We start from the raw sequence: 71,687 nt of genomic DNA, 5'->3' as shown, positions 1-71,687 counted from the left end.
TCTGTGGGAGTGTTGCTGTGTTGGCTGTCTGCGTACGTGTGGCCGTTTGTGTCTGTGTGTCTGTGTGCGCGTGTAGGTGGAGTCTGCTGAAAGAAATGTGGCTCACACACCGGAGTGCTTTTTCTTTTGAATCAGACGACCTTTTGTTGTGCCTCTCTGTGTCGCTCTGCTTGGGCTGCGGGGCTGCATGTCCTTTAACTTCCCTGTGGTTTCTGGATTTGCGGTGAAGTGGGGAGCTGGCTGAGACATGCAGGGGTCCAAATCGCCTCCACCTGCAAAGAAGCCCCTTCTCTAGAAGGAAGAGAAGCATGCCACACCCATGAACAGACACCTCCTAGGTCCTCATCCTGCGGGCAACCCAGGGCCAGACCCTAGCAGTCCTGTTTGCAGGGTCCCTTGAATTCACTCCGAATTTGGTTCTCAACAGACCAGGTGCCTCACATCGGGAGGCGGGCACTTCTCCGTCAGCTTGGGATTTCATTCCGGGACGGAGAGTGTGAGCAGCAATAAGATCAGAGCGGGTGAGGATATAATCTGGTGAGTTGTGGATGGAGTCCCGCAACTTCACCTGCTGGAGAGGTGCAGACAAATGACACAGAAGGTGCTTTCAACTTTATCCCTGCATTTCTATCATTGCACAAGCTTTCCACACCATGGCCCACTGCTGAGAAAAAGGGACTTTAACGTATGGGAAACCATTGGGGCCCAAACTGTGGCCATTCTGGCCAGCTCCCTCTTTGTGCTTTTATTCCCAGAGTCACATGGGAGTGGGATAGATTGATGCTAGGTGGGCTATGGCCTTCACTCTGGCTTTTTTTTTTTTTTTCCTGACTTCCAAGTTTCTCATGGCCTAGGGTTTCCTAGGTCTGGCTCACAGTCTTCCACAGTAAACGTTCCCCAGTTCACAGAGGATGACCCTCAGGGCGATCCATTGCATGAGTCTTTCTTTCTAAACAGTGTCATGTTTTAATGACTGGGCAGCTGTGATACTTTTGGAACCATAGATTCCTGTTATATCAGCCAAGAAGGAAATTCTTGTTTTCCCTCTTCTATCTGAGGGCTGCATGATTCCTGTAGGGTGAGAAGCAGACAGACGTGTCTGGCTTTGCCTTGTAATCTGTTTCATTTTATCTGCACATTTCTTCTTATTGTGGAGGGTTTGTTTCATTGGGTGGTTTCTGGGTGGGACTGCCTCTTACCACGGATTTTCTAGGCTGCCAGGGATTTCAGGGAGTAAAAGGGACTTCAGGTAGGCTGGCTGCAGGCTAGGTTCTGGGCAGTGGTCTCATTGTGGGGGCTGGGGAGCTTTGCACTTTTCAGGAGGCTCTTGTGTATTCTGGCAGGAATCCCTGAATATGGCTTGGACTCCAGTACAGGCCCTGTCCTGCTCCCGGGTGAGCTTTGACTTCCTGTTGCTTTCATTGGGGGGTACACAGTACCCCTCCACAGCACTCCTGGACACCCTTTTCAGGCTTTCAATAGCCCCATATGGTCTCTGAGACACTCAACCTCATCTGCCCCAGTGAGATTTCAGTTCCAGGTGTGAGACCCCTGCTCCACCTTGGACTTGCCTTTGTCATTGTTTCTCTCTTTCCCAGACAGCCATGCTGAGAAGCAGGAGCCCCTGGGAGACAAAGGATGAAGGGAGGTAGTGAGATCAATGGCCCAACAATCTTGGGCTGACACACACCTCTGGGGTCTCAGGTATGATTCCAAATCTCAGAGACCCCACCAGACTGTATCCCCATCCGCATGGGATACGATTCCTGCACACAGCCTCCTTCAGGAATGGAATCAAAAGAGCAGTTTCCAGTGCCCACCTCACAGTCTCCAAGCAACTATTCCTCTGGCGGGACCTGGTCAAGGAGTTAGCCCGAGGAGGCCCTATGGTCAAGACATTTAGGGTCCCACATTGGTTGTTGCAGGCAGCCTTTTTCTCAAGACCAGGCCAGTCTGCCTCCACTATTTTCCTCTGCTTAGGCAGCCTGACAGCCCTGAAAGACAAGAGCCCAAGCCTGTCTCACAAATGCACATGTGCCACTCTCTGGGCACCAGGGATGAGTGGTAAGCCAGGGCTCACCTCACAGTGAACACCACTGTTGCCTGGCAATGGGTCCCTGTGGCTTGGTGGAGCAGGAAACCTCTGTGGACATGCGACGGCATTGGACTCTCTCCTGTCTTCTCTAGGGAATCCACAGAATAGTCCCAGGATTCTAGGAGTGGGCAGGGCCGAGCCAGTCTGAAGACACATCAAAAGGAGCCACAGGGATGCACAGCAAAATCACTAAGGATCCAAAAGCATCCTCAGGATACATCAGGCCTGCCTAGACAGTGTGGGGGTATGTCTCATTAAAAGGTACCCCCCTGTGATTTATAAGTCCTGTCTGCAGGGCCCCTTGAAAATACTTAAAATACTTCAAATTTGGTTTGCAGCAGAGCAGGTACCTCACGTCAGGAGGCAGGCAGTGCTCCATCATCTTGGGATTTCATTCCAGGATTGAGAGTGTGAGCAGGAATAATGTCAGAGAGGGGTGAGGATACAAATAAAATCTGGTAAGGAGTGGATGAAGTTTCATCACTTCACCTGCAGGAGATGTGCAGACAGATGACGAGAAGTTTGTTCCAATGTTATCCCCGCATTTTCTTCATTGCACAAGTTTTCCACACCATGGCCTGCTGCCGAGGAAAAAGGACTACAATATGAGGGGTACCACTGGAGTGCAAACTGTGGCCATTCTGGCCAGCTCCTACTTTGGGCTTTTATTCCTGGAGCCACACAGGAGTGAGATGGTTTGATGCTCGGTGGGCTGTGGCCTCCACTGTGGGCTTTTCTTTTCCTGACTGCCATGTTCCTCTTGGGCCTAAGATTTCCTCAGTTTGGCTCAAAGTCTTCCGTAGTAAATCTTTCCCAGTTCACAGAGGACAATCCTTAGGGGGATCCATTGCATGAGTGTTTCTTTGTAAACACTGTCATGTGTTAATAACTGGGCAGCTGTGATACTTTTGGAACCATGAATTTCCATTATATCCACTAAGAAGGGAACTCTTGTTCTCCCTCTTCTATCGGAGAGCTGCATGATTCCTGTAGGATGAGAAGCAGTCAGATGTGTCTGGCTTTTGCCTGGTGATCTAGGATCTGTTTCCTTTCATCTGCACATCCATTATCATTGTGGAGGGGGCCTTTCATTGGGCTGTTGATAGCTGGGACTGCCTCTCCCCACAGATCTTCTTGGCTGCCAGGGATTTCAGAGAGCAAAAGGGACTTCGGGTAGGCTGGCTGCAGGCAAGGTTGTGGGTAGTTGTTTTGTTGTGGGGGCTAGGGTGCTTTGTACTTTGCAGGAGGCTCTTGTATTCTCTGGCAGGAATCCCTGAATATGGCTTGGACTCCAGCACAGGCCCTCTTGTGCTCCCAGGTGAGGCTTGATTTCCCTTTGCTTTCATAGAAGGTCCTTAGTGCCCCTCCACAGCACTCCTACACAACCTTTTCAGGCTTGCAATCACCCCAGACCCTCTAAGATACTCTCTCAACCTCATCTGCCCCAGTGAGAATCCAGTTCCAAGTGTGAGACCTCTGCTCCACCTTGGACTTGCCTTTGTCGTGGTTTCCACCTTTTCAAGACAGCCGTGCTGAGAAGCAGGAGCTTCTGGGAGGCCCAGAATGAAGGGAGGCAGTGAGCTCAAGGACCCAGCAATCTTCTGTTGCTACACTCCTCTGGGGGTCAGGTATGATTGCAACTCCCAGAGACCCCTCAACAACTCACCAGACTGCATCCCCATCCCCATGGGACACGATTCCTGCACACAGCCTCTTTCGGGAATGGAATCAGAACAGCAGTTTCCAGTGCTCATCTCATAGTCTTGAGGAGGCTCCTCCTCCCGCGGGACCCAACCGCAGAGTTGGCCCAAGGAGGACCTATAGCCTAGACATTTAGGGCCCTGAATTGGTTGTCACAGGCAGCCTTTTTCCCGAGACCAGGCCGGCTCTGCCTCCACCATTTTTATCTGCTTAGGAAGGCTGACAGCCCTGACAGCCAGGCGCCAGAGCCTGCCTCTCAAATGCCTACGTACCAGTCTCTGGGCACCAGGCACGAGCAGTGAGCCATGGCTTGCATCACAGTGAACGCCACCTTTGCCTGGTGATGGGTCCCTGTGGCTTGGCGGAACAGGAGACCTCTGTGGACATGTATCAGCATTGGACTCTCGCCTGTTCTCCCCAGTGGATTCACGGGATAGTCCCAGGATCCTAAGAGTGGGCAGGACCAAGCCAGCCTGAAGAAAAGTCAATTGGAGCCCCAGGGATGAACTGCGAAATCCGTAAAGATCCAAAGGGATCTGTAGGATGCATCAGTCCTCCCTAGACGGTGTGGGGGTGAGTCTCCTTGAAAGGTGCCCCCCTGTGATTTCTAGGTCCAGCCTGCTTGTGTTTCCCATGGCTGCTTTCTCTCCGGAAAGGCTTCCTGGCAGGGCAAAGCCATGCAGCCTCAGAAGCTGCTGGGCTGTGTGTTTCTGTGGGAGTGTTGCGAGTGTTAGATATCTGGGTTTGTGTGTGTGGCTGTGTGTGTGTGTTTGTTGTGTCTGTGTGTCTGTGTTTGCGTGCAAGTGGAGTCTGCTGAAAGGAATGTGGCTCATGCACAGGAGGGCTTTTTCCTTCTAGTCAGCTGACCTTTTTTGCACCTATGTGTGGCTCCACTTGGGCTGCAGGGCTGCGTGTCCTTTTGTTTTCTCCGTGGTTCCTGAATCTGCAGTGAAGTAGGGTGGCTGACTGAGACAGGCAGCAGTCCAAATCACCTCCCCCTGCAAAGAAGCAACTTTTCTGGAAAGATGAGGAGCACACCACACCCAGGAAGAGAAATCTCCCATTGCCTCATTGTCCTGTGGCAACTCAGGGCTGGACCATAACAGTCCTGTCCGTAGGGCCTTTTGAATCCACTTGAATTTGATTCCCAGCAGAGCAGATGCCTCACAGCGTGAGGCGGGCATGCTTCCATCGTCTTGGCATTTCATTTTGGGGCAGAGAGTGTGAGCAGCAACAAGATCAGAGAGGGCTGAGGATACAGTCTTGTGAGGTGTGGATGCAGTCCTGCAACTTCACCTTCAGGAGAAGTGCATACAGATCATGCAGAAGGTACCTCCAAGTTTATCTCCACTTTTCTTTCATTGCACAAGCTTTCCACACCATATCCCGCTGCCAAGGAAAAAGAACTCCAATGTGCAAGGAACCGCTGGGGCACAAACTGTGGCCATTCTGGCCAGCTCCCGGTTTGGGCTTTCTTCCCCAGAACCACATGGGTGTGGGATGGATTGTTGTTGGGTAGGCTGTGGCCTCCACTCTGGCCTTTTATTTTCCTGACTTCCATGTTCCTTGTTGGTTTTGGGTTTCCTGGGCCTGGTTCAAAGACTTACACAGTAAACATCTCCTACATCATGGAAGATGACCGTCATGGGGATTCACTGCATGAGTGTTTCTTTCTAAACACTGTCATGTTTTAATGACTGGGCAACTGTGATACTTTTGGAACCATGGATTCCTGTTATATCCGCCAAGAAGCAAACTCTTGTTCTCCCTCTTCTGTCAGAAGGCTGCATGATTCCTGGAGAATGAGGAGCAGCCAGACATGTCTGGTTTTTGCCTGGTAATCTAGGCTCTGTTTCCTTTCATGTGCATGTCCTTTCTCATTGAGAAGGGAGTCTTATTTGGGCTGTTGCTGGGTCGGACTGCCTCTTGCCACGGGCCTTCTTGGCTGCCAGGGATTTTAGGGAGCAAAAGAGACTTTGGGTAGGCTGGCTACAGGCCAGGTTGTGGGTAGTGATCTCATTGTGGGGGCTGCGCTGGTTTGCATTTTTCAGGAGGCTCTTGTGTCCTCTGGCAAGAATCCCTGAACATGGCTTGGACTCCAGTGTGGGCCCTCTAGTGCTCCCAGGTGAGGCTTGATTTCCCTTTGCTTTCATGTGAAGTTCTTAGTGCGCCTCCACAACACTCCTGGACACCTTTTTAGGCTTGCAATCCCCCCAGATGGACACTGAGACACTCTCAACCTCACATGCCCCTGTGAGAATCCAGATCCAGGTGTGAGTCCTCTGCTGTGCCTTGGACTTGCCTTTGGGGTGTTTCCTGCTTTTCCCAGACAGCCATACTGAGAAGGAGCAGCAGGAATATACTGATAAATACTCAACATATAAAGTTGGTGAGTTGCAATTATGTCTGTGATATTTCCAATAACCATGGTGAAAGGAAGACACTGTATTTTAAATGTAGACAAACTGATTTCTCTGGAGTCGGAAAAACTGAAAGACTTCTTGGATAACATCATTTTTGCTCACAACATAATGACATATAGTAAACAAACTTCCATGAATAGCCCTACATTAATTGTGGCATATTGCCTTAAAATGTTTCTCAGTCAGAGTAGAGGAGTTCAGGACCTGGTTTAAATAGTCAATTATCTGATGGCATCAACCTTTGTTTTGATCCAGTCAGTTGGAAACACTATTTCTGTAGGATCTATGATGGGACACTTCAGATCCCATTGAGGACTGTAGTGAAAAAACTAATATCCCATGATAAAAACTAGAAACAAGCTACCTGTGAAAGTGCTTTGCAATGTGTGGATTCATCTGACAGAGTTAAAACTTTGTTTTGATTGAGCTAGTTAGAAATACTCTTTTTGTAGAATCTATGAAGGGATATTTCAAAGACCATTGAGGCCTATAGTGAAAAAGCAACTATCCCACGATAAAAACTAGAAACAAGCTATCTGTAAAAACACCTTGCGATGTGTGGATTCAGTTCACAGAGCTAAACCTTTTTTTTGGTTCAGCCAGTTGGAAACACATTTTTGTAGAATCTATGAAGGATTATTTCAGAATCCATTGAACTCTATAGTGAAAAACCAAATATCCTGGGATAAAAACTAGAAAGAAGATCTTTGTGATGCATGGATTCATTTCTCAGAGTTAAACCTTTGTTTTTATTCAGCCTGTTGGAAACATCCTTTTTATTGAATCTAAGAAAGAACATTTCAAAGCCCATTGATGCCAGTAGTGAAAAATTGAATATCCCACAATAAAAAATTGAAACAAGATATCTGTAAAAATGCATTGAAATGTGTATTTGTCTCACAGAATTAAATCTTCCTTTGATTCAGCTGGTTCGAAACACTCTATTTGTAGAATCCATGAAAAGACATTTCAGAGCTCATTGAGGCCTATAGAGAAAAACTGAATATTCCATGATAAAAGTAGAAACAAGCTATCAGTGAAAATGTTTTGTGATGTGTGAATTCATCTCAAAGAGTTAAACCTTCCTTTTAATTCAGCAGGTTGGGAACACTTCTTTCATAAAAACTATGAAGTGACATTTCAAAGTCCTTTGAGGCCTGTAGTGAAAAACAGAATATCCCACAATAGAAACTAGAAAAAAAGCTATCTGTGATAGGGTTTTGTGATGTGCAAATTCATCTCACAGAGGTAAACATTTCTTTTGATTCAACAGGTTGGAAGAACTCTATTTGTATAATCTACGAAGGGACATTTCAGAGCCCTTTGAGGCTTATAGTGAAAAACCGAATATCCCACAATATAAACTAGAAAAAAACTATCTGTGAAAATGCATTGCAATGTGAGGATTCATCTCACAGAGTTACATGTTTCATTTGATTCTGCTGGTTGGAAACACTTTTTCTTGTAATCTCTATGAAGGAACATTTCTGAGCTTATTGAGACCTATAGTCAATTGTGAAAAACCATATATATAGTGAAAAACCATATATCCTGCCATAAAAACTAGAAACAAGCTATCTGGGAAAAGGCTTTGCAATGTGTGGATTCATCTCAAAGAGTTAAACTTTTGTGTATATTTAGACAGTTGGAACCACTCTTTTTGTACAATCTTCAAAGGGATCGAAGGGACATTTTGGACCCATTGAGGCCTATAGAAATAAACCAAATATCATGCAATAAAAACTAGAAAGAAGATATCTGTGAAAACACTTTGCAATGTGTGGATTCATGTGACACACATAAACCTTTGTTTTGATCCTGCCAGTTGGAAACACTCTTTTTGTAGAATCCACAAAGGGACTTTTCAGAGTCCATTGAGGAGTACAGTGAAAAACTGAATATCCTATGATAAAATCCTGAAAAAAGCTCTCTGTGAAAATGCTATGCTACGTGTAAATTTATCTCAGAGAGTTAAACCTTTCTTTTGATCCAGCTAGTTGGAAATACTCTTTTTGTAGAATCTATGAAGGACTTTTTGGAGCTTATTGAGGCCTATAGAGAAAAACCAAATACCCTGCGATAAAAGCAGAAACAAGCTATCTGTGAAAACGTGTTGTGATGTGTGAATTCATCTCAAAGAATTAAACCTTCCTTTTAATTCAGCAGGTTGGAAACACTTCTTTTGTAGAATGTATGAAGGGACATTTCAGAGTTCTTTTAGTCCTATAGTGAAAAACTGAATATCCTGTGAAAAAACTAGAAAAGAGCTTCCTGTGAAAATGCTTTGTGATGTACGAATTCATCTCACAGAGGTAAATTTTTCTTTTAATTTACCAGGTTGGAAACACTCTTTTTGTAGAATCTACAAAGGGACATTGAGTCCTATGATGAAAAAATGAATATCCCATGATAAAAACTAGAAACAAGCTATCTGTGAAAATGCGTTGCAATGTGTGGATTTGTCTCACACAGTTAAACCTTTCTTTTGATTCAGCAGTTTGAAAACACTATTTTTGTAGAATCTATGAAGAAACATTTCAGAGGCATTTGATGACTATAGTGAAAAACCGAATATGCCATAATAAAAACTAGAAAAAAGCTATCTGTGAAAATGCGCTGTGAAGTGTGGTTTTATCTCAGAGAGTTATAATTTTGTTTTGATTCAGCCAGTTGGGAACACAATTTCTTAGGAATCTATGAAAAGACATTACAATGCCAATTGAGGCCTATAGTAAAATACCAAATATCACATGATGAAAACCAGAAACAAGCTATGTGTGAAAACACTGAGTGATGTGTGCCAACATATCACAGAGTTAAACTTTTCTTTTGATCCAGCAGGTTAGAAACACTCTATGGTAGAATCTACAACAGGACATTTCAGAGAGATTGAGGCCTATAGTAAAAATACAAATATCCTGTGATAAAAGCTAGAAAAGAGCCATTTGTGAAAACACTTTGCAATGTGTGGATTCAACTCATAGAGTTACACCTTTCTTTAGATTCAGCTGGTTGGAAACACTCTTTTTGTAAAATCTATGAAGTGACCTTTTGATGGTCGTTGAAGCCTACAGTGAAAAATAGAATATCCCACCATAAAAACTAGAAACAATATATCTGGTGAATCTGCTTTGCAATGTGTGGATTCATCTGAAAGTCTTAAATCTTTCTTTCAATTCAGCCAGTTGGAAACACTTTATTTGTAGAATCTACGAAGGGAAATTTCAGAACTTATTGAGACCTATAGTGAAAAACTGAATATCCCATGATAAAAACTGGAAACAAGCTATCTGTTAAAATGCTTTGTGATATGTAAATGTATCTCACAGAGTTAAACATTTATTTTCATTCAGCAGTTTTGAAACACTGAAGATTTTTGTAAAATCTACAAAGGGACATTTCAAAGTCCATTGAGGCCTATAGTAAAAAACTGAATATCTCGTCATTAAAAACTAGAAAAATGCTACCTGTGAAAACACTTTGTGATGTGTGGATTAATCTCACAGAGGAAAACCTTTCTTTTGATTGAGCTGGATAAAATCACTGTTTTTGTAGAGTCTGTGAAGGGACATTTCAAAGCCCATTGACGCCTATAGTAAAAACTTGAATATCCCTCAATAAAAACTAGAAAGAAGCTATTGGTGAAACCACTTTGTGATGTGTGGATTCATCTCACAGAGATAAAACTTTCAATTCAGCAGTTTGGAAACACTTCTTTTTTAGGGTCTACAAAGAGACATTTCAGAGCCCATTGAGACCTATAGTAAAAAAACAAATATTTTGCAATAAAAACTAGAAGCAAGCTATCTGTGAAAATGCTTTGTGATGTATGGATTTATATCACAGAATTATACCATTTTCTTGATTCAGCTGGTTGGTAACACTCTTCTTGTAGAATCTATGAAGGGACATTTTGGAGCCCATTGAGGCCTATATTGAAAAGCTGAATATTCCATGATTAAAACTAGAGAGAGATTCATCTCACAAAATGAAACCTCCCATTTGATTCAGCCTGTTGGAATCACTCTTTTTGTTGAACCTATGAAGGGACATTTGAAAGCAGATTGAGGCCTATAGCAAAAAACCGAATAAACTGTAATAAAAACTGGAAACAAGCTATCTGTAAAAACACTTTCTTTTGTGTGGATTCATCTCACAGAGGTAAACCTTTGTTTTACTTCACCATGTTAGAAACACTTTTTTTTGTAGAGTCTATGAAGGGACATTTTGGAGCCCACTGAGGCTTATGGTATATATATATATATATATTTCACAATAAAAACTAGAAACAGGCTATCTGTGAAAACGCTTTGGGATGTATGATTCATCTCACAGAGCTATACCCTTTTCTTGATTCAGCCGATTGGAAACACTCTTTTTGTAGAACCTACGAAGGGATATTTTGGAGCCCATTGAGGCCTATAGTGAAAAATCGAATATCCCACAATAAAAACTAGAAAGAAAGATTTTTTTAAACTGTTTTGTGATGTGTGGATTCATCTCACAGAGTTAAAACTTTCTTTTATTCAGCCAGTAGGAACAACTTTTTTTGTAAAACCTAGGAAAGAACAATTCAGAGCTCATTGAAGTCTATAGTAGAAAATGGAATATCTTGTCATGATCACTAGAAACAAGCTATCTGTGAAAATATTTTGCTATGTATGGATTCATCTCACAGAGCTATACATTTCTTTTGATTCAGTCCATCAGAACTACTATTTTGTAGAATTATGACGGGACATTTCAGAGCTTACTGAGGCCTATAAAGAAAAAGAGAACCTCCCACAATAAAAAGTAGAAATAAGCTATTTGTGAAAACGTTTTGCCATGTGAAAATTTATCTCGAAGAGTTAAACCATTCTTTTGTTTCAGCAGGTTATAAAGACTTCATTTGTGGAATCTACAAGGAAACATTTTGGAGTCCATTGAGGCCTATAGTGAAAAAATAAATATCCCATAATAAAAATTAGAAGAAAAATGTCTGTTAAAATGCTTTGCAATTTGTAGATTCATCTCACACAGTTAAACTTTTGTTTTAATTCAGCTGGTTGGATACACTCTTTCTGTAGAATCTACGATGGGACATTTTAAAGCCCATTGAGGCCTATAGTAAAAAAATGAACATCTTGCAATGAAAACTAGAAACAATTTGTCTGTGAAAGTGCTTTGCAATGTGTGGATTCATCTCACAGAATTAAACATTTGTTTTATTTCAGCTGGTTGGAAACACTCTCTTTGTAGAATGTGTGAAGGGACATTTCAAAGGCCATTGAGGCCTATAGAGAAAAACCAAATATCCCGCAAGAAAAGCTGGAAGCAAGCTATCTGTGAAAATGCTTTATGATGCATGCTTTCATCTCAGAGAGTTATACTGTTCTTTCATTTCAGCCAGTGAGAAGCACTCTTTTTGTAGAATCTATAAGGGGACAGTGCGGAGCCCATTGAAGTCCATAGTGAAAGACTGAATATCCCATGATAAAAATTAGAAACAAGCTGTCTGTGAAAACATGTTGCAATGTGTGGATTCATCTCAAAGAATGAAACTTTCTTTTGATTAAACAAGTTGGAAACACTCTTTTTTTAGAATCCACAATGGGACATTTTGGAGTCCATTGGGGCCTATTTTGAAAATCCAAATATACCGCAATAAAAACTAGAAAGAAACTATCTGTAAAAATGCTTTGTGATGTGTGAATTCATTTAACATAAATAAAACTTTTTGTTATTCAGCCAGTTGGGACCTCTCTTTTTGTAGAATCTATGAAGGGATATTTCAAAGGCCATTGAGGCCTGTAGGGAAAACTGAATATCCTGCAATAAAAACTAGAAACAAGTCAGGAAACAACAGGTGCTGGAGAGGAGGTGCAGAAATAGGAATATTGTTACACTGTTGGTGGGACTGTAAACTAGTTCAACCATTGTGGAAGACAGTGTGGCAATTCATCAAGGCTCTAGAACTAGAAATACCATTTGACCCTGTGATCTCATTACTGGGTATATACCCAGAGGATTATAAATCATGCTGCTATAAAGGCACATGCACATGTATGTTTATTGCGGCACTATTCACAATAGCAAGGACTTGGAACTAACCCAAATGTCCAACAATGATAGACTGGATTAAGAAAGTGTGGCACATATACACCATGGAATACTATGCAGCCATAAAAAAGGATGAGTTCATGTCTTTTGTAGGGACATGGATGAAGCTGGAGACCATCATTCTCAGCAAACTATCGCAAGAACAAAAAACCAAACACCACATGTTCTCACTCATAGGTGGGAATTCAACAATGAGAACACATGGACACAGGAAGGGGAACATCACACACTGGGGCCTGTCGTGAGGTGGGGGGAGGGGGGAGAGAAAGCATTAGGAGATATACCTAATGTAAATGATGAGTTAATGGGTGCAGCACACCAACATGGTACATGTATACATATGTAACAAACCTGCACGTTGTGCACATGTACCCTAGAACTTAAAGTATAATAAAAAAAAGAAAAAAAGAAATGCTAAAAAAAAAACTAGAAACAAGCAGTTTGTTAGCATGCTTTGTGATGTGTAGATTCATCTTACAGAGTTAAAAATTTGTTTTTATTCAGCCATTTGGAAACACTTTTTTTGTAGAATATATGAAGGAAAGTTTCTGAGCCCTTTGAGGCCTATAGTGAAAAACAGAATATTCCATGATAAAAACAAGAAACAAGCAGTCTGTGAAAATGCTTTGTGATGTGTGGATTCATCTCACAAAGTTAAACCTTTTTTTTCTTTTTTTGTTCAGCCAGTTGTAAATACACTTTTAAAAGTATCTACCAAGGGAAATTTCAGAGCCCTTTGAGGCCTATATTGAATTACCAAATATGCCACAATAAGTACTAGAAACAAGCTATCTGTGAAACTGCTGTGTGATGTCTGGATCCATCTCACAGAGTTAAACCTTTGTTCTGATTAAACTGGTTGGAAATACTTTTTTTTTTTTTGTAGAATCTATGAAGGGAAACTTTGGAGCCAATTGAGGCCTATAGCAAAATACAGACTATCCTGTAATAAGAGTAGAAGAAAGTGATCTGTAAAAATGCTTTGTAATGTGTGGTTTTATCTCACAGAGTTAAAATTTTCTTTTTATTCAACCAATTGGGAACACTATTTTTGTAGAAACTACAAAGGGACATTTTGGAGCCGATTAAGAGCTATAGTGAAAAAAAAGAATATTTCATGATAAAACTAAAAACAAGCCATCTGTGAAGATGCTTTAGGTTATATGAATTCATCCCACAAAGTTAAACTTTTCTTTTGATGCAGCCATTTGGAAATATGCTTTTTGAAGAATCTACCAAGGAACATTTGAGAGCCCCTTGAGGCCTATATTGAATTACAGAATATGCCACAATAAGAACTAGAAACAAGCTATCTGTGAAAATGCCTTGCAATGGGAGAATTCATCTCAAAGAATTAAACGTTTCTTTTGAGTGTGCAAGTTGGAAACACTGTTTTTGTAGAATCTACAAAGTGACATTTCAAAGCCCATTGAGGCCTATAGGGAAAAACGGAATACCCTGTGATAAAAACTGGAAACAGGCTATCTGTGAAACCACTTTGTGATGTGTGGATTCATATCAAAGGGTTAAATCCTTGCTTTGATTCAACTGATTAGAAATGCTTTTTTTTTAGAAACTACGAAGAGATATTTCAGAGGCCAATGAAGCCTATAGTCAAAAAACAAATATCCCATGATCAAAACTGGAAACAAGCTATATGTGAAACAGCTTTTCAATGTGTGGATTCATCTCACAGAATTAAACCTTTCTTTTGATTCAGCCGGTTGGAAACACTCTTTGTGGAATATACAAAAAGACATTTTAGAGCACAATAAGGCCTATAGTGAAAAACAAAAAATCCCATGATAAAAATTAGAAACAAGCTATATATAAAAACACTTTGGGATGTGTGGATTCATCTCACAGAGGTAAACCTTTGTTTTGATTCAGCAGGATTGAAAGACTCTTTTTGTAGAATCTACGAAGGAATATTTCACAAACCATTGAGGCCTATAGTGGAAAACAGAATATACCATGATAAAAACTAGAAACAAGCAATCTATGAAAATGCTATGTGATGTGTGGATTCATCTCACAGAGTTAAACCTTTCTTATGAACAGGCACTGGAAATCACTCTTTTTGTAGAATCTATGAGGGAACATTTTGAAACCCATTGAGGCCTACAGTGAAAAACCAAAAATCCCACAATATAAAGTAGATACAAGCGGTCTTTACAAACGCTTTGAGATGTGTGGATTCATCTGACAGAGTCAAAATTTTGTTTTGATATAGCCAGTTAGAAGATCTCTTTTTGTATAATCTATAAAATGACATTTTGAAGCCCTTAGAAGCCTATAGTGAAAAACCGAATATCCCCAGATAAAAACTAGAAAGAAGCTATCTGTGAAAACACTTTGCAATACGTGGATTTATCTCAGAAAGTTAAACCTTTTCTTGGTCCAGCCAATTTTAAACACTCTTTTTGTAGAATCTATAAAGAAACATTTTGGAGCACTTTGAGGCCTATAGTGAAAAACTGAATATTTCACAATTAAAACTAGAAACAAGCTATTTGTGAAAATGCTTCACTGTGTGTGGATTTAGCTCACAAATTTAAACCTTTATTTTGATCTAGCTGGTTAGAAACACTGTTTTTGTAGAATCCAGGAAGAAACATTTAGAAGCCCTTTGAAGCCTATTGTTAAAAACAGAGGCTGGGTGTCGTGGCTCACACTGGTAATTCCAGAACTTAGGGAGGCTGAGGTGGGTGGATCATGAGGTTGACAAATCGAGATCATCCTAGCCAACATGATGAAACCTCATCTCTACTAAAAGTACAAAAATTAACTGGGTGTGTTTGCATGCACCTGTAGTCCCAGCTTCTTGGGAGGCTGAGGAAGGAGAATCACTTGAACCTGGGAGGCTGAGGTTGCAGTGAGCTGAGGTCATGCCACTGCACTCCAGCATGTGTGACAGAGTGATACTACATCAAAACAAAACAAAACAAAACAAAACAAAACAAAAAAAAAAACAGAATATTCCATGATAAAAACTAGAAACAAACCTTCTATGAAAATGCTTTGTGATGTGTGGATTCATCTCAAATAGCTAAAACTTTGTTTTGATTCAGCAGGTTAGAATATACGTTTCTAGGTTTTATCACGGAATACTCAGTTTTCCTGTAGAATATCTGGACAGACATTTCCGAACCCATTGTGGCCTAAAGTGAAAAACTGAATATTCCATGATAAAATCTAGAAAAAAGTTATCTGTGAAAATGCTCTGCAATGTGTGGATTAATCTAATAGAGTTAAAACTTTATTTTGATTCAGTAGGTTGAAAACATCCTTTTCATAGAATCTAAGAAATAACAATTCAGAGCCCATTGATGCTTATAGTGAAAAACTGAATATCCCATGATAAAAACCTGAAACAAGGCATCTGTAAAAATGTTATATTACGATTGGATTTATCTCAGAGAGTTAAAACTTTCTTTTGATTCAGCTTATTGGAAATACTCTTTTTATAGAATCCATATGAAGGGACATTTTGGAGATTATTCAGGCCTATAGAGAAAAATTAAATATCCTGCAATAAAAGGAGAAACAAGCTATCTGTGAAAACGTGTTGTAATGTCTGAATTCATCTCAAAGAGTTAAACCTTTCCTTTAATTCAGCAAGTTGGAAACACTTCTTTTGTAGAATGTAGGAAGGGACATCTCAGAACCTTTTGAGGCTGATGAGGAAAACACTGGAAAAGAGCTCTCTGTGAAAGTGCTTTGTAATGTGCAAATTCTTCTCACAGAGGTACATTTTTCTTTTGATTTTTCAGGTTGGAAATGCTCTTTCATAGAATCTACAAAGTGATATTTTAGAACTCACTGAGTCCTATAGTGAATAAGCAAATATCCCATTATAAAACTAGAAACAAGTTGTCTGTGAAAATGCTTTTTAATATGTGGATTTATCTCACAGAGTTAAAACTTTATTTTGATTCAGCAGTTTGGAAACAGTATTTTTCTAGAATCTGTGAAGGGACATTCGAAGTCCATTGAGGCCTATAGTAAAAAAACAAATGTTTTGTGTTAGAAACTAGAAAAATGCTATCTCTGAAAATACTTTGCATTGTGTGGATTCTTCTCACAGTTACACTTTCTTTTAAATCAGCCATTTGGAAACACTCTTCTTGTAGAATCTACTAAGAAACATTTCAAAGCCATTTGATGTGTATAGTGAAAAATCCAACTCTGCTGTGATAAAAACTAAAAACTATCTTTGAAAACCTTGGTTCTGATTCAGCAGGGTGGAAACACCCTTTTTGTATAATCTATGAAAATCATTTCAGAGCATTTTGAGGGCAAAACTGAAAAACAGAATGTTCTGCAATAAAAACAGGAAACAAGCTATCTGTGAAAATGCTTTGCAATGTGTGGATTCATCTTACAGACTTCAACATTTGTTTATATTCAGCAGATTGAAAAGACTCTTTTTGCACAATCTACAAAGGGGAACTTCAGAGTCCATTGAGGCTTATAGTGAAAAATAGAATATCCCGCAATAAAAACTAGAAACAAGCAATCTCTGAAAATGCTTTGTAATGCATAGATTTATCTCACAAAGTAAAAAAATCTCTCTTGAGTCAGCAGGTTTTAAACAATCCTTTTTTAGAATCTATTCAGGGACATTTCGGAGCCAGTTGAGGCTGATAAAGAACAACCAAATATCCCACAATAAAAAATAGAAATCCTTCATGATGTGTCAATCAATCTCAAAGAGTTGAACATTTCTTTTCATTCAGCAGGTTGGAAGCACTCTTTTTGTTAAATCTACAAAGTGACATTTCAGAGCCCATTGATGCCTGTAGAGAAAAATGGAATATCCCATGATAAATTCTAGAAACAAGTTATCTGTGAAAATTGTGAAAATGCTTTGTGATGTGCGGATTCATCTCACAGAGTTAAACCTTTGCTTTCATTCAGCAGTTTCAAAACACTCTTATTGTAGAACATACAAAAAGACATTTTGGAACCCTTTGAGACCTAAAATGAAAAATCAAATATCCCACAATAAGTATTGGAAACAACCTGTTTGTCAAAATATTTTGCAATGTGTGGATAAAATTCAAAGAGCTAAACCTTTTTTTTGATTCATCAAGTTGAAAACGTTCTTTTTGTAGAATCTATGGAGAAACATTTTGAAGCCCCTTGAAGCCAATACTGAAAAACTGAATATCCCATGATAAAAACTAAAAACAAGCTGTCTCTGAAAATATTTTGTGATATGTGGATTCATCTCACAGAGGTAAACCTTTGCTTCAGTTCAGCAGGTTGGAAAACACCTTTTGTAGCATCTATGAAGGGAAATTTCAAAGCCCATTCAGGCCAATGGTGAAAAAATAAATATCCTATGATAAAAACTAGAAAAAATATCTGTGAAAATGCTGCGTGATATGTGGATTCATCTCACTGAGTTAAACCTTAGTTTTCATTCAGCAGGTTGGAAACACTCTTCTTGTAGAATCTACAAAGTCACATTTTTAAGCCTATTGAGGCCTGTAATATAAAACAAATTATCCTGTCTTAACAATGAGAAACAAACTCTCTGTGAAAATGCTTTGCAAAGTGTGGATTCATCTGACAGAGTTAAAGTACCATTTTGATTCAGCAGGTTGTAATCACTCTTTTTGTAGAATGTATGAAAAGATATTTTGGAGCCCATTGAGTCCTATAGTGAAAAGCCAAATGTTTCTTGATAAAAACTAGAAACAAATTGCCTTTGAAAATGCTTTGTGCAGTGTGGATTTATCTCACTGAGTTAAACTTTAGTTTGGAGTCAGACGGTTGAAAATATTCTTTTTGTAGAATCTACAAGGGACATTTCAAAGCCCTTTGAGGCCTATAGGGAAGAACCCCATATCCTGCCATAAAAAGTATAAACAAGATATCTGTGGAAACGCTTGCAATATGTGGATTCACCTCACACAGATAACCCTTTGTTTTAATTCAGCAGGATACAAATACTCTTTTTGTAAAATCTATGAAGGGACATTTAGGATTTCATTGGTGCCTATAGATCAAAACTGAATATCCTGTGATGAAAACTGGAAACAAGCTATATTAGTAAATGCTTTGTGATGTATTGATTCATCACAAAGAGTTAAAACTTTATTTTTATTCAGCATATTGAAGATTGTCTTGTTGCAGTGTATACCAAAAGACATTTCAGATCCTATTGAGTCCTATAGTGAAAAACCACATATCCTGAGATAAAAACTAGCAACAAGCTGTTTTTCAAAATGCCTTGTGATGTGTGGATTCAATTCACAGAGCTAAACCTTTGTTTTCATATAGCAGATTGGAAACGCTTTTTTTGTAGAATCTACAAAGAGATATTTTGGAGCCCATTGAAGCTGATATTAAAAAATGGAATATCTCATGATAAAAACTACAAACAAGCAATCTAAAAATATTCTGGATGTATGGATTCTCTCACAGAGTTAAAACTTTGTTTTGGTTCAGCAGGTTAGCAACACTCTTTTAGTAGAATATATGATATGACATTTCAGAACCCATTGAGGCCGAATATCCCACAATAAAAACTAGAAACAAGCTATCTCTCAAAATGTTTTGCATTGTGTGGATTCATCTCACAGTGTTAAACCTTGGCTTTCATTCAGCAAGTTTGGAGCCCTCTTTGTGTGTAGTCTAAAAAGAGACATTTCGTAGCCCTTTCGGATTTATAGTGCAAAATAGAATATCCCATGTTAAAAACTAGAAACAAGCTACCTGTGAAAATGTTTTGTGATGTGTGAATTCTTCTCATAAAGTCAAACCTTTGTTTTTATTCAACAGTGAGTAAACCGTCTTTTTGTAGTATCCACAAAGGGACATCTCGGAGCCCTTTAAGGCCTCTAATGAAAAACTGAACATCCTGCATTAAAAAGAAAAAAACAAGCTATCTGTGAAAATGCTTTGTGATGTGTGGATTCAATTAGAAGAGCTAAACCTTTGTTTTGATTCAGCAGGTTGAAAACACTCTTTTTGTAGAGTCTACAAAAAGACATTTCAGAGCCCATTGAGACAAATAGTGAAAAACTAAATATCCCATGATAAAATCTAGAAAAAGCTATCTGTGAAAATGCTTTGTGATGTGTGGGTTCATCTCATAAAGTCAAACCATTGTTATTATTCAGCAGGGTGGTACCCCTCTTCTTGTGGAATCTACTAAAAAACATTTCAGAGCCCATTGATGCCTATCATGAAAACCGAATATTCACAATAAAAACAAGAAACAGGCTATCTGTGAAAATGCTTTGTGATGTGTGTATTCATCTCACGGAGTAAAACCTTAGTTTTGATTCAACAGGTTTGAAATCCTCTTTCTGGAGAATCTAGGAGGAATATTTCAGAGCTCATTGAGGCATATAGTGAAAAACCGAATATCCAGCCATAAAAACCAGGAACAAGCTATCTGTAAAAATGCTTTGCAATGTATAGATTCATCTCAAAGAGTTAAACATTTATTTTCATTCAGCAGGTTGGAAGCTCTCCTTTTGTGGAATCTATGAAGGTATTGAATATCCTGCAAAAAACTAGAAACAAGTTATCTGTGAAGATGCTTTGTGATGTGTGTATTCACCTCACAGAGTTAAATCTTTATTTTGATTCAGCAGGATGGAAACACTCTTTCTGTAAAATCTATGAAGGGACATTTCAAAACTCATTAATGCTGATAGAGAAAAACAATATATTGTGATAAAAACTAGAAACAAGCTATCTGTGAAAATTCTATGTGATGTGTGGATTCATCTCACAGAGTTAAGACTATGCTTTGGTTCAGCAGGTTGGAAAAATCTTTTTTGTAGAATCTATGAAAGGACATTTTGGAGCCAATTGAGGCCGATAGTGAAAAATTGAACAGCCCATGATAAAAACAAAAAACAGACTATCTGTGAAAATGCTTTGCAATGTGTGGATTCAATTCACAGAGCTAAACCTTTGTTTCGATTTGGCAGATTGAAAACCCTCTTTTTGTAGAATCTACAAAGGGACATTTCAGAGCCCATTGAGGCCAATAGTAAAAAACTGATAAAAACTGGAAACACACTATCTATGAAAATGCTTTGCAATGTGTGGATTCATCTCACAGAGTTAAACTTTTTTCTTTGATTCAGCAGGTTGGAAACACTCTCTTGGTAGGATCTATGAAGGAACATTTCAAAGCCCACTGATGCCCATAATTAAAAACCAAATACTCCACAATAAAAATAATAAACAAGGTATCTGTGAAAATTCTTTGCAAAGCGTGGATTCATCTCACAGAATTAAACCTTTGTTTTGATTCAGCTGATAGGCAACACTCTTCTTTTAGAATCTACAAAGGGACATTATGGAGCCTATTGAGGCCTACAGTGAAAAATCTAATATCCTGCAATAAAAACTAAAAAAAAAAAATCTGTGAAAATGCTTTGCAAGGTGTGGCTTTATCTCACTGAGTTAAACCTTTCTTTTGATTCAGCCAGTTCAAAACACTTTTTTTGTAGAATTTACAAAGGGACTTAGTTAAACCTTACTTTTGATTGAGCAGATCAAAAATACTCTTTTTGTAGAATCTATGAAGGGATATTTCAAAGCTTGTTGAGGCCTATAGTGAAAAATGGAATATCCCATGATAAAAATTAGATACAAGCTATCTGTGAAAATATTTTGTGGTGTGTCGACTCATCTCACAAAGTTAAACATTTATTTTTATTCAGCAGGTTTGAAGCACTCTTTTTTTGGAATCTACAAAGGTACATTTCAGAACCCAATGCATGTTGTATTGTAAAACCGCATATCCCGTGATAAAAACTAGAAACACACCATCTGTGAAAATGCTTTGAAATCTGTGGATTCATCTCACAGAATTAAACCTTTGTTTTGTTTCAGCAGGATGAAAACACTCTTTTTGTAAAATCTACAAAAGAACATTTTGGGGCACTTAGCCCTATAGTGAAAAAGCAAATACACCATGATAAAAACTAGAAACAAGCCATATGTGAAAATGCTTTGCCATGTGTGGATTCCTCTCACAGAATTAATACTTTGTTTTTGTCCATCCAGTGGGGAATACAGTTTTTATAGCATCTATGAAGGAACATTTCAAAGCCCATTCAGGCAGATAGTGAAAAAATTAATATCCCATGATAAAAACTAGAAAAATGCTATCTGTGAAAATGCTTAACAATCTGTGGAGTCATCTCACAGAGTTAACCCTTTCTTTTGATTCAAGAGGATGAAAAGACTCTTTCTGTGAAAATCTACGAAGGGATATTTCAGAGCATACTGACAACTATAAAAAAAAACATATCCCATAAAAAAAAAAAAACAGAAACAAGCTATCTGGGAAAAAATTCTTTGCAATGTGTGGATTCATCTCACAGAGCTAAACATTTGCTTTGGTTCAGCACATTGTAAACACAGTTTTTGTCACACTTGCCAAGGGACACTTTGGAGCCCTATCAGGCTGATAGTGAACAAATGAATATTTTGGGACAAATGCTTTGCAATGTGATGGATTCGTCTCACTGAGTTAAACCTTAGTTTTGATTGAGCAGGTTAGAAACTCTTTTCTGGTAGAATCTATGAAGGGATATTTTGAAGCCTAGTGAGGCTTATAGGGAAAAAGTGAATATGCTGCAATTAAAACTAGAAACAAGCTATCTGTCAAAACGCTTTGTCATGTGTGGATTCATCTCACAGAGTCAAATATTTATTTTGATTCAGCAGGTTGGAAAGCCTCTTTTTGGAGAACCTACAAAGTTATACTTTGAAGACCATTGAGGCCTATAGTGAAAACAATGTACCCCATGCTCAAAAGTAGAAAAAAGCTGTTGGACAAAATGCTTCGCAATGTGTGGATACAATTCACAGACCTAAACCCTTGTTTTGACTCAGCAGGTTGTAAATACCTTTTTGTAGGATCTATGAAGGGGCATTCTGAAGCCCACTGTAGCCAATAGTGAAAAACTGAATATCACATGATTGAAAACTAGAAAAAAGCTATCTGTAAAAATCTTTTCTGATGTGTGGATTCATCTCAAAACTATAAACTTTATTTAGATCCAACAGGTTGTAAACCCTCTGCATGTAGAATCTACAAAGAGACATTAGGAAGCCTATTGAGGCTTATAGTGAAAAACTGAATATCCTGCAATAAAAACTAGAAGCAAGCTGTACGAGAAAATGCTTTGCAATCTGTGGATTCATCTTACAAAGTTAAACGTTTATTTTGATTCACCAGACTGGAAATACTCTTTTTGTAGAATCTATGAAGGGACATTTTGGAGCCCATTGAGGCCTATAGTTAAAAACTGAATGTCCTGCAAAATAACTAGAAACTAGCTGTGAAAATGCTTTGCAATGTGTTGATTCATTTGAGAGAGTTCAACCTTTTTTGGGGGGACAACTCTTTGTGTAGAATCTATGAAAAAACATTTCAAAGCCCATTGAGGTGAATAGTGAAAAACCAAATATCATGCAATCAAAATGAGAAAAAGATTATCTGTGAAAATGCTATGTGATGAGTGGATTCATCTCAAAAGTTAAGTCTTGGTTTTGATTCATCAGAATGGTAACCCTCTTATTGTAGAATCTATGAAGGGACATTTCGGAGCCCATTGAGCTTATAGCAGAAATCTAAATATCTCAGGATAAAAACTAGAAACTAGCTATCTGTGAAAATGCTTTATGATGTGTGGATTCATCTAATAAAGTCATACCTTGGTTTTGATTCAGCAGGTTGGGAACACTCTATTTGTAGAATCTATGAATGGACATTCAAAAGCCCATTGAGGCCAATAGTAAAATAAAACAAATATCACATGATAAAAACAAGAAACAAGCTACCTGTGAAAATGCTTTGCAATGTGTGGACTCATCTCAAATTGTTAAATTTTGATTTTGATTAAGGAGTTTGGAAACACTCTTTTAGTAGAATATATGAAAGGACATTTCAAAGGCCTTTGAGGCTTTAGTAAAAACCTGAATATCCCATGATAAAAAGAAGAAATAACCTATCTATGAAAATGCTTTATGATGCGTGGGTTCATCTCACGGAGTTAAACCTTAGTTTTGATTCAGCAGATTGGAAACCATCTTTCTGTAGAATCTATGAAAGGACATTTCAGAGCCCCTTGAGACCTGTAGTAAAAAAAAACTGAATATCCCACGATAAAAACTATAAACAAACTATGTGGGAAAATACATTACGATGTGTGAATTCATCTCACAGACTAAACCCTTTCTTTAAGCAGGTTAGAAACACTCTTTTTGTAGAACCTATGAAGGGACATTTCAGAGCCCATTGTGGCCTATAGTGAAAAAACAAATATTTCTCGATAAACGCAGTAAAAAAAAACTATCTGTGAAAGTGCATTTTAATGTGTGGACTTATCTCATGGAGTTAAACCTTCATTTCTGATCAGCTGGTTGGAAACACTTTTTTTGTAAACTCTACAAAGTGACATTTTGGAGCCCATTGAGACCAACAGTAAAAAACCAATTATCTGTGATAAAAACTAGAAATAAGCTATCAGTGAAAATGCTATGTGATTTGTTACATTCATCTCACAGAAGTAAACATTTATTTTGATTCACGAGGTTTGAAACATTCTTTTTGTAGAATTTACGAAGGGACATTTTGAAGTCCTTTGAGGCCTATAGTGAAAAAAAGAATATCCCACAATTAAAACTAGAAACAAGCTATCTGTGAAAATGCTTTGCAATGTGTAAATTCATTACACAGAGTTAAACTTTTATTTTGATGCAGCAAGGTGGAAATTCTCTTTTTGAAGTATATATGAAAGGGTATTTTGAAGCCCTTTAAAACCTATAGTGAGAAAATATCCCATGATAAAAACTAGAAACAAGCTATTTCTCAAAATGCTTCATGATGTGTGGATTCAATTTGCATTGCTAAACTTTTTTTTGATTCAGCAGGTTGGAAACACTTTTTTTGTAGAATCTACAATGGGACTTTTTGGATCCCACTGAGGCTTACCGTGAAACTCTGAATATCCCAGGATAAAAACTAGAAAGAAGCTATCTTTGAAACTGCTTTGTGATGTGTGGATTCATCTCACAGAGTTATAGCTTTCTTTTGATTCAGTAGGTTGAAAACACTACTTTTATAGAATCTACAAAGGGACATTTCACGCACATTGAGGCCTATTGTGAAAAAAGAAATATCCCACAAAAAAACTAAACACACCCTCTGTGAAAATGCTTTGCAATCTGTGGATTCATCTCATAGAGTTAAACCTTTCTTTTGATTCTGCAGGATGTAAACACTTTTTGTAAAATCTACAAAGGGACATTTCAGAGCACATTGGCAACAAGAGAAAAATAACAAATGTCCCATGATAAAAACTAGAAACAAGCTATTCAGGAAAACGTTTTAGGATGTGTCTATTCATATCACAGAGTTAAACATTTGCTTTGGTTCAGCAAGTTGGAAACACTTTTTGTATCTTCTGTGAAGGGACATTTTGGAGCCCATTCTGGCCAACAGTGAAAAAATGAATATCCCACAATAAAAACTAGAAACAATCTTTCTGTGAAAATGCTTTGTGATGTGTGGATTCATCTCACTGAGTTAAACCTTAGTTTTGATTGAGCAGATTAGAAACACTTTTCTTGTAGAATTTACAAAGGGACATTTTGAAGCCTGTTGAGGCTTATGGGGAAAAACTGAATATGCTGTGATAAAAACTAGAAACAAGCTATCTGCCAAAATGCTTTGTGATCTCACAGAGTTAAACATTTATTTTTATTCAGCAGGTTGGAAAACCTCTCTTTGTAGAAACTACGAAGTTATATTTTGGAGATCATTAAGGCCTATAGTGAAAAAATGAATATCCTGTGCTAAAAACTGGAAACAAGCTATTTGTCAAAATGCTTTGCAATGTGTGGATTTGATTTGCAGACATAAATCTTTGTTTTGATTCAGCAGGTTGGAAGCACTCCTTTTGTAGAATACATAAAGTAACATTCCAAAGCCTATTGAAGCCATATGTAACAAACCTGTACATTGTGTACATGTACCCTAGAACTTAAAGTGTAATTTTAAAAAAACCGAATAGCCCACAATAAAAACCAGAAACAAGATATCTGTGAAAAAAAAATGTAATCTGTGGATTCACCTCATAAATTTAACCTCTATTTGGATTCAACAAGTTGGAAACCCTCTTCTTGTAGAATCTACAAAAAGACATTTGGGAGCCTATAGAGGACTACAAGGAAAAACTGAATATCTCACAATAAAAACTATAAACAAGCCATCTGTGAAAATGCTTTGCAATCTGTAAATTCATCTCACAGAGTTAAACATTTGTTTTGGTTCAGTAGGTTGTAAACACTAATTTGTAGAATCTATGGAGGGAAATTTTGGAGCCCATTGAGGCCTATAGTTAAAAACGGAATGTCCCGCGATAAAGCTAGGAACAAGCTGTCTGTGAAAATGCTTTGTAATGTGTGGATTCATCTTACAGAGTTCAACCTGTGTTTTGATTTAGCAGGTTTGAACCACTCTTTTGGTAAAATCTATTAAAAAACATTTTCGAGCCCATCAAGGCAGATAGTGAAAAACCAAATATCACATGATAAATACTGGAAAGTGGTTATCAGTGAAAATGCTATATGATGAGTGGATTCTTCTCACAAAGTGAAAACTTGGTTTTGATTCATCAGGTTGGAAAAACTCTTATTGTAGAATCTACAAAGGGACATTTTACAGCCCATTGAGTCCTATAATGAAAAACTGAATATCCCATGACAAAAACTAGAAAAAAGCTATCTGTGAAAATGCTTTGTGATGTGTGGATTCATCTCATAGAGTAAAGCTTTGCCTTGATTCAGCAGGCTGAAAATACTCTTTTTGTAGAATTTACAAAGGGCCATTGTGAAGCCCATTGAGGCCTATAGTGACATTTTGAAGATGTTGAGCATACAGTGAAAATCAGATTATCCCACAATAAAAACTAGAAACTAGCTATCTATGAAAATCCTTTGAAATGTGTGGATTAATCTAATGAAGTCATACCTCTGTTTTCATTCAGCAGGTAGAAAACTCTAAATTTATAAAATCTACAAAAAGACATTGTGTATCCCATTGAGGCCTATAGTAAAAAAACTGAGTATCACATGATAAAAACAAAAGACAAGCTATCTGTGAAAGCACTTTGTGATGTGTGGACTCACCTCAAAGTGTTAAATTTTAGTTTTGGTTCAAGAGGTTGGAAACACATTTTTAAGTGTCTACAAAAGGACATTTCAATGCCCCTTGAGGCTCATAATGAAAAACAGAATATCCCACGATAAAAAGAAGAAACAAGCTAGCTACGAAAATGCTTTGTGATGTGTGGATTCATTTCATGGAATTAAACCTTAGTTTTGATTCAGCAGGTTGCAAACCATCTTTTTGTAGAACCTATGAAGGGACATTTTGGAGCACATTGAGGCCTGTAGGAAAAAAACAAATATCCTGCGATAAAAAACTAGGAACAAGCTATGTGCAAAAATGCATTGTGATTTGTGAATTCATCTCACAGAGTGAAGCCTTTGTTTTGATTCAGCAGGTTAGAAACACTCTTTTTGTAGAATCTACGAAGGGACATTTGGAGCCCATTGTGGCCTATAGTGAAAAAAAAAAAAAAACAAATATTTCCTGATAAACACTATAAACAAGCTATCTTTGAAAATGCTTTGCAATGTGTGGATTCATTTCACTGAGCCAAACCTCTGTTTAGGTTCAGCATGTTGGAAACACTGTTTTTGTATAATCTATGAAGGGACATTTCAGAGCTTATTGAGGCCAACAGTGAAAAACTGAATATTCCGTGATAAAAACTGGAAACAAGCTATCTGTTAAACTGCTTTGTGATTTGTGCATTCATCTCACAGAAGTAAACTTTTGCTTCGATTCAGCAAGTTGGAAACACTCTTTTTGTAGAATTTACAAAGGGCCACTGTGAAGCCCATTGAGGCCTATAGTGAAAAACAGAATATCCCATGATTAAAACTAGAAACAAGCTATCTGTGAAAATGCTTCATGATATGTAAATTCATCACACAGATTTAAACTTTTATTTTGATTCAGCAAGTTGGAAACACTCTTTTTGTAGAATATATGAAGGGACATTTCGAAGCTCTTTGAAACACATAGCGAGAAACAAAATATACTGTGATAAAAACTAGAAACAAGCTATTTCTCAAAATGCTTCACTATGTGTGTATTCAATTTGCAGAACTAAACTTTTGTTTGATTTAGCAGGTTGTAAATACTTTTTTTGTAGAATCTATGAAGGGACATTTCAAAGCTTATTGAGACTGACAGTGAAAAACTGAATATCCCACAATAAAAACTAGAAACAACCTATTTGTGAAAATGCTTTGTGATGTGTGCATTCATCTGACAGAGTTAAACCTTAGTTTATATTCAGAAAATTGGAATCGCTCTTTTTGTAGAATCCACAATGGGACATTTTGGAGTCCATTGAGACCTATAGTGAAAACCCAAATATACCACACTAAAAACTAGAAACGAGCTATCTGTGAAAATGCTTTTTGATCTGTGGATTCATTTCAGAGTTAAACCTTGGCTTTCATTCAGCAGGTTAGAATCCTTCTTGTTTAATAATCTATGAAGAGACATTTCATATCTCTTTGAGGCTTGTAGTGAACAACTGAATAACCAGCCATAAAAACTAGAAACAATCTATCTGTAAAAATGCTTTGCAATCTGTGGATTCATTTTATAAAGTCAAATCATTTTTTTTTTTCCAGATGAAGCCTTACTCTTGTCCTTCAGGCTGGAGTGCAATGGCACAATGTCAGCTTGCTGCAACCTCCACCTCCTGAGTTCAAGCAATTATCCTGCCTCAGCCTCCTGAGTAGCTGGGATTACAGGTGTCTGACACCACGCCCTACTAATTTTTGTATTTTAAGTGGAGATGGTGTTTCACCATGTTGGCCAGACTGGTCTCAAACTCCTGACTTCAGGTGATCTGCCCACCTCAGCCTCCCAAAATGCTGGGATTACAGGCATGAGCCACTGTGCCCAGTCTTTGCTTTTTATTCAGCAGGGTGGAAACCCTCTTTCTGTAGAATATATGAAGGAGCAACTCAGAGCCCATTAAGGGCTATAGTGAAAATTGAATATCCTGCAACAAAAACTAGAAACAAACTGTCTCTCAAAATGGTTTGGATGTGTGCATTCATCTCACAGAGTTAAATATTTGTTTCTATTCAGCAGGTTAAAAACGCTCTTTTTGTAGAATCTACAAAGAAATATTTTGGAGCCCATTGAGTCCAATAGTGAAAAATCGAATAACCCATGACAAAAAATAGAAACAATCTATCTGTGAAAATGCTTTGTGATGTGTGGATTCATCTAATAAAGTCACACCTTGGTTTTTATTCAGCAGGGTGGAAACCCTCTTTTTGTAGAATCTACAAAGGGACACTTTGGAACCCCTTGAGGCCTACAGTGAAAAACCAAATAGCCTGCGATATAAACAACAAACAAGCTGTCTCTGAGAATGCTTTGTCATATGTGTTTTCATCTCATGGAGTAAAATTTTAGTTTTGATTCACCAGGTTGGAAATCCTCTTTTTGTAGAATCTACAAATGTATATTTCAGAGCACATTGAAGCCTATAGTGAACAACTCAATATCCTGTGAAAAAAACTAGAAGCAAGCTATCTATGAAGATGTTTTGCAAAATGTAGATTTATCTAAAAGAGTTAAATGTTTATTTTCATTCATCTGGTTGGAATTACTATTTTTATGAAAACTATGTAGGGACCAAATATTCCATGATAAAACCTAGAAACAAGTTATCTGTGAAAATACTTTGTGATGTGTGGATTCACCTCATAGAGTTAAACCATTGTTTTGATTCAGCAGGATGAAAACACTTTTTATGAAGAATCTACAAAAGGGTCAATTGAGGCCTATAGTGAATAACTGAATAACTGTGTGATAAAAACTAGAAACAAACGATCTTCAAAAATGGTTTATGATGTGTGGATTTATCTCACACTGTTAAAACTTTGTTTTGGTACAGCAGATTAAAAACACTTTTTGTAGAATCTACAAGGTAACATTTCACAGCCAAATGAAGCCTATAGTGAAAAACTGAATATCCAATGATAAAAACTAGAAATAAGATACATGTGAAAACACCTTGTGATGTATAGATTCATCAGAGAGTTAAAGCATTATTGTTATTCAGCAAGTTGGAAACACTCTATTTGTAGGATATACGAAAAGACATTTTGGACCCCTTGAGTCCTGTAGTGAAAAACCAAATATCCCATAATAAAAACTAGAAACAACCTATTAGACAAAATGCTTTGTGATGTGTGGACTCAATTTGCACAGCTAAACCTTTGTTTTGATCCAGCAGGATGAAAACAATCTTGTTGAATCTACGTAAGGACATTTCTGAGCCCATTGATGTCTATAATTAAAAACAAAATATCTCACATAAAAACTAGAAACAAGCTATCTGTGAAAATGCTTTTCGATGTGTGGATTCATCTCACAGAGTTAAGCCTTTGTTTTGTTTCAGCAGACTGGAATCACACTTCTTTTAGAATCTGCGAAGGGACATTTTGGAGCCCAATGAGGCCTGTAGGGAAAAACTGAATATTCCACTATTACAACTAGAAAGAAGCTGTGTGTGAAAATGCTTTGTGATCTGTGAATTCATCTCACAGAGTTAAACCTTTTTTTTTTTTTTTTGATGCAGCAAGAGGGGAAAACTCTGTTTGTAAAATCTATGAGGTGACATTTAAGAGCCTAATGAAGCCAATAGTGAAAAACCAAATGTCTCATGATAAAAACTAGGTAAAAGCTATCTGTGAAAATGCTTCGTGATGTGTGGATTCATCCCACAAAGTTAAAGCTCTCTTTTGATTCAGCAGGATGGAAACACTCTTTTTGAAGAATTTACTAAGGGACTTTTCAGAGCCAATTGAGGCCAATAGTGAAAAACCAAAAAACCCACGATAAAAACTAGAAACAAGCTATCTGTGAAAATGCTTTGCCATGTGTGGATTCATCTCATGAAGTTAAACCTTTATTTTGTTTCAGCAGGGTAAAAACAGTCTTTTTGTAGAATCTACAAAGTGACGTTTCAGAGCCTAATGAAGCCTATAGTGAAAAACTGAATATCCCTGATAAATACTAGAAACAACCTATCTGTGAAAAGCCTTTGTGATGTGTAGATTCATCACATAGAGTTAAACCTTTATTTTGATTCAGCAAGTTGGAAACACTTTTTTTTTAGAATATATGAAAAGAGATTTTGGACCCCATTGAGTCCTATAGTGAAAAACCAAATTTCCCATTTTAAAACTAGAAACAAGCTATTTATAAAATTTCTTTGTGATGTTTGAATTCAATTGGCAGAGCTAAACTTTTTTTAAATTCAGGATGTTGGAAATACTCTTTTTGTAGAATCTACGAAGGAATATTTTAAGCCCATTGTGGCCAGTAGTGAAAAATCGAATATTCTGCAATAAAAATTAGAAGCAAGCTATCTGTGAAAATGCTTTGCAATGTGTCGATTCATCTCCCAGAGTTAAATACTTATTTTCATTTAGCAGATTAGAAGCACTCTTTGTGTGGAATCTATGAAGGGATATTTTTGAAACCATTGCAAGCTATATTGTAAAACCAAATATTCCATGATAAAAACTAGAAACATACTATCTGTGAAAGTGCTTAGCAATATGTAGATTCATATCACAGAGTGAAACCTTTGTTTTGTTTCAGTAGAATGAAAATACTATTTTTGTAAAATCTACAAAGGGACATTTCAGAGCACATTTATACATTTTGAGAAAAAATGAATATCCTGCAATAAAAACTGGAAAGAAGCTATCTGTGAAAATGCTTTGTGATCTGTGAATTCATCTCACAGAGTTAAACATGTTTTTTTATGCAACATAATAAAAATACTGTTTTTGTAAAATCTGCAAAGGGACATTTCAGAGCACATTGACACCTATAGAGAAAAACCAAATATCCCATGATAAAAACTACAAACACGTTATCCATAAAACTGCTTTGTTATGTAAGGATTCATCTCACTGAGTTAAATTTAGCAGGTTTTGATTCAGCAGGTTTGAAACCATCTTTTTATAGAATCTACAAAGGAAGACTTCATAGCCCCTTGAGGCATATAGTGAAAAACAGAATATCTCATGATAAAAACTAGAAAGAAGCTATCTTTGAAAATGCTTTGGGATGCATGCATTTATCACACAGAGCTAAACGTTGGTTTTGATTCACCCTATTGGAAAGACTCTTTATATAAAATCTGCAAAGGGATATTTCAGAGCTGATTGAGGCCAGTAGTGAAAAATCGAATATCACGTGTTGAAAAACTAGAAACAAGCTATCTGTGAAAATGCTTTTCAATGTGTGGATTCATTGCACAGTGTTCAATATTGATTTTCATTCAGCAGGTTGCAAACACTGCTTTTGTAGAATTTACAAAGGGACATTTGGGAGCACATTGAGGCCAATAGTGAAAAATAAAATATCACACCTTAAAAACGAGAAAAAAGCTATGTGTGAAAATACATTGCAATGTGTGGTTTCATCAGCAGAGTTCAAATTTTATTTTGCTTCAGCCAGTTGGAAAAACTCTTCTTGTAAAATCTATGAAAGGACATTTTGGAGCCCATTGAAGCTGATGGTGTAAAACTGAATACACCATGATAATCACTAGAAACAAGATATCTGTGAAAATGCTTTGCGCTGTGTGGATTCATCTCACAGAGTTAAACCTTTCTTTTTATTCAGTAGGTTGGAAACACTCTCTGTGTACAATCTATGAAGGAACATTGTAGAGCCCATTGAGGCCTAGAGTGAAAATCCAAACATCCCACAATAAATACTAGAAACAAGCTATCTGTGAAAATGCTTTGTGATGTATGTATTCATCTCACTGAATTAAACCTTAGTTTTGATTTAGCAGTTTGGAAATACTATTTTTGTAGAATCTACAAAGGGGCATTTCAAAGCCCATTGAGGCTTATAGTGAAAAACTTAATATCCTGCAATAAAAATTAGAAATAAGGTTTCTGTGAAAGTGCTTTGTGATGTCTCGATTCATCTCACAGAGTTAAATGATTATTTTCATTCAGCAGGTTGGAAGTGCTCTTTTTGTGAAATCTATGAAGGGACATTTCAGAGCCCATAGAGGCCTATATTGAAAATCCAATTATCCTGCAATAAAAACTGGAAACAAGCTATCTTTGAAAATGCTTTGTGATGTTTGTATTCATCTCACCGAATTAAACTTTTGCTGTGGTTCAGTGGATTGGAAATACTCTTTTTGTAGAATCTACGTAAAGACATTTCGGAGCCAATGGAGGTCTGTAGTGAAAAAGGGAATATCTTCTGATAAAAACTAAAAACAACCTATCTGTGAAAATGCTTTGTGATGTGTGGATTCATCTTGCAGAGGTAAAACTTTGTTTTCATCAAGCAGTTTGGAAATACATAATTCTTTTTGGAGAATACATAAAGGGACATTTCAGAGACCATTGAGGCCTATGCTGAAAAACGAAATATCCCATGATAAAAACTAGAAAGAAACTATTTGTTAAAATGCTGTGAATTGTGTGCATTCAATTCCCAGAGCTAAGCCTTTGTTTTGATTCAAAAGGTTGGAAACACTCTTCTTGTAGAATCTACAAAAGGACATTTCAAAACCCTTGGGTTTGACAGTTAAAAACCAAATATCCCGTGATAAAAACTAGAAACAACCTATCTGTGAAAATGCTTTGTGATGTGTGGATTCATCCCACAGAATTAAATATTGGTTCTGATTCAGCAGATTGGAAACCCTCTTTTTGTAGAATCTATGAAGGGACACTTCAAATCCCATTGAGGCTTATAGTGAGAAACTGAATATCCCATGATAAAAATTAGAAACAAGCTATCTGTTAAAATGCTTTATGATTTGTGGATTCATCTCATATAGTTAAACCATTGTTTTGATTCAGCAGTTTGGAAACACTTTTTGTAGAATTATGAAGGGACATTTCAGAGACCTTTGATGGCTATAGTGAAAAACTGAATATACTGTGAGGAAAACTAGAAACAACTTATCTGTTAAAATTCTTAGTGATGTATGGTATAATGTCACAGAGCTACACCTTTGTTTTGATTCAGCAGGTTTAAAACACTCTTTTTTGTAGAATCTATGAAGGGACATTCCAGAGACCATGGAAGCAAACAGAAAAAAATCAAATATCCTGCGATGTAAACTAGAAAAATGTTATCTGTGAAAATGATTTGTGATGTGTGGATTTGTCTCACAGAGTTTAACCTTTGTTTTAATTCAGAAAATTTGAAACACTGTTTTTCTGGAATCTACAAAGGGACATTTCAGAGCCCATTGAGGCATATAGTGAAAAACTTAATGTCCCGTGATAAAAATTAGAAACAAACTATCTGTGAAAATGCTTTGTGATGTGTGGATTCATCTCATACAGTTAAACTTTTGTTTTGATTCAGCAGGTTGGAAACACTTTTTGTAGAATCTACAAAGGGACATTTCAGAGACCTTTGATGGCTATACTGAAAAACCGAATACTCTGCGATGAACTAGAAACAACTAATCTGTTAAGATTCTTTGTAATGTGTGGATTAATCTCACAGAGTTAAACTTTGTTTTGATTCAGCAGGTTTAAAACACTCCTTTTGTAGACTCCATGAAGGGATATTTCAGAGCCCATGGAGGCACACAGAAAAAAAATGAATATCCTGAAATAAAAACCTGAAAAAAAGCTATCTGTGAAAATGCTTTGCGATGTGTGGATTCATCTTACAGAGTTAAACCTTTATTTTGATTCAGAAAATTGGAAACACTCTTTTTGTAGAATATACAAAGGGACATTTTGGATCCCATTGAGGCGTATAGTGAAAAACGTAATATTCCATGATAAAAACTAGAAACGAACTATCTGTGAAAATGCTTTGCAGTGTGTGGATTCATGTCATAGAGTTAAAACTTTGTTTTGATTCAGCAGTTTGGAAACACTTTTTTTGTAGAATCTACGAAGGGATATTTTGGAGCCCATAGAGGCCTACAGTGAAAAACTAAATATTCTGCAATAAAAACTAGAAACAAGCTATCTGAAAATTCTTTGTGATGTGTGGATTCATTTCACAGAGTTAAACCTTAGATTGGATTCAGCAGGTTGGAAACCCTTTTTTTTTTTTTTTTAATAGAATCTACGAGTGAACATTTCAGGGCCCATTGAGGCTTATAGTGAAAAACCCAATATCCCACAATAAAAACTAGAAACAAACTATCTGTGAAAGTGCATTGTAATGTGTGGATTCATCTCATAGAGTTAAACCTTTTTTTTTTTGATTCAGGAGTTTGGAAACACTTTTTTTGTAGAATCGATGAAGGGACATTTCAGAGACCATTGATGCCTATAGTAAAAAACTGAATATCTCTTGATAAAAATTAGAAACTAGATATCCATGATAATGTTTTGCAATGTGTTGATTCAGCTCACAGAGATAAACATTTATTTTTATTCAGCAGGGTTGGAAGCACTCTGTGATATGTACGAAGTGACATTTAAGAGCCCATTGAGGCCTATATTTAAAAACTGAATATCCCGTTATACAAACTAGAAACAAGCTATCCGTGAAAATGCTTTGCAATGTGTGGATTCATCTAATAGAGTTAAACTGTTGTTTTGATTCAGGAGGTTAGAAATGCTCTTTTTGTAGAATCTACAAAGGCACGTTTCAGAGTCCATTTAAATCTATAGTGAAAAACCGAGTATCTTACAATAAAAACTAGTAGCAAGCTATCTGTGATGATGCTTTGTGATGTGTGGATTCAAGTCACAGAATTAAACCTTTCTTTTGATTCAGCAGTTGCACAGACTCTAATTGTAGAATCCAAGATGGGACATCTCAGAGCTGCCTATATTGGAAAACTGAATATCCTGTGATAAAAACTGCAAACAAGGTGTCTTTCAGAATGCTTTTCAATGTTTGGATTCATCTCACAGACTAAAACTGTTGTTTTGATTCAGCACATTGAAAACACTCTGCAGAATCTATGAAGGGACATGAGCCCTTGGAAGCCTAGAGTAACAAACCAAAAGTCCCATGATAAAAACTAAAAACAAGCTATCTGTGAAAATGCTTTGCAATGTGTCATTTTATCTTACAGGGTTAAACCTTTGTTTTGATTCAGCAGGTTGGAGACACTTTTTTTGTACTCTTTATGAATGGATATTTCATAGCCCATTGAAACATATGGTGTAAAAAGGAATATCCAACAACAACAACAAAAAGCTAGAAACAATGCATTGTGAAGTGTGAATTAATCTCACGGAGATAAACATTTGTTTTGATACCACAGGTTGGAGACACTCATTTTATAGAATCTACAAAGGAATATTTGAAAGCCCATTTAGGCCTGTAGTGAAAAACTGAATATCCCACAATAAAAACTAGAAGTAGGCTATCTGTGAAAATGCTTTGTGATGTGTGGATTCACCTCACAGAGTTAAACATATGTTTTGATTCAGCAGGTTGGAGCACTCTTCTTGTAGAATCTACAAGGGGACATTTCAGAGCCCCTTGGAAAATATAGTGAAGAAACAAATATCTCATGATACAACCTAGAAACAAGCAATCTGTCAAAATGCTCTTCAAATGTGGTTTCATCTCACAGAGTTAAACTTTTCTTTTTATTCAGAAGGTTGGAAACACTCTTTTTGAACAAACTACAAGGGGACATTCTGAAGCCCATTGAAACACATAGTTAAAAAGGGAATATCTCATAATGAAACCTAGAAAGAAGATATCCTTGAAAATACTTTGTGATATGTTGATTCATCTCGCAGAGTTAAAACTTTGTTTTGATTCAGCAGGTTGGAAACACTCTTCTTGTGAATCTACGAAGGGCGATTTTTGAGCTCATTGAAGCCTATAGTGGAAAACCAAATATTCTGCAGTAAACTCCAGAAACAAGCTATCTGTTAAAATTCTCTGCAATGTGTGGATTCATCTCATAGAGGTAAACCTTTGTTCTGATTAAGCAGGTTGGAAACTGTCTTCTTGTAGAATCTACAAAGGGACATTTCTGAGCTCATTGAGGCCTATATTAAGAAACTGATTATCTAGTGATGAAAACTAGAAGCAAGCTACCTCTAACAATGTTTTGTGACATTTGGATTTCTCTCACAGAGTTAAAACATTGCTTTGATTCAGCAGGTTGTAAACAATCTTTTTGTAATATCTAAGGGAACTTTCAGAGCCCATTGAGGCCCATAGTAAGAAAACCAAACATTCCACGATAGAAACTAGAAACAAGGTATCTGTGAAACCGCTTTGTGATGTGTGGATTTATCTCAGAATTAAACCTTTGTTTTGATTCAGCAGGTTGGAAACACTCTTTTTGTAGCATCTACGAATGGATGTTTTGGAGCTAATTGAAACCTATAGTGAAAAACTGAATATTCCATGATAAAACCTAGAAACAAACTATCTGTGAAAACACTTTCCAATGTGTGGATTCATATCACAGAGTTAAACCTTTGTTTTCATTCAGCATGTTAGAAACACTGTTTTTGTAAAATCTATGAATGGACATTTTGGAGCTAATTGGGGCTATAGTGAAAAAATGAATATCCCGTGATAAAAACTAGAAAAAAGCTATATGTGAAAATGCTTTGCAATGTTTGGATGCATCTCATGGAGTTAAACCTTTGTTCTGATTAAGCAGATTGGAAGCAGTCTTTTTGTAGAATTTTTGAAGGGACATTTTGGATCCCATTGGAACATAGTTTCCATTCATCTCACAGAAGTAACTATTGTTTTCTGGGCTTGAGCACTTTCAGGCTACTATGGCTTCATGGGCTGCCAGGGAGTACCCCTATAGGTAGGTTTTCTTCCACAGCAGGGGTGCAGGTGAGCTGGAAATGGGAAAAAAGGGAAAGCCAGAGAGTCAGGGGGCAGTTAGGAAGAGGGCGACAAGCAGGAAAAAGTGAAAAGGAATGGAAGCCAAAAACCTGAAACCCCAGATCTTCCCAGGTGGTATCCCATCCAAGCCCCAGCCAGGCTTAACCCTGTTTATCTTTTGTACTTGGACGCCCAGAGGCTGCTATGGTGCCAGGGACTGCCATGGGGGACCCACACTGGGGGGCACTGGGCCATGGCAGTGGCACAGGTAGGCAGGAAAGAGGAAGCCAGAGAGTCAGGGGATGGTTTGGAAGTGGGCCAACATGTGAGGAAAAGCAGGAAGGGAGTAGGAATCCAAACACCTTCAGCCATTGGTCTCCTAAGGTTGTGCCCCATCCAAGAACCAGACAGGTCCCATCCTGCTTAGCTTCCGGTATGGGGTGCCCTCAGTCTGCTATGGCACTGATGGCTGCTGGAACAGACCCCTAGGTGGAATCCCCAGGTCTCAACGGGGATGCAGGTAGGCGGGAAATGGGGAGCCAGAGAGTCAGGTGGCAGTTGGGAAGCTGCCGAGGTGGACACCCACGGGGAGGCACCGGGCCACGGTGGGGGTGCAGGTAAGCAAGAAAGGGGCAGCCAGAGAGGGGGCTGTTGAGAAGGGGGCTGAGAAGTGGGGGAAAGCAGGAAGGCAGCAGGAAGCCAAAAGCCTCCAGCTCCCAGTCTTCCCAGGTGGTCCCCCATCCAAGCCCCAGCCAGACCCAACCTTGCTTAGCTTTCAGTCTGGGATATCCTCAGGCTCCATTGGCACCAGTGCCTGCCAAGGGGGACCACCACTGGGAGGTCCTGGGCCATGTTGGAGGCCCAGACGGGTGGGAAAAAAAGGATCCAGAGAGTCACGGGGCAGTTGGGAAGTGGGCTGACAAGCGGGGGGAAAGCAGGAAGGGAACAGGAAGCCAAAAGCCTCCAGCCTTCATACTTTCCATTCAGTAACCCATTCAAACCCCAGCCAGGCCTGACCCTGCTTTGCTTCTGGGCTGGGGCGCCTTCAGGCTGCTTTGGCACCAGGGGCTGTTGCAGCAGACCCCCACAGAAAGGCCCTGGGCCCCAGCAGGGGCACAGGCAAGTGGAAAAGGGAGAGCCAGAAAGTCAGGGGGTGGTTGGGGAGTGGAGCCACGAGAGAAGGAAAGAGGGAAGGGAGTGGGAAGCCAAAAGCTTCCAGCCGCCTGTCTCCCCAGGTGGTTCCCCCGCCCAAGCTCCAGGCAGGCCCAACCCTGCTTAGCTTCCAAGGTGGGCACCCTCAGGCTGCTATGGTGTCAGAGGCTTCCAGGGTGGACTCCCACAGGAAGGCCCCGGGCCGCAATGGGAGGCATAGGCAGTCGAGAAAGGAGCCAGAGAGTCCGGAGGTGGTTGGGAAGGGGGGGAAGACAAGTGGGGGAAAGTGGGAAGGGGTTGGGAAGCCAAAAGCCTCCAGCCCTCGGTCTCCCCAGGTAGTCCCCATTCCAAGCCCCAGCCAGGCCAGACCCTGTTTAGCTTCCAGGCTGGGGTGCCCTCAGGCTGCTATGGCACTGGGGGCTGCCAGGGTGGACCTGCATGTGGTGGCCTCGGGTCCCCTTGGTGGTACAGGTTGGTGGCAAAGAGGAAGCCAGAGAGTCAGGGGGTGGTTGGGAAGTGGGATGACAAGTGGGAAAGAGCAAGAAGGGAGCAAGAAACCAAAAGCTTCAAGCCCCCAGTCTCTCCAGGTGGTTCCCCATCCAAGCCACAGCCAGGCCTGACCCTGCTTAGCTTCCACGCTGGGGCGCCCTCAGGCTGCTATGGTGCCAGGGGCTGCCAGGACAAAACCTAACAAGGAGGTCCCAGGCAGTGGCGGTGGCACAGGCTAACGGGAAGGGGGGAGCCAGAGAATCAGGCGGCAGTTGAGAAACTGGCTGACAAGTGGGAGAAAGCGGGAAGGGAGCAGAAAGCCAAAAGCCTTCAGCCCCTGGTCTCTCCAAGCAGTTCACCTTCCAAGCCCCAGCCAGACCCGACCCGGGTAGCTTTCGGGGTAGGATGCCTTCAGGTTACTATGGTGCCGGGGGCTGTTGGGGTGGATCCCCAAGGGGAGGCCCAGGGCCACCGCGGAGGCACAGGTGAGTAGGAAAGGGGGAGCCAGAGTGTCAGAAGACAGTTGGGAAGTGGGTCGACAAGTGAGGAAAAGCAGGAAGGGAGCAGGAAGCCAAAAGCCCCAAGGCCCCGGTCTCCCCTGACAATCCCTTATACTAGCCCCGGCCAGTCTTGACCCTGCTTAGCTTCAAGGCTGGGGCGCCCTCAGGCTGCTATGGCACCAGGGGCTGCTGGGGCAAAACCCCACAGGGAGGCCCCGGATGTGACAAGGGTGCAGGTGGGCGGAAAAGGGGGAGCCATGGAATTCAGGAGGCAATTAGGAAGTGAGGGATTGCAGGAAAGGAGCAGGAAGCCAAAAGCTTCCAGTCCCTGGTCTCTCCAGGTGGTCCCCAATCCAAGCGATAGCCAGGACTGACCTTGCTTAGCTTCCGGGATGGGGTGCCCTCAGGCGACTATGGCACTTTGGCCTGCCGGGGTAGATCTGCACAAGGAGGCACCGGGCCACGGTGGGGGATCAGGCGGGGCAAAAGGGAGAGCCAGAGACTCAGGGAGCAGTTGGGAAGTGGGGCAACAAGTGGGGGAAAGCGGGAAGGGAGCAAAAAGCCAAAAGCCTCCAGCCCCTTGTCTCTACAGGCGCTCCCCCATCCAAGCCCCAGCCAGGCCAGACCCTGCTTAGCTTCTGGGCTGGGGTGACCTCCTGCTGCTACGGCGCTAGGGGCTGCCAGGGCAGACCCCCAGCGGGAGGCCACAGGCCACCTCAGGGATGAAGGTGGGTGGGAAAAGGGGAGCCAGAGAGGAGGCAGTTGGGAAGCAGGGCAACAATCAGGTAAAAGCGGGAAGAGAGTGGGAAGCCAAAAGCCTCCAGACCCCAGTCTCCTCAGGTAGTCCCCCAGTGAAGCCCCTGGCAAGCCCAACCCTGCTTAGCTTCCAGGATGGGGCTTCCTCAGACTGCTATGGATCTCGGGGGCTGCTGGGGCAGACCCGAACAGAGAGGCCCCGGGTCGCAGCGGGGATGCAAGCGGACTGGAATGGGAGAGCCAGAGTCAGTGGGCAGTTGGAAAGCAGGACGACCAGCAGGGAAAGCCGTAAGGGATTGGGAAGCAAAAAGCCTCCAGCCCCCAGTCTCCCCAGGCAGCTCGTCATCCAAGCCCCAGCGAGGCAGGACCCTGCTTAGCTTCTGGGCTGGGCACCCTCAGGCTGCTATGGCACCAGGGCTGCCAGGGCAATCCCCCATAGGGAGGCCCCAGGTCGCAGTGGGTGTGCAGGCGGGTGGGAAAGGGGGAGCCAGAGAGTCAGGAAGCAGTTGAGAAGCTGGGTGACAAGTGGAGGAAAGCAGGAAGGGAGTGAGAAGCCTGAAGCCTCTAGCCACCAGTTTCCCCAGGCAGTCCCCCATCCAAGCAACAGTCAGGCCTGACCTTGCTTAGCTTCCGGGCTGCGGTGCCCTCAGGCTGCTATTGCGCCGAGGGATGTTGGGGCGGACCCCCACCTGGAGGCCCAGGATCGTGGCGGAGGAGAAGGTCCGGGCAGAAATGAGGGAGCCAGAGTCAGGGAGCGGTTGGGAATTGCGCCAACGAGCGAGAGAAAGCCTGAAGAAAGCGGGAAGCCAAAAGCCTCCAGAGCCCGGTCTCCCCAGGCGGTCCCACATCCAAGCCCCAGACAGGCCCAACCCTGCTTAGCTTCCAAGCTCAAGTGCCCTTAGGCTGCTATTGCACCGAGGGCTGCCAGGGCACACCCCCACAAGGAGGCACTGGGCTAGGGCGGGGGTGCAGGCGGGCAGTTAAGGGGAAGCCAGAGTCAGGGGGCTGTTGGGAATCAGGCCAACAAGCAAGAGAAAGCAGGAAGAAAGCGGGAAGCCAAAAACCTCCAGAGCCCTATCTCCTCAGGCGGTCCCACATCCAAGCCCCTGCCAGGCTCGACTCTGGTTAGAGTTCCTCTAAGCCCCGGGCTGGGCCACTCTAAAGCTGCTATGGCGCAGGGGTCTGCTCTGGCAGACCCCAAAGGAGAGGTCCCGGGCCCTGGTGGGGGCCCAGGAGGGTGGGAAATGTGGAGTCAGAGAGTTAGGGGGCAGTTGGGAAGCAGGCTGACAAGTGGGGGAAAGTGGGAAGGGAGTGAGAAGCCAAAAGCCTCCAGCCACCGGTCCCCCCAGGCTGTCCTTCATCCAAGCCCCAGCCAGGCTCAACCCGGCTTAGCTTCCTGGCTGGGGTGCCGTCAGGCTGTCATGGCACAAAAGGCTGGGGGGGCGGACCCCCACGGAGAGGGCCCGGGCCTTTGCAAGGGTGCAGGCAGGCTGGAAATGGGAAGCCAGAGTCACAGGGTGGTTGGGAAGCAGGGAGACAAGAGGGGGAAGCGGGAAGGGAGCAGGAAGCCAAAAGCCTCCAGGCCCTGGTGTCCACAGGTGATCCTCCATCCAAGCCTAAGCCAGTCCCGACCCTGCTTAGCTTCCGGGATGGGGCGCCCTCCGGCTGCTACGGTGCCTGTGGGCCAGGACGGACAGCCCGGGGAGATCCCAGTTCATTTTGGGGGTGCAGGTGGTGGGAAAGTGGGGGCCAGGGGGTCAGGAGGGGAAGGTTGGGAAACCTTGCGACAAGAGGGGAAAGTGGGAAGGGAGCAGAGAGCCAAAAGCCTCTAACCTCCAGTCTCCTTAGGCGGTCTTTCATACAAGCTTCAGCCAGGCCTTAACCTGCTTAACTTCCGGGCTGGAGCACCCTCAGGCTGCTATGGTTCCCGGGGGCTGCTGGGGCTGATTCCCACAGGGAGTTCTCAAGCCACATCGGGGGTACAGGAGGGTGGGAAAGGGTCAGCCACAGTCAGGGGGTGGTTGGTTATTGTTGCTACAAGCCTGGCAAAATGGGAAGGGAGCAGGAAGCAAACAGCTTCCAGCCCCCAGTCTTCCCAGATGGTCTCACATCCAAGGCCCAGCCAGGCCAGACCCTGCACAGATTCCAGTCTGGGGTGACCTCAGGCTGCTATGAATTTTGGGGGCTGCTGGGACAGACTAGCATGGGGCAGTCCTGGGCTGTGGCGGAAGCGCAGGTGGGCTGGAAAGTGGAGGTCAGAGAGTCAGGGGGCGGTTGGGAAATGATTCAACAAGCGGGGGAAAGCAGGAAACGAATGGGAAGCCAAAAGCATCCAGCCCTGGTATCCCCAGGCAGTCCCTCATCCAAGCTGCAGCCAGGCCCAACCCTGCTTAGCTTCCGGGCTGGGGTGCCCTCAGGTTGCTATGGCGCTCGGGGGTTGCCAGGGCAGGCCCCCACAGGGAGGTCCTGGTCCGTGGCGGGGGCACAGGCGGGTGGGAAAGGGTGAAGGGGCAGAGAATCAAGGGGCGGTTGGGAAGCGTTGCGACAAGCCGGTGAAAGCGGAAAGGGAGCGGGGAGCCAAAAGCCTCCAGCCCCCGGTCTCCCCAGACGGACCCCATTCAAGCCCCAGCTAGACCCGACCCTGCTTAGCTTCTGGGCTGGGGCGCTCTCAGGCTGCTATGGCACACAAAGGCTCCCTGAGCAGACCCACACGGGGAGGTCCCGGGTCACAGCGAGGGCAGAGTCGGTCGGGAAATTGGGGGCCAAATACTCAGGATGCGGTTGGCATGCATTGTGATCAGCGGGGAAAAGCGGGAAGGGAGCAGGAAGCCAAAAGCCTTCAGCCTGGGTCTCCTCAGGCGGTCCTCCATCCAGGCCCCAGCCAGGCTCGACCCTGCCTAGCTTCCGGGCTGTGGCGTTCTCAGGCTGCTATGGCGCCAAAGGGCTGCGGGGACGGATGCCCACACAGGGAGGTACCAGATGGTGGCAGGGGCACAGGCGGGTGGGAAAGGAGGGCCAGAGAGTCAGTGGGTGGTTGGGAAGCATTGTGACATGTGAGTGAAAACAGGAACGGAGCAGCAAGCCAGAAGCCTCCAGGACCCAGTCTCCCCATGCGTCCCCCCACCCAAGCTTCAGCCAGGCCCCTCCCTGCTTAGCTTCCGGGCTCAGGCGTGCTCGGGCAGCTATGGCGCCCCCGGGCTGCCAGGACAGACCCTGACGGGAAGGTCCCGGGCCGCGGTGGGGGCACAGGCGGGCAGGAAATGGGGGACCAGAGACTCAAGGGGCGGTTGGGAAGCACTGAGACAAGCAGGGGAAAGCAGGAAGGGGAGGAAAGCCAAAAGCCTCCAGCCCCTGGTCACCCCCGGCGGTCCCCACATCCAAGCCCCAGACAGGCCCTACCCTGCTTAGCTTCCTGCCTGGGGCGCCCTCAGGCTGTTATGGTGCCCGTGTGCTGCTGGGATGGATCGCCACGGGGAGGTTTCGGGCCGCGGCGGCGAAGCAGGCAGGCGGGGAATGGGCAGTCAGAGAGTCAGCAGCGATTAGGAAGTGTTGTGACAAGTGGGGGAAAGCAGAAAGAGTGGGAAGACAAAAGCCTCCAGCCCCTGGTCTCCCAAGGCAGGCTCCCATCCAAGCCCCAGCCAGGCCCGACCCTGCTTACCTTCTGGGATGGGGCGCTGTCAGACTGCTGTGGCGCCCGGGCTGCTGGGACGGAAACCCACTGGGAGGTCCTGGGCCCTGGAAAGGGCAAAGGTGGGCGGGAATTTGGGGGCCAGGTGTCAGAAGGCTATTGGGAATCATTGAGACAAGTGCGGGGAATCGGGAAGGCAGCGGGAAGCCAAAAGCCTCCAGCCCTTGGTCTCCCCAGGTGGTCCCCCATCCAAGCACCACCAAGGTCCGATCCTGCTTACCTTCCGGGCTGGGGCACCCTCATGTTGCTATGATGCCCGGGAATGCCGAGACTGACTTCCACGGGGGGAGGGGTGTAGCGGGCCACCGGGGGGGGGGGCACAGGTGGGTGGGAAACAGGGTACTAGAGAGTCAAGAGGCAGTTGGGAAGCATTGTGACTAGTAGGGGAAAGTGGGAATGGAGAGGCAATCCAAAAGCCTCCAGCCCAGTCTCTCCAGGCGGTCCCCCATCTAAACCCCAGGAGGCCTGACCCTGCTTAGCTTCCAAGCTGGAGCACCCTCAGGCTGCTATGGTGCCCACGGGCTGCCAGGACGGACCCCCGCGCGGAGGTGGGAGGTCCTGGGACTCACAGGGGAGCAGGCTGGTGGAAAAGAGAAGGCCAGAGAGTAAAAGGAGGGTTGGGAAGCATTGTGACAAGTGACAGAATGCAGGAAGGGAGTGGGAAGCCAAAAGCCTTCAGCCCCCATTCCCCCAAGGTTGTAGTCCCCCATCCAAGCCCCGCCAGGCCCAACCCTTCTTAGCTTCCGGGCTGGGGCCCCCTTGGGCTGCTAGGGCGCCAGGGGGCTGCCGGGAGAGACTCCCAAGGGGAGGTCCCGGGCCATGGTGGGGGCACAGGCGGGCAGGAAAAGGGGGTACCAGAGAGTCAGGGGGTGGTTGGGAAGTGTTGGGACAAGCGGAAGAAAGCGGGAAGGGACTGGGAAGCCAAAAGCCTCTAGCCCCTGGTCTCCCCATGCAGTCCCCCATCCAATCTTCAGCCAGGCCTGACCTTGCTTACCTTTCAGGCTGGGATGCCCTCAGGCTGCTATGGCGCCTGGGGGCTGCCGAGACAGACTTCCATGGGGAGGCCCTGGGTCATAGTAGGGGTGCAGGTGGGTGTGAAATGGGGAGCCAGAGAGTCAGGGGGCAGTTAGGAAGCATTAGAACAAGCGGGGGTAAGCGGGTAGTCAAAAGCCTCCAGCCCCGGTTGTCCCCAGGCAGTCAACCATTCAAGCCCCAGCCAGGTTTGACCCTGCTTAGCTTCCGGGCTGGGGCGTCCTCAGTCAGCTATGCTACCCAAGAGCTGCCAGGTCAGACCCCTGTGGGTAGGTCCCAGGCCGCAGTGAAGGAGCAGGCGGGTGGAAAATGGGGGCAAGATTGAAAATTTTGCAATAAGAGAGGGAAAGCGGGAAAAGAGCAGGAAGCCAAAAGCCTCCAGCCCCTGGTCTCCCCAGGCGGTCCGCCATCCAAGCCCCAGCCAGACCTGACCCTGATATCTACCAGGCTGGGGGCCCTCAGGTTTCTGTGGCCCCCTGGTGCTACCAGGAGGAACAACCAAGGGGAGGTCCTGGGCAGTGGTGGGAATGAAGGCGGGCAGCAAAGAAAGGGTGAGAGAGTCAAGGGGCGGTTGGGAAGCATTATGACAAGCAGGGGAAAGCGGGAAGAAAGCTAGAAGGGAGCGTGAAGCCAAAAGCCTCCAGCCCCCGGTCTGCTCAGGCAGTCCCCCACCCATGCCCCAGCCAGTCCCGACCCTGCTTAGCTTCCTGGCTGAGGTGCCCTCAGGTTGCTATGGCAGGAGCTGCTGTGACGGACTCCATGGGGAAGTCCTGGGCCTTGGCAAGGGCACAGGCGGGCGGAAAAGGTGGGGCCAGAGAAACAGGGGCGGTTGGGAAGCATTGCAAAAAGCGGGAAAAAGTGGGAAGGGACTGGGAGTCAAAAGCCTCCAGCACTTGGTCTCCCCAGGTGGTCCCCCATCCAAGTCCCAGCCAAGACCGACCCTGCTTACCTTCCCGGCTGGGGCACCCTGAGTTTGCTATGGTGCCCAGGGGCTGGCCAAATGGAGCCCCAAAAGGAGGTCCTGGGCTGGAGCAAGAATGCAGTCATGTGGGAAGCGGGTGGCGGGGGGGTCACAGAATCGGGAAATGTTGTAACAAGCAGGGAAAAGTGGGAAGGGAGCGGGAAGCCAAAAGCCTCCAGCCCCGATCTCCCCAAGTGGTCCCTCATCCAAGTCCCAGCCAGGATCAACCCTGCTTAGCTTCCGGGCTGGAGCACCCTCAGGCTGCTATGGCGCCCGGGGGCTGCCAGGACCAACCCCCACTGGGAGGTCCCAGGCCGTGGTGTTGGTGCAGGTGGGCAGGAAAGGGAGGGGCCAGAGAGTCAGGGTGCAGTTAGGAAGAGTTGCGACAAGCGGGGGAAAGTGGGAAGGGAGCGGGGGAAAGTGGGAAGGGAGCAGGGAAGTCAAAAGCCTCCAGCCCCAGGTCTCCCTAGGCGTTCCCCTATCCAAGCCCCAGCCAGGCCCAACCCTGCTTAGCTTCTGGGCTGGGTAGCTTCTAGGCTGGGGCACCTTCAGGCTTCTATGGTGCCCTGGGGCTGCCCAAAACAAACCCCCATGGGGAGGTCCCAGGCCATGGTGGGGGTGCAGGTGGGCAGAAACGGGGGGTGGGCAGAGAGTCAGAGGGCGGTTGGGAAGCCTTGCGATAAGCGGGAGAAAGCGGGAAGGGAGCAGTAAGCCAAAAGCCTCTGGCCCCCAGTCTCCCCAGGTGGTGCCCCATCCAAGCACTAGGCAGACCTGATCCTGCTTAGCTTCCAGGCCAGGGTGCCCTCAGGCTGCCATGGCACCCAGGGGCTGACAGAATGGACCCCCACAGGGAGGTACTGGGCCTTGGCGGTGGCGCATATGGGTGGAAAAAGAGGTGCCAGAGAGTCGGGGGCAGTTGGGAACCTTTGTGACAAGCAGGGAAAAGCGGGAAGGGAGAGGGACACCAAAAACCTCCACCTACCAGTATCCCCAGGCGGTGCCCCATCCAAGCCCCAGGCAGGCCAAACCCTGTTTAGCTTCTGGGCTTTGTCAGGTCTCTGAGCCAAAGCTCAGCCATTGTAACCCCTGTGACCTACACATAAATGTCCAGATGGCCTGCAAGAGCCAAGAAGTCTGGGTCAACCAAAAAAACACAAAAGAAGTAAAATAACCAGTTCCTGCCTTAACTGATTAACCAACATTACACCATTACACCATTGTGACTTGTCCCTGCCCTACCTTAACTGATCAATCAACCTTGTAACATTCTTATTCTGGACAATAAGTCTTATGATCTCCCCATCATGTACCTTGTGACCCTGTCCTCTGCTAACAATAGATGACCACCTTTTACTGTAAATTTCCATTACTTACCCAACTCCTGTAAAGCACCCCTTCCTTATCTCCCTTTGCTGACTCTCTTTTTGGACTCAGTCCACTTGCCCCCAAGTGAATAAACAGCCTTGTTGCTCAACAAAGCCTGTTGGTGGTCTCTTCACATGGATGGGCTTGACGTTTGGAGCCATGAATCAGACCAGGGGACCTCCCTCGGAAGATCAATCCCCTGTCCTCCTGCTCTTTGCTCTGTGAGAAAATCCACCTACAACCTCGGGTCCTCTGACCAGCCAAGAAACACTTCACCAATTTTGAATCGGGTAAGCAGCCTTTTTTATTCTCTTCTCCAACCTCTCTCAGTATCCTTCAACCTCTTTCTCCTTTCAATTTCAGTGCCACCCTTCAATCTCTCCCTTTCCTTAATTTCAGTTCCTTTCCCTTTCTGGCAGAGACAGAGGAAACACATTTTATCTGTAGACTGAAAAGTCTGGCACTGATCACGTACTCAGGAAGACAGTTTTCCTTTGGTGTCTAGTCACTGCAGGACATTTGCCTGATTCACCCACATTCCAGAGGTGTTCGATCACTGCGGGTATGCGTGCCTTGATCCTCCACCTTGGTGGCAAGTACCACCTCCCCTGGGTGGCAAGTACCCCCTCTTTTCTCTCAACTTAACTTTTCACTATGGGCAACCTTCTGCCCTCCATTCCTCCTTCTTCCCCCTTAGCCTTTGTTCTTAAAAACTTAAAATCTCTTCAACTCTCACATGACCTAAAACCTAAGCATCTACTTTTTTTCTGCAACACTGCTTGGCCCCAATACAAAATTGATAATGGCTCTAAATGTGCAGAAAATTACCCTTTTGATTTCTCCATCCTACAAGATCTAGATAATTTTTGTCATAAAATAGGCAAATGGTCTGAAGTGCCCTACATCCAGGCATTTTTAACACTTCATTCCCTCCCTAATCTCTGTTCCCAATGTGACTCATCCCAAATCTTCTTTCTTTCCCTTCTGCCTGTCCCTTCAGCCCCAACCCCAAGCACTGCTGAGTCTTTTGAATATTCCCCTTTTACCGACCCATCTGACCTCTCCCCTCCTCCCCAGACTGCTCCTCTTCAGGTCACTCACTGCCAGGCTGAATCAGGCTACAACTCTTCTTCAGTCTCTGCTCCCCGATCTAAAACCCTTCTATCACCTCCCCTCCCCACACCCGGTCCAGCTTACAATTTTGTTTGTTGTCAAATACTCCCCCACCCCTGCCCAACAATTTCCTCTTCAAGAAGTGGCTGGAGCTGAGGGCATCGTCAGAGTGCATGTACCATTTTCTCTATCAGAAGTTTCCCAAATAAATCAATGCTTAGGTGCCTTCTCATCAGACCCCACCAAATATATACAGGCATTCCAATATTTCACCCAGTCCTACAATGTAACCTGGAGTGATTTAAATGTCATCCTAACTTCTACCCTCTCCCCAGATGAATGGGAAAGTTTTTTTTTTTCTCTAACCCAATCTCATTCAGACACCCACCAGCATCATGAGCCCAGCCTCCAGGAAGGCATTAAAGTGGTTCCCCGAGAAGATCCCCAATGTCACTATCAGGCAGGTCCCCCAGGTATAGCTAGGCAGATTACATGATTTCCTGCCTAGTTGAAGGGCTTAAAAAGGCAGCATACAAATCTGTTAATTGTGACAAACTTAAAGAAACTACCCAAGGTAAAGACGAAGACAAAGCCCAGTTCATGGCCCATTTGGCAGTTATCATTAGATGCTTTACAGCCCTAGACCCTGAAAGCCCAGAAGGCTGTCTTATTCTCAGTATGCATTTTATCACCCAGTCAGCTCCTGACTTTAGAAAAAAGCTTCAAAAATTGGAATCTGGCCCTCAAACCTCACAACAGGAATTAATCAACCTCACCTTCAAGGTGTACAATAAGAGAGAAGAGGCAGCCAAGCGTCAATGCATTTCTGAGTTACAATTACTTGCCTCTGCTGTGAGACTAAACCCAGCCACACCTCCAGCACACAAGAACTTCAAAGCACCTAAGCCAAAGAGGTCAGGCATTCTTACAGGACCTTCAATCTCAGGATCTTGCTTCAAGTGCCAGAAATCTAGCCACTGGGCCAAGGAATGCCCACAGCCTGCGATCCCTCAGCTGTGTCCCATCTGTGCAGGGACCCACTGGAAATCAGACTGCACAGCTCGCCCAGTATCCACTCCCAGAGCCCCTAAAGTTCTGGCCCAAGGCTCTCTGACTCCTTCTTATATCTGCTCAGCTCAGTGGCTAAAGACTGACATTGCCCGATTGCCTGGGAAGCTCCCTGGACCATCATGGACGCCAAGCTTCAGGTAACTCACAGTGGAGGGTAAGTCCATCTCCTTTTTAATTGACACGGGGGCTACACACTCCACGTTACATTCTTTTCAAGGGCCTGTTTCCCTTGACCCCATTACTATTGTGGGTGTTGATGGCCAGGCTTCTAAACCTCTTAAAACTCCCCAAATTTGGTGCCAACTTAGACAACATTCTTTTATGCACTCCTTTTTAGTTATCCCCACCTGCCATGTTCCCTTATTGGGTTGAGACATTTTAACAAAATTATTCGCTAACCTATTACTGGACTACAGCCACATCTCATTGCCACCCTTCCTCCCAACCCAAAGCCTCCTTCACATCTTCTTCTTGCATCTCCCCACCTTAACCCAAAAATATAGGACACCTCTACTCCCTCCCTGGCACTGATCACATGCCCATTACTATCCCATTAAAACCTAATCACCCTTATCCCACTCAATGCCAGTATGGCATCCCACAATAGGCTTTAGTCCAAAACTGGACAAGTCTTACAGGTTAGTTCAGGATCTATGCCTTATCAAACAAATTGTTTTGCTCATCCACCCTGTTTTGCCCAACTCATACACTCTTTTGTCCTCAATACCTTCTTCCACCACTTAATATTCCATTCTTGATCTTAAAGATTTTTTTTCACTATTCCCCTGCACCCCTTGTCCCAGCCTCTTTGCTTTTACCTGGACTGACCCTGACACCCATCAGTCCCAGCAGCTTACCTTGGACTGCTGCAAGGCTTCATGGACAGCCCTCATTACTTCAGCCAAGCTCTTTCTCATGATTTACTTTCTTTCCACCCCTTTGCTTCTCACCTTATTCAATGTATTGATGGCCTTCCACTTTGTAGCCCCTCCTTTGAATCTTCTCAACAGGACACCCTCCTGCTCCTTCAACATTTATTCTCCAAGGGATATTGGGTAACCCCCTCCAAAGCTCAAATTTCTTCCCTATCCATTACCTACCTCAGCATAATAATTCTTGAAAACACAGGTGATCTCCCTGTCAATTGTGTCTGGCTGATCTCTCAAACCCCAACCCCTTCTACAAAGCAAAACCTTCTTTCCTTCCTGGGCAGAGTTTGATACTTTCACCTGTGGATACTGGTTTTGCCATCTTAACAAAACTGTTATATAAACTCATAAAGGGAAATCTAGCTGACCTCATCGATCCTAAATCCTTTCCCAACTCCTCTTTCCATTCCCTGAAAACAGCTCTAGAAACGACTCCCACACTAGCTCTCCCTGACTCATCCCAACACTTTTCATTACACACAGCCGAAGTGCAGGGCTGTGTGGTCAGCATTTTTACACAAGGATCGGGACCATGCCCTGTAATCTTTTTGTCCAAACAACTTGACCTTACTGTTTTAGGCTGGCCCTCATGTGTGGGTGCAGTGGCTGCCACTGCTCTAGTACTTTTAGAAGCCCTCAAAATCATAAACTGTGCTCAACTCACTGTCTACAGTTTTCATAGCTTTCAAAATCTATTTTCTTCCTCAAACCTGATGCGTATACTTTCTGCACCCCCCTCCAGTTCCTTCAGCTGTACTCACTCTTTTGAGTCTCCCACAATTACCATTGTTCCTGGCCCAAACTTCAATCCAGCCTCCCACATTATTCCTGAGACCACACCTGACCCCCATGACTGTATCTCTCTGATAGACCTGGCATTCACTCCCATTCCCCATATTTCCTTCTTTCCTGTTCCACACCCTGATTACACTTAGTTTATCAATGGCAGTTCCACCAGGCCTAATTGCCACTCACCAGCAAAAGCAGGCTATTCTATAGTATCTTCCACATTTATCAATGAGGCTACCACTCTGCCCCCCTCCACTATCTCTCAACAAGCCAAACTCATTGCCCTAACTTGGGCCCCCACTCTTGCAAAAGGACTTCACATCAATATTTATACTGACTCTAAATATGCCTTCCATAGCATGCACCACCATGCTGTTATATGGGCTGAAAGAGGTTTCCTCACTACACAAGGGTCCTCCATCATTAATGCCTCTTTAATAAAAACTCTTTTCAAGGCTGCTTTACTTCCAAAAGAAGCTGGAGTCATTCACTGCAAAGGCCATCAAAGAGCCTCAGACCCCATTGCTCAAGTCAACAATTATGCTGTTAAGTCAGCTAAAGAAGCAGCCAGTATTCCTACTTCTGTCCCTTATGGCCAGTTTTTCTCCTCATCAGTCACTCCTACTTACTCTCCCACTGAATTTCCACCTATCAGTCCCTCCCCACTCATAGCAAATGATTCTTACACCAAGGAAAATATCTACTTCCAGCCTCACAGGCCCATTCTATTCTGTCATCCTTTCATAACCTCTTCCATGTAGGTTACAAGCCACTAGCCTGCCTCTTAGAACATCTCATGTCCTTTCCATCATGGAAATCTATCCTCAAGGAAATCACTTCTCATTGTTCCATCTGCTATTCTACTACTCCTTAGGGATTTCTCAGGCACCCTCCCTTCCCTACACATCAAGCTCGAGGATTTGCTCCTTCCCAGGACTGGCAAATTGAATTTACCCACATGCCCTGACTCAGAAAACTAAAATGCCTGTTGGTCTGAATAGACACTTTCATTGGATGGGTAGAGGCCTTTCCCTCAGGGTCTGAGAATGCCACCATGGTCATCTCCTCCCTTCTGTCAGATATAATTCATTGATTTGGCCTTCCTACCTGTATACAGTCTGACAAGGTACCGACCTTCATTAGTCAAGTCACTCAGGCAGTCTCCCAGGCCCTGGACATTCAATGGAAACTTCATGCTCTCTATTGCCTTCAATCCTCAGGAAAGGTAGAAAGAACTAATGGTCTTTTAAAAACACACCTCACCAAACTCAGCGTCCAACTTAAAAACGACTGGACCGTACTTTTACCTCTTGCTCTTCTCAGAATTCGGGCCTGTCCTCAGGACACTACAGGGTAGAGCCCATTTGAGGTCCTGTATGGAGCTCCTTTTTATTAGGCCCCATTCTCATTCCAGACACCAGCCCTCTAGGTGATTATCTTCCAGTCCTCCAGCAAGCTAGACAGGAAATTCGCCAAGCTGCTAATCTTCCTTTGCCTACTCCATATTCCCAGCCATATGAAGACACTCTAGCTGGACAGTCAGTTCTTTTTAAGAATCTGACCACTCAGACTCTACAACCTCAGTGGACTGGACCCCACTTAGTCATCTATAGCACCCCAATGGCTGTTCATCTGCAAACCTCCCCCGCATTGTGTTCTTCATTCCAGATTAAAGCTATGCCTCTCAGACAGCCAGCCTGATTTATCCTCTTCCTCCTGGAAGTCACAAGCCCTCTCCCTCACTTCCCTTAAACTCACCCACATTCCTGAAGAACAGTAATAATCCTTATGTAAGGTCTATCCTTTCTTACCCCATTCCTCCAAACTATCATAGCTAATATCTTCTGGTGCTGCCCAGAAACTGCCACTATTAATTCCCTCTTTAAGTGGAAAAATGACCTTTGCTGGTAAGACACAGTCCAATTCTTCCACCCTAATGAATTTCTTTTCTTTACATTTATACTCACTCTTTGCCTTACTCTCATTCTCCTGCCACCCTCCACCTCTCCCCAGTTATCTACAACATACCATCAATCTCATTCACTCCCTCCTTGCCATCTCTAATCCCTCCTTAGCAAATAACTGCTGGCTATGCATTTCCCTTTCTTCTTATTCTTACACAGTTGTCCCCGCCCTACTTCCCGATTGGGCAACATCTGTCTCCCTACATCTTTGAACCTCTTTCAATGGGCCTCATCTCTATTCTCCTGAAGAACTTCTTTATTTTCTGGACAGATCCAGCAAAACCTCTTCAGACACTTCATATCAGCAGGCTGACGCCCTTCTCCATGCCGACTTAAAAAATCTTTCCCCTTACATTAATTCCACTCCCTCCATATTTGGACCCCTTATGACTCAAACCACTATCCCTGCTGCCGCTCCTTTGTGCATCTCCCAGCAACCACCTACCAGAATTCCCATAGGTAACCTTTCACTTTCGCTATGCTCCTTTACTCTTCATCTCCAAAGCCCAAAGACACACATTACTGAAACTACGAGGGCTTCTCAGCTATGCATTATGGACCAGCCCTCTATCCATACTGACAAACTTAAAAACATTAACAGTTACTATTTCTTAGGTAGACAGTTCCCCTGCCTTTCCCTTCATCCTTGGCTACCTTCTCCTTGCTTTCCAGACTCTCCTCCCAGCCCCGCAACTTGTTTACTTACACCCAACCCCATAAATAGTACTGAAAGATTACCTGTAGACACTGTACATTTTCTCTTACACCATGAAAATCTAATTTCCCTTTCTACCCAGTTACCACATAGGTCCCCATTACAACCTTTAATGGATGCTGCTCTCACTGGATTACTAGGAGTCTAGGTACAAGACACCTCACCTGGTACTCCCTCCCATCTTTTTACTCTACATTTTCAGTTTTTCCCTACACAAGGCCTCTTCTTCCTCTGTGGCTCCCCCACTTACATGTGTGTACGTTCTCATTGGACAGATACATGTACACTAGTTTTTCTTACTCCCAAAATTCAACTTGCAAATGGGACTGAACAACTTCCTGTCCCCCTCATGACACCGAACAACTTCCTGTCCCCCTCATGACACCAAACAGACAAAAAGAATTATTCCTCTAATCCCTCTACTTGTAAGGTTAGGACTTTCTGCTTCCACTATTGCCCTCGGAACTGGAATAGTAGTCATTTCAACTTCCGTCACAACCTTCTGTAGCCTTTCTAATGACTTTTCTGCTAGCATTACAGATATATCACAAACTTTATCAGTCCTTCAGGCCCAGGTCAATTCCTTAGCCACAGTTGTCCTCCAAAATCACCAAGGCCTTGACCTACTCACTGCTGAAAAAGGAGGACTCTGCATATTTTTAAATGAAGAATGTTGTTTTTATCTAAATCAGTCCAGCCTGGTGTATGACAACATAAAAAAGCTTAAAGATTAGGCCCCAAATCTTGCCAGCCAGGCAAATAATTATGCTGGACCCACCTAGGCACTTTCTAACTAGGTGTCTTGGTTCTTCCCTATTCTTAGTCCCCTGGTACCTGTTTTTCTCCTTCTCTTATTCAGGCCTTGTGTCTTTCATTTAGTCTCTCAATTCATACAAAACCGCATCCAGGCCATCACCAATTATTCCATATGGCAGTTGCTGCTTTTAAAAACCCCACAGTAATATCCTGTACCCCAAAATCTTCCCACAGCCTAAACTTCAATTCCTTGTCGTATTATACTCCTTCTCACCTTTAGGACTAAACCAGTGATGGACTCTTGGCAGCGTACTGACAAGACCAAGCTTCCATGCAACACCCCCTACAAATAATGGCTGTCCAAACATATTTCCAGGCCTGCTTCACCCGTTCTTCTAAACCTAATCTCTTAGGACCTGCTGTCTATAAAAACAACTTTCTTCAGGCCTTGCTCTCCAAAATTTTCCCCACCCCCAAAATCAAGGATCTCTGGATTAAAAATCTAAAACCCCTGAGGTGGCAGCTGTCAAATCTTTGCCCATGGTGTCCTCAGGCCTACTCACATAAAAATGACAAGCAATATGCAAATACAGGACCGGTTCCATATATCTGGCACTCAGATCAACATCCACGACAACACATGGTCTATCGTTGGTTGTCAGAAGGCATCGGACATTTCTGTCTTTGCCAGCCCCAACTTATTCTAGGAGACAAGGACTATTGTACTTATTATCTTTCCTGTATAAGGTCTGCAATCAGAAGTATTGAACTCCTCTATTCAAAACGCCACTAACACCTTTAGGAAAAAAGTAATATAATAGACTTTTGGCTTGATGCCAGGAGGTCCTATTTGTATGAAGGAAAATGAGGACAAAAGACCTTGGTATATAAAACATTATTCCTACCTTGGCCTAAAACTCACTGTCACCTACCTTAAAGCTATTATGCTTAATTGCTATTTTTAGATAATTTACTGTATTAAGACAACTCCAAGCTCAAAAATATGCTAACTGGTGACTTGTTAGCCACACAGAATTGTACCCAAAAACTTTCTAGACCAACTCACTATAAAATTAAATTTTCTTTAGGTGTTCACATCGCCCCTAAGTCATGCCTGAGGCAGTCCTGAGAAACATCGCCCCTACCCCAATAATCCCCAGAAAAAAACTTATATTTTATCTTTTCTTACAACTATATATTTTATAAATAAAAAGACAGGAATGTCAGGTCTCTGAGCCGAGACTCAGCCATCATAACCCCTGCGACCTACACATAAATGTCCAGACAGCCTGTAGGAGCCAAGAAGTCTGGGGCAGCCAAAAAATCACAAAAGAAGTAAAACAGCCTGTTCCTGCCTTAACTGATTAACCAACATTCCACCATTCCACCATTATGACTTGTCCCTGCCCTACCTTAACTGATCAATCAACCTTGTAACATTCTTCTTCTGGACAATAAGTCTTATGATCCCCCCACCATGTACCTTGTGGCCCCTCCTCTGCTAACAATAGATAACCACATTTTACTGTAATTTTCCACTGCCTACCCAACTCCTATAAAGCAACCCCTTCCCCATCTCCCTTCACTGATACTCTTTTCATACTCAGCCCACTTGCACCCAAGTGAATAAACAGCCTTGTTGCTTACACAAAGCCTATTGGTGGTCTCTTCACACAGATATGCTTGACAGGTGTTGGCACCCTCAGACTGCTATGGTGTCTTGGGGCTGCTGGGACGGACCCTCACAGGGAGGTCCTGGGCTGTGGCAGGGGCGCAGGTGGGCAGGGGTTAAAATAAGGGTGGCCAGAGAGTCAGGGGTCGATTGGGAAACGCTGCAACAAGCGGGAGAAAGCGGGAAAGGAGCAGGAAGCCAAGATTCCCCAGCCCCTGGTCTCTCCCAGGCGGTTTCCCATGCAAGCACCAGGCAAACCCAACCCTGTTTAGCTTCCAGGATGGCGCACCCTCAGGCTGCTTTGGCACCTGTCGGCTGCGGACCCCCACGGGGAGATCCCCGGCTGCAGCGGGGGTTCAGGCAGGCGGGGGCTGGCACAGTGGGGCCAGAGAGTCAAGGGGCCATTGGAAAGCATTGCAGCAAGCTGGGAAAATTGGAAGGGAGCAGGAAGCCGAAAGCCTCCAGCCCCCAGTCTCCCCAGGCCGTCCCCCATCCAAGCCCGGTACAGACCCGACCCTTTTGAGCTTCCGGGCTGGGGCGTCCTCGGGCTGCTATGGCACCAGGGGACTGCCAGGAGAAGCATCCATGGAAAGGTCCTGGGCCGCGGCAGGGGCGCAGGTTGGGGGAAAGGGGAGGCCAGAGAGTCCGGGGGTGGTTGGAAAGTGTTGCAGCATCAGGAGAAAGTGGGAAGGGAGTGAGAAGCCAAAAGCCTTCAGCCCCTGGTCTTCACAGGGGGTCCCCTATCCAAGACCCAGCCAGGCCCAGCCCTGCTTTTCTTACAGACTGGGGTGCCCTCAGGCTGCTATGGCCCCTGGGTGCTGCTGGGACGAACCCCAACAGGGAGATCCCAGGCCGCTTTGGAAGCGAAGGCGGGCGGGAAAGGGGGGCCAGAGATCCCGGGGACAGTTGAGAAGTGTTGCGACAAGCGGGGGAAAGCAGGAAGGAAGCAGGAAGCTAAAAGCCTGAAGCCCCCAGTCTCACCAGGTGGTCTCCCATCCAAGCCCCAACCAGGTCCAACCCTGCTTAGCTTCTGGGCTGGGGCGTCCTCAGGCTGCTATGGCACACTGGGGCAGCCAGGACCGACCGCCACGGAGAGGTCCCTAGCCGCGGCATGGGCGCAGGCAGGTGTGAAAGAGCGGGTCAGAGAGTTAGGGGGCAGTTTGGAAGCGAGGTGACAAGCAGAGGAAAGCAGGAAGGCAGCTAAAAGCCTCCAGGCCCCAGTCTCCCCAGGTAGTCTTCAATCCACTCCCCAGCCAGGCCTGACCCTGCTTAGCTTCCAGAATGTGGTGCCCTCAGGCTGCTATGGCACCCTGCTGGGGGCTGCCTGGCAGGCTTCCACGGGGAGGACAAGGTCCCGGCACAGGCACAGGCAGGCGGGAAAGAAGCAGCTAGAGAGTGAGGGGGCGGTTGGGAAGTGGGGGACAAGTGGGTAAAGCGAGAAGGGAGTGGGAAACTGAAGCCTCCAGCCCCCAGTCTCCCCAGGCTGTCCTCCCTCCAAGCCCCAGCCAGACCCGACCCTGCTTAGCTTCCGAACTGGGGTACCCTGAGGCTGTTATCACACCAGAGGCTGCCAGGGTGGGCCCCCACAGGAAGGCCCCAGGCGGAGGGGGGCCCAGGAGAGAGGGAAAGGGGGAGCCAGAGAGTCAGGGGGCAGCTGGAAAGCGACAAGCAGGAAGGGAGCAGGAAGCCAAAAGCCTCCAGCCCCCTGTCTTCCCATTTGGCCCCCCATCTAAGCCCTAGCCAGCCTGAGCCTGCTTAGCTTTCCAGCTAGGGTGCCCTCAGGCTGCTGTGGCACCAGGGGCTGGCGGGATGGGTCCCACAGGAAGGCCCCGGGCCGTGGTGTGTGTGCAAGCGGGCAGGAAAGGGGGAGTTAGAGTCAGGGGTGGTTGGGAAGCGGGGCCACAAGTTGGGGGAAGCGGGAAGGGAACCAGAAGCCAAAAGTCTCCAGCCTCTGGTCTCCCCAGGTGGCCCACCATCCAAGTCACACAGTCAGGCCCAACCCTACTTAGCTTCCGGGATGGGGTGACCTCAGGCTGCAATGGAACCTGGGCTGCCAGGGCGGGCCCCCAAGCGGAGACCATGGGGCACCGCAGGGGTGGAGGCAAGCGGGAAATGGGGAGCCTGAGAGTCACCGGGCAGTTGGGAAGTGGGACCACAAGCAGGATAAAGTGGAAAGGGAGCAGGAAGCAAAAAGCCTCCAGCCGCTGGTCTCCCCATGCTGTCCCTCATCCAAGCTCCAGCCAGTCCTGACCCTACTTTACTTTCAAGCTGGGGCACCGTCAGGCTGATATGACACTGGGGGCTGCCAGGGCGGTCCAAGGGGGGCCCCGGGTCATGGCGGGGCACAGGCAGGTAAAAAGTGGGAGCCAGGGAATCAGTTGGCTGTTGGGAAGCGGGACCACAAACAGGGGAAAGTGAGAAGGGAGTGGGAAGCCAAAAGCCTCCAACCCTCTTAGGCCTTATAATGAAAGAGAATTTTGGCCAACAGCAGGCAGTCTAATGATAAAGATATTTGTTCAACTCCAGGCATTCTAATGGAAGACACTCCTTGCCAACCACAGGAAGTCTAATGACAGACACCTGGGTGACCCCAGGCATTCTAATTGGAAAGACTCCAGGCTGACTCCTGGCATTCTAATGATATGGATACCTGGGCGACCCCAGGTATTCTAATGATACAGACACCTGGGCCACCCCAGGCATTCTAGTGGGAGAGAGTTCTTGCCGACCCCCAGCAGTCTAATGATAGAGACACCTGGGCCACCCAGTCATTCTAATGGGAGAGACTCCTGTCTGACTCCAGACAGTCTAATGATGAAGACACCTGGGTGACCCCAGGCATTTTAATGGGACAGACTCTTGTATAACCCCTGGCAGTCAAAGAATAGAGACACCTGGGCCACCTTAGGCATTCTAATGGGAGAGACTCATGCTGTACCCAGACAGTCTAATGATAGAAACACCTGGATGACGTCAGGCATTCTAATAAGGGAGACTTGCTTATGACCCCAGGCAGTCTAATGGTAGAGACACCTTGGCAATTCCAGACATTCCAATAAGAGACTCCCAGATGATCCCAGGCATTCAAATGATACAGACACCTTGGCAACAACAGGCATTCTAATAGGAGAGACTCCCAGCTGAACCCAGGCATTGCAATGGAAGAGATTTCTGGCAAACCATAGGCAGTCTAAAAATAGAGACACCTTGGCAAACTGAGGCATTCTAATAGGAGAGACTCCCAGCTGAACCTAGGCATTCCAATGGAAGAGATTTCTGGCAAACCATAGGCAGTCTAAAAATAGAGACACCTTGGCAAACTGAGGCATTCTAATAGGAGACACTCCTGGCCAACCCAAGGCAATGTAAGGATAAGGAGGATAAAGACATCTGGTCGACCAGAGGCATTTTAATGGGAGCGACTCCCAGCTGACCCAGGCACTCTAATGATAAGTACACCAGGGGGACCTCAGGCATTCTAATGGGAGAGACTCCCAGCAGACCCTAGGTATTCAAATAAGAGACTCCAGGCCGACGCCAGGCAGTCTAAAGATAGACACACCTGGGTGACCTCAGTAATTCTAATGGGAGAGACTACTGTTCGACCCCAGGCAGTTTAATTATAAAAACATTTATGTGACCCCAGACATTTTAATGGGAGATACCCCCGACCGACCCCAGGCAGTCTAATGATATAGACACCTGATCATTCTAATTGAAGAGACTACTGGCCAACCCCAGATATTCCAATAGAGAGACTCCTGGATGACCCCAGGCAGTCTAATGATAGAGACAACTGTGCGACCCCAGGAATTCTTATGCCAGACACTCCCTGTCAACCCCAGGCAGTATAATGACAGAGAAAACTCGGCAACACAGGCATTTTAATAAGAGAGACTTCTGGCCAACCCCAGGAAGTCTAAGGAGACACCTTGGCAACCCCAGGTATTCTAATGGGAGAGACTCCTGGCCGACGCCAAGCATTCTAATAGGAGAGACACCTGGCAAACACCAAGCAGTCTAATTATAGAGGCACCTTGGCGACCCTAGGCATTATAATGGGATAGACTCCTGGCCGACCACAAGCAGTGTAATTATAGAGACTCCTGGGTGACCCCTGGCATTCTATTGGGAGAGACTCCCATCCGACACCAGGCATTTTAGTAATAGACACACAGGCGATCACAGGCATTCTAATAACAGAGACTTCCGGCCAACCACAGGCATTCCAATTGGAGAGACTCTTGCCCTGTCTCAGGTAGTCTAATGATAGAGACACGTGGGCGATATCAGGCATTCTAACGTGGGAGACTCCAGGCAGACCACAGGCAGCCTAATGATAGAGACACATGGGCAACCCCAGGCATTCTATCAAAAGAGAAAGCCAGCCGACCCCAGGCATTCTTAAGGGATAAATCCCAGGTGTCTAGAGACACCTGGCCGATCCCAGGCATTTTAATGGGAGAAACTCCTGACCGGCCCATGGCAGTCTAAAAATAGAGTCATATGGGCAACCACATGAATTCTAATGGGAGTGGCACCTGGCCCACCCAAGGCACTCTAATAATAGAGACACCTGGGGGACCCCAGGCATTGTAATGGGAGAGACTCCCGGCCCACCCCAGGAATTCTAATGGGAGAGACACCTGGCCGACCACAGGCAGTCTAACTATAGAAACCTGGTCGACGCAAGGCATTCTAATGGGAGAGCATCCAGGCTGACCACACACAGTCTAATAATAAAGACTCCTGGGTGACCCCAGACATTCTAATGGGAGAGACTCCTGCTGACGCCAGGCTGTCTAATTACAGAGACACCTTGGAGACTTCAGGCTTTCTAATGGGAGAGACTCCCAGCTGACCCCAGGCAGTCTAATAATGGAGACATGTAAGTGACCCCAGCATTCTAATGGGAGAGATTTTCTCCTCAACCCAGGCAGTCTAAGGATAGAGAAACCTGGGCCACCCCAGGCATTCTAATGGGAGAGTTTTGGCTGACCCTAGGCAGTCTAATGATAGAGACACCTGGGTGAACCCAGACATTCTAGCGGGAGGAAATCCCTGTTGACCCCAGGCATTGTAATGAGAGAAACTCCTCGCTGACCACAGGCAGTCTACTTATAGAGACACCCGAGTGACTCCAGGCATTATAATGGGAGAGACTCCCAGTTGACCACAGGCAGTGTAATGACAGAGATACCTGATTGACCTTAACCATTCTAATGTTAGACACCCCCAGCGCATCATAGGCATTTTAATGAGAGAGATACCTGGGTGACCACAGGCTTTCTAATGGAGACATTGCAAGCCGACCCCAGACATTCTAATGAGAGAGGCTTCTGGCCAACCCCAGGCAGTCGAAGGATAAAGACACCTGGGCCACTGAAGGAATTGCAATGGAAGAGAATTACAGCTGATATTATGTAGTCTAACGATAAAGACACCTGGGTGACGTTAGGCATTCTAATGAGAAAGACTTCTGGCAGACCCGACAGTTTAATAATAAAGACACCTGGGTGACTATGGGCATTCTGATGGGAGAGGATCCTGGCTGACCCCAGGCATTTAAATTATAGAGACACCAGGTGACCAAAGACATTCTAATGGGAGAGATTCCTGGCTGAACCCAAGCATTCTAATGAGAGAGACTCCTGGCCAACCCCAGCCAGTCTAAGGATAAAGACACCTGGTTGACTCCAGGCATTCTAATGGAAGAGACTCTGTCCAACCCCAGGCAGTCTAATAATAGAGACACTTAAACGACTTTAGGCATTCTACTGAAAGAAACTTCCAGTCAACCCCTGGCATTCTGATGATAGAGACACATTTGCAACCCAAGGCATGCTAATGGGAGAGACTCCAGGCCTACCCCAGGCAGTCTAACGATAAGGACACTGGGGCATTCTAATGGGAGAGACTACCAGCCTACCCTCGGTATTCTAATGGGGAGACTCCTGGACGACACTATGCAAGTCTAATAATACACACAGCTGGCGACCCCAGGCATTTTAATGGGAGAGACTTCTGGCTAACCCCAGGCAATCTAATGATAGAGACACCTGTTTGACAGCAGGCATTCTAATGCCAGACACTCCAGGCCGAGCCCAGGCATTATAATGACAGAGACATATCTGCAACAACATGTATTTTAATGGGAGAAACTTCTGGCCAACCCCAGGCAGACTAATAATAGAGACACCTGTGTGACTTCAGGCATTCTAATGGCTCCCAACTGACCAAAACCATTCTAATGATAGACACACCTGGGCGACAACAGGCATTCTAATGAAAGAGACTGCTGGCCAATACCAGGCAGTCTAATAATATAGATAGCTTGGTGACCCCAGGAATTATAATGGAAGAAACTCCTGGTTGACCACAAGCCGTTCAATTATAGAGACATCTGGGCCACCCCAGGAAATCTACTTGGAGAGACTCCCATTCGATCCCAGGCATTCTAATGATAGATACATCTGAGAGAACACAGGCATTCTAATGGGAGAGTCTCCTGGCTGACCACAGGCATTTCAACTGGAGAGATTCCTGGCCAATCCCAGGCAGTCTAATGATAGAGACACTTGAGTGAATCCAGACAACCTAATGAGAGCAAATCCCTGATGAAACCAGGCATTCTAAATGGATACAGTCCTCGCCGACCATAGGCAGCCTAATGATAGAGACACCTGGGCAGCCCCAGGGATTCTAATGGGAGAGACTCCTGGTCTACTGCAGGCAGCGTAATGACAGAGACACCTAAGTGACCCTAGGCTATCTAATGTGAGACACCCCTCACATTATAGGCATTCTATACAATGTCTCACATCATGGGCATTCTAATAAGAGAGACTCCTGGCCAACCCCGGGCAATCTAAGGATAAAAACATCTTGGCAACCACAGGCATTGCAATGGAAAAGACTCATGGCCGACCCCAGGAAGTCTAATGATAGAAACACCTGGGTGACCCCAGGCATTCTAATTGGAGAGACTTTTGGCTGGCCTCAGGCAGTCTAATGATAGAGACACCTGGGCAACCCCAGGCAGTCTAACGAGAAAGACAGATGGCAGACCCCAGGCATTCTAATGGGAAAGACTACTGGCCAAACCAGGCAGTCTAATGATAAAGACACATGAATGATTCCAGGAATTCCAATGCTAGAGACTCCTGACTGACCCCAAGCAGTCAAATTATAGGAACATCTGGGCAACGCCAGGCATTCTAATGGGAGAGACTCCCAGCTGACCCCAGGAAGTCTAATGATAGAGACACCTGGGCGATCCCAGGCATTTTAATAGGACAGGTTCCCAGCTAACACCAAGCATTCTAATAAAAGGGACTCCTGGCCAACCCCAGGCAGTCTAAGGATAGAGACACCTGGTTGACCCCAGGCATTCTAATAGGAGAGACTACAACTATTATTAGACCCCAGGCAGTCTAATAATAGAGAATGCTTTTTGCCACCAGGCATTCAATAGGAAGAGACTCCTGGCTGACTTCAGTTAGTCTAATAGAGACACATGGGCGACCCCAGGCATTCTAATAAAAGAGACTTTTGCCCGACCCAAATCATTCTAATAAGAGAGACTCCTTTGCAATCCAGGGCAGTCTAATAATAGAGACACCTGGGCAAACACTGGCATTCTAATGGAAGAGACACACAGCAAAACCCAGCCAGTCTAATGATAGAGACACCTGAGCAATTTCAGGCATTCTAATTAGAGAGACTCTAGGCCGACCCCAGACATTTTAATGATAGAGACAACTAGGAGACCCCAGGCATTCTAAATGGAGATATTCCCGGGTGACCCAAGCAAGCCTAATAATGAAGACAACTGCGTGACCCCAGACATTCTAATGGGAGAGACCCTCAGCAAACTGCAGGCATTGTAGTGACAGGAATAACTGGGCGACCCCAGGCACTTAATAATAGAGACACCTAGGTGACTCTAGGCATTCCAATGGGAGAGACTTTCAGGTGACCCCAGCCATTCTAATGAAAGAGACTCCTGACTTACTCCAGACGGTCTAATGATAGAGACACCTGGGCCACCCCAGGCATTTTAATAAGAGAGACTCCAAGCCAACCCCTGGCAGTCTAATGATAGAGATATCTAGGCAACCACAGGCATTTTAATGGGTGAGATTTTGGCCAACCCCAGACAGCCGAATATTAGAGACATTTGGGCGACCCAGATATTCTAAAGGAAAAGACTTTCCAGCCACCCGAGGCATTCTAATGATAGAGGCACCTGGACAAACCCCGGCATTCTAGTGGGACATACTCCTGGCCAACACCAGGCATTCTACTAAGGCAAACTCTTGGCTGACCACAGGCAGTCTAAGCATACAGACATCTGGTCAACCCAAGGCATTCTAATAAGAGAGACTCCTTGCTGATACTAGGCAGTTTAATTACAGAGACACATGGGCAACTCCAGGCATTTCAATGAAAGAGATTTCTGGCCAACCCCAGGTGTTCTAATGATAGAGACACCTGGATAACTCCAGGCATTCTAATGGGGGAGACTCCCTCCATCTCTAGGCAGTCTAATGATGGAGACACCTGAATTTCCACAGGCATTCTTATGGGGCAAACTCCCAGCTAATGATAGGGACATCTGGGCAACCCCACACATTCTAGTGAGAGAAACTCCCGAATTACCCGAGGCGGTCTAATGATAAGGACACCTGGGTGACCTCAGGCTTTCTAAGAGGAGAGACTCCTAAACCCAGGGTGTCTAATTACAGAGGCACCTGGACGACTGGAGGCATTCTAATGGGAGAGATTCCTACCCAATCCCATGCAGTCTAATAATAAAGACACCCGGGCAATGCCAGACATTCTAATCTGAGAGACTCCCAGCTGATCCCAGGCATTCTAATGAGAGAGACCCCTGGCTGACCCCAGGTAGTCTAAGGATAGAGACACCTGGGTGACCCCAGGCATTCTAATGGGAAAGACTCCTGGTGCACCCCAGGCAGTCTAATTATAGAGACATCTGGGGTACCCCAGGCATTCTAATGGGAGAGACTTTCGGCCAATCTCAAGCATTCTAATAGGAGAGACTCCTTGCTGATCCCAGCCGTCTAATAATAAAGACAAAGGGGTGAACGCTGGCATTGTACTGGAGAGACTTCTGGCCAACCCCAGACAGTCTAATTATAGAGACACCTGGGCAATTCCAGGCATTCGAATGGGAGACACTCCAGGTCGACCCCAGAGTTTCTAATGGTAGAGACACCTGGGAGAACTGAGGCATTCTAATGGGAGAGACTCCCATTCGATCCCATGCAGTCTAATAATAAAGTAACCTGGGCTACGCCAGACATTCTAATCTGAGAGACTCCTGGCCAACCCAAGGCATTCTAATGGTAGAGACCCCTGGCTGACCTCAGTTGCTCTAAAGATAGAGACATCTGGGTGACCACAGACATTCTAATGGGAGAGACTCCCACAGACCCCAGGCAGTGTAATCATAAAGACACCTTGGCCACCCCAGGCATTCTAATGATAGAGACACCTGGGTGAACCCATGCATTCTAATGGGAGTGACTCCCGGCTGCCCACAGGCAGTCTAAGGATAGAGACACATGGGCTACCCCAGGCATTTTAATGGAAGAGACTCCTGGCCGACCCCAGGCAGTCTAATGATAGAGATACCTGGGTGAACCCAAGTATGATAATAGAAGTGACTGCCAGACAGCAACAGAGAGTCTAATTATGGAGACACATGGTTGACTGCAGACATTCTAATGGGAGAGATTACTGGCCAATCCCAGGGAGTCTGATGATAGAGACACCTTAGCAATGCCAGGCATTGTAATGGGAAAGACTTCAGGCTGACCCCACAAATTTTAATGATAGAGAAACCTGGGTGGCCCCAGGCATTCTAATGGGAGAGACTCCTGGCAGACACCAGGCATTGTAATGGGCGAGACTCCTGACCTACCCCAACCACTCTAACTATAGAGACACCTGGGTGACACCAGGCATTCAAAGGGGAGAGACTTCTGGCTGAGCACAGGCAGTATAATGATGGAGACACCTGCTCGACCTCAGGCATTCTAATAGGAGAGACTCCAGCCAACCCCAGGCATTCTAATAATTGAGACACCCAGGTGACCCCCAGGTATTCTAACTGGACAGATTTGTGGTCCACTCCAGGCGTTCTAATGGGAAAAACTCCTGGCCAACCACAGGCAGTCTAGTTATAGAGACAACTTGGCAACCCCAGACATTCTAATGGGAGAGCCAGCTGGCCGACACATAGCATTCTAATTTTAGAGACACCTAGGCGACTTTAGGCATTTCAATGAGTGAGTCCCTCTGCCAAACCCAGGCAGTCTAATGATAGAGACACCTGTGCGACAGCAGGCAGTCTAACGGCAGAGACTACTGGCTGACCCCAGGCAGTCTAATGATAGAAACACCTGGGCAACCATAGGCATTCTAATGGAAAAGACTCCTGGCTGACCCCAGGCATTCTAACGATACAAACACCAGGGTGATCTCAGGTATTCTAACAGGAGAAACTCCAGGCCAACAGGAATTTTAATGGAAGTAACTCCTTGCTGAACCCAAGCAGTGTAATTATAGAGATATCTGGGTAACCGTAGGCATTCTAATGGGAGAGAGTCCCAGCCGACCCCAGGCAGTCTAATAATAGAGACACCTGGGTGACCATGGGCATTCTAGTAATAGAGACACCGGGACGACCCAAGGCATTATAATGGAAGAGACTCTCAGCCAACCCCAGGTAGTCTTATAATAAAGACACCTGGGGGACCCCAGGCATTCTAATGGGAGTGACACTCAGCTGACCTTAAGCATTCTAATGGTAGAGACCCTGGGCGACCCCAGGCATTCTAATGATAAAGACACTTGGGAGACTCTGGCATTTAAATGGGAGAGACTTCTGGTCATACCCAGGCATTCTTATGGGAGAAACTCCTGGCAAAACTTAAGCACTCTAAGTATAGAGACACCTGAGCGACCCCAGGCATTCTAATGGGAGAGATACCTGGCTGTCTAATTATAGAGACATCCGGAAGACCCTAGGCATTCTAATGGGAGATATCCCTTGCTGACACAAGGCTTTCTAATGATTGAGAAACCTGGGCAACCCCAGGCATTCTAATTGGAGAGATTCCAGCCAACTACAGGCATTCCAATTTAAGAGACTCTTGGCCAATTCCAGGCAGTTTAATGATAGAGACACCTGGGCCACATCAGGCTTTCTAATGTGGGAGACTCCAGGCTGACCCCAGGAAGACTAATGATAGAGATACCTGGACAACTCCAGGCATTCTAATTGGAGAGACTCCTGGCTGGCCTCTGGCAGTCTAATGATAAAGACACCTGGCGACTTCAGGCATTCTAACAAAGTGATAGCCAGCTGGCCCCAGGCATTCTAATAGGAGAGACCCCTGACTGACCCCAAGCAGTCTAATAATAGGGACACCTGCGTGACCCAGGCATTTTAATGGGAGAGACTCCCAGCTGATGCCAGATATTCTAATAAAATAGACTCCTGGCAGACCCCAGGCAGTCTAAGGACAGAGACATCTGGTCGACCCCAGACATTCTAAAGAAGAGACTCCCAACAGACCCCAGGCAGTCTAATAATAGAGAGAGCTGAGCGATGCCAGGCATTCTAATGAGACAGATTTCAGTGAGTCTAATTATAGAGACATATGAGCGACCCCAGTCATTCTAATGGGAGAAACTTTTGGCCTACCCAAGGCATTTTAATAGGAGAGACTCTGTGATGACCCTTCTATCTAATGATAGAGGCAGCTTGGCAATCCCAGGCATTCCAATTGGAGAGAATTTTGGCTGACCACAGGCTTTCTAATGATAGAGACAGCTGTGAGACCTGAGGCATTTAACAGGGAGATATTCCTGGGTGATCCCAGTAAGTCTAATGATGGAGACACCTGGGAGACCCCAGGCATCAAAATGGGAGAGACTCTTAGCAAACCGCCGGCATTTTATTAATAGAAATAACTAGGCAAACCTAGGCATTCTAATGATAGAGACACCTAGATGACCCAAGGCATTCTAATGTGAGAGACTTTCAGGTGACCACAGTCATTATAACGAAATAGAATCCTGACTGACCCTAGGCAGTCTAATGATAGAGACACCTGGGCCACCCCAGGCATTTTAATAGGAGAGACTCTTGGCTGACCCCGGGAGTCTAATGATACAGACACCTGGGTGATCACAGACGTTTTAATGGGAGAGATTTTGGCTGACCCCAGGGAGTCTAATGATAGAGACATCTGGGTATACTAATGGAAGAGACTCCCCATCGACCCCAGGCATTCTAATAATAGAAAAACCTGGGCAACCCCAGGCATTCTAATGGGACATACTACTGGCCAACACCAGGCATTCTACTAAGGCAAACTCCTGACCAACCATGGGCAGCCTAAGGATACAGACACCTGTGTGACCCCAGGCATTCTAATGAGAGAGACACCCAGTTGACACCAGGCATTGCAATGGGAGAGACTCCTGGCCAATCCCAAGCATTATAACTATAGAGACAACTGTGTAACACCAGGCATTCTAAGGAAAGAGACTACTGGCCGACAACAGGCAGTCTAATAGTAGAGACACCTGGTCAACCTCAGGCATTCTAATAGAAGAAACTCCTGGCCAACCCCAGGCATTGTAATAGGGGAAACTCTTGGCCAAACACAGGCTAATAACAGAGACAACTGGGCAATGCCAGGCATTCTGTGGAGAGACACCTGGCTGACCCAAGGCATTCTATTGATAGAGACAGTAGGCATTTCAATGGGTGAGCCTCCCTGCCAACCCCAGGCAGTCTAAAGATACAGACACCTGGGTGACAGCAGGCATTCTAATGGCAGAGACGACTGGCCAACCCCAGGCAGTCTAACAGTAGAGACACCTGGGTGATCACAGGCCTTCTAATGGGAAAGACTCCTGGCTGCCCCCAGGCATTCTAATTCTTATAGGTAAAATGTTTATTTAGAAACAGAATGCTTGTTTCTTGGGACTACAAAGAAAATTAACAGACAAAAAGTTTTCTCAGTAAGGTAATTTTACTTTCTGCAGAAAGGGTGCTCCTTGCAGATGGAAAAATGGTGAGAGCATCCTTTCTACAGAAAGTAAAACTGCCTTGCTGAGAAAACTTTTTGTCTGAATGTTAATTTTCCCTTGTGGTACCAATAAACAAGCATTCTGTTTCTAAATAGACATTGTACTTATAAAAAAATGGTGGCCTGTATAAGGATACATTCTCCTCTCAGAGAGGTCTCTGGTCCTCTCTCATGAGGAGGCACCCCATTGCCTCATTGCAGTGGCCTCAGGGTTAAGGAATTGAGAACCACTGGGTGTGACAAATAAACCTGAACTCTCAGCAATGCAGAAAGAAACCGGCCAATGATCTGAAGTAAAGGATCCTCACATACCAACTGGACCAGGTAACCTCATGCATGAGACAAGGAAGGAAACACTGGAGGAGCCAGTAAAGTATGTCCTTGGTGGTTGGGACTAAGGAAAGAAAAACCATGAGGTGATGAAGCATTCCTTGGTTAGGACATATCAAGGAAAGAGAAGCTGCAGGGGTGGTAAGGCATTCCTTATGACTAAGAAAAGAAAATCCATGGGGCGCAGGGAAGTGTTCCTTAGTCATGATGTCTTGGAAGTTCATAAAGAGAGGTGAGAAGTCCCTATTGGGGAGGAGATTGAGACTTACACACACCTCCAGTAGTAGGAAAGATATTCAGAACTTCCCGTTCTTCTCTCCTTGAGGGAAGAAAGAGGTAGGATCCAGAGTATCTACCTTAGAAAATTGATAATAAAGGAGATTAAACAATCCATACCCCAAAACGAGGAGCTTACTCAAACATTTAATATATAGCAAGGGAAAGACCAGAAGGAGAAGAAATGGAAACTGATATGGATGTTGCAGATGTGACTATTTAAAGGAGTTCAGGCTCATCCATCTCTGTGGAGCACAGGCTGGATGTTGAATTAAGGGCATCAGGTCCCAGTAGCACTAACATCTCTTCTGGCCCCAGCCCCAGTCCCAGTCCCGGTCCCAGCCCTGGTCCCCATCCTGGAGTCCAGTGTATTCCACAATGAGCAGCACTTCAGAAATCCATGTTGAATTTCCTCAAGCAGGCCTTCCAAGACCCTGGCATTTCATCAACCAGAAAAAGAATAAAAAAACTGTAGCCTCAATTCTTACCTCTTTAACAACTATAATAAGTTTACTCCTTCTTCTTAGGTGTTGTGTTATACCATACACCCAGGAGTTAATCAAAACAACTAAGCCAAGAATTATTAAGACAGTTTGAAGATGAAAACTATACAATCAAAAGGGGGAAATTGTAGAAAGTAAAAAGGTTCCTCTTAAAGTTTTCCTTCTTGTTAAATAATAAATCATAAGTGCTAGAAATAATAGTTTCTTTTAAAGACTAAATCCCTTCAGGGCATTTCCAAGATGGCCGAATAGGAACAGCTCCAGTCTACATCTCCCAGCATGAGCAACGCAGAAGACGGGTGATTTCTGCATTTCCAACTAAGGTACCAGGTTCATCTCACTGGGGCTTGTTGGACAGTAGGTGCAGGAAAGTGGGTGTAGTGCACTGAACATGAGCTGAAGCAGGGTGAGGCATCACCTCACCCAGGAAGAGCAAGGGGTCAGGGGATTCCATTTCCTAGCCAAGCAAAGCTGTGACAGATGGCACATGGAAAATTGGGTCACTCCCACCATAATACTGCAGTTTTCCAGTGGTCTTAGCAAATGGCACAGCAGGAGATTATATCCCATGCCTGGCTCAGAGGGTCCCACACCCACTGAGCCTCACTCATTGCTAGCACAGCAGTCTGAGATTGAACTGCAAGGTAGCAGTGAGGCTGGGGGAGTGGTACCAGCCATTGCTGAGGCTTGAGTAGGTAAAAAAAGTGGCTGCGAAGTTCGAACTGGGTGGATCCCATGGCAGCTCAAGGAGGCCTGCCTGCCTCTGTAGACTCCACCTCTGGGGGCAGGACATAACTGAACAAAGGCAGCAGAAACCTCTGTAGACTTAAATGTCCCTGTCTGACAGCTTTGAAGAGGGTAGTGGATCTCCTAGCAAGGAGTTTGAGATCTGAGAAAAGACAGACTCCCTCCTCAAATGGATCCCTGACCCCTGAGTAGCCTATCTGGGAGGCATCCATCAGTAGGGGCAGACAGACACCTTACATGGCCAGGTACCCCTCTGAGATGAAACCTCCTGAGGAATAATCAGACAGCAACATTTGCTGTTCAGCAATATTTGCTGTTCTGCAGTCTCTGCTGCTGATACTCAGGCAAACAGGGTCTGGAGTGGAACTCCAGCAAACTCCAACAGACCTGCAGCTGAGGGTCCTGGCTGTTAGAAGGAAAACTAAGACACAGAAAGGACATCCACATCAAAATCCCATCTGTACGTCACCATCAGCAAAGAGAAAAGG

At 44.3% G+C, this 71,687-nt stretch overlaps 1 long non-coding RNA gene and 18 pseudogenes across 1 annotated transcript; all 19 read right to left on the bottom strand.

The window, feature by feature from the left end:
• Positions 1-36,026: 36,026 nt before the first annotated feature.
• Positions 36,027-46,099, bottom strand: LINC02167 (long intergenic non-protein coding RNA 2167). Its single transcript, NR_033985.1, has 3 exons — positions 45,825-46,099; positions 43,814-43,890; positions 36,027-37,272 (listed from the first exon to the last, which is right to left on the bottom strand). It is a non-coding gene; the product is annotated as a long intergenic non-protein coding RNA 2167 (long non-coding RNA).
• On the bottom strand, positions 37,366-37,474 carry RNA5SP423 (RNA, 5S ribosomal pseudogene 423; annotated as a pseudogene).
• RNA5SP422 (RNA, 5S ribosomal pseudogene 422) lies at positions 37,618-37,728 on the bottom strand (annotated as a pseudogene).
• Positions 37,963-38,096, bottom strand: RNA5SP421 (RNA, 5S ribosomal pseudogene 421; annotated as a pseudogene).
• Positions 38,469-38,605, bottom strand: RNA5SP420 (RNA, 5S ribosomal pseudogene 420; annotated as a pseudogene).
• Positions 38,721-38,855, bottom strand: RNA5SP419 (RNA, 5S ribosomal pseudogene 419; annotated as a pseudogene).
• Positions 39,709-39,825, bottom strand: RNA5SP418 (RNA, 5S ribosomal pseudogene 418; annotated as a pseudogene).
• RNA5SP417 (RNA, 5S ribosomal pseudogene 417) lies at positions 40,716-40,823 on the bottom strand (annotated as a pseudogene).
• On the bottom strand, positions 40,967-41,077 carry RNA5SP416 (RNA, 5S ribosomal pseudogene 416; annotated as a pseudogene).
• On the bottom strand, positions 42,476-42,590 carry RNA5SP415 (RNA, 5S ribosomal pseudogene 415; annotated as a pseudogene).
• RNA5SP414 (RNA, 5S ribosomal pseudogene 414) lies at positions 43,996-44,131 on the bottom strand (annotated as a pseudogene).
• On the bottom strand, positions 45,511-45,619 carry RNA5SP413 (RNA, 5S ribosomal pseudogene 413; annotated as a pseudogene).
• RNA5SP412 (RNA, 5S ribosomal pseudogene 412) lies at positions 45,757-45,879 on the bottom strand (annotated as a pseudogene).
• On the bottom strand, positions 46,015-46,128 carry RNA5SP411 (RNA, 5S ribosomal pseudogene 411; annotated as a pseudogene).
• Positions 46,557-46,662, bottom strand: RNA5SP410 (RNA, 5S ribosomal pseudogene 410; annotated as a pseudogene).
• RNA5SP409 (RNA, 5S ribosomal pseudogene 409) lies at positions 56,918-57,026 on the bottom strand (annotated as a pseudogene).
• RNA5SP408 (RNA, 5S ribosomal pseudogene 408) lies at positions 57,180-57,279 on the bottom strand (annotated as a pseudogene).
• Positions 57,903-58,012, bottom strand: RNA5SP407 (RNA, 5S ribosomal pseudogene 407; annotated as a pseudogene).
• On the bottom strand, positions 58,147-58,258 carry RNA5SP406 (RNA, 5S ribosomal pseudogene 406; annotated as a pseudogene).

The sequence above is a fragment of the Homo sapiens genome, chromosome 16, assembly GCF_000001405.40.
Source record: "Homo sapiens chromosome 16, GRCh38.p14 Primary Assembly".
In the NCBI taxonomy this organism is placed as follows: domain Eukaryota; kingdom Metazoa; phylum Chordata; class Mammalia; order Primates; family Hominidae; genus Homo; species Homo sapiens.
Note: the sequence above shows the minus strand (reverse complement) of the source record. Positions and strands in the feature narration are given on the sequence as shown.